Source organism: Adiantum capillus-veneris, chromosome 29 (genome assembly GCF_014529385.1).
Source record: "Adiantum capillus-veneris isolate H3 chromosome 29, ASM1452938v2, whole genome shotgun sequence".
In the NCBI taxonomy this organism is placed as follows: Eukaryota; Viridiplantae; Streptophyta; class Polypodiopsida; order Polypodiales; family Pteridaceae; genus Adiantum; species Adiantum capillus-veneris.
In genome coordinates, this window is record NC_140959.1 from 121,008,297 (window position 1) to 121,080,385 (window position 72,089).

Consider the following 72,089-nt stretch of genomic DNA (forward strand, 5'->3'; position numbering starts at 1 on the left):
ATCAAAGTTTCCATAGAAAAAAATTCATCAAGTAATCAACAAAATGTCCATAGTCTAATCACAACAAAACTATTTTGCAACAATTCATCACCCATAAAGAGTGTTCAACAAGTTCAAACTCTAAGCTAACTAGAACCAATTCAACAGTCAGATGCAAATGCTATCAACCATAAATATTCAAGAGTCAAATTTAATTTGGTCATTATCATAGCCAGACATAAACGTTGCAAGATCCCAAAGCACCTCAACAACTTATTGCCATCTCTTTGAGAGATCCTCACCTGAGGTTTTAAGGCCTGCAAATCTAAAGCCAAATAGCTCATTGGATCCAAAAAACCACCTTAAACTATTGTACCAAAGCTTATTGACATTGTAAATGACACCATAAAGCTTATAATGATTAGCAACATTAGCTACACCATAAAGATTGCTAAGATCCTAAGAAATTCCAAAACTGTTATGTTTCAAAAACCTATCAATAACAATATGTAAACCATGAGCCAAAAAGCCAAAAAGTAGCAAGTTGATTGCCATAAAACAAGGTAGCAAAAAACCAACAATTTGAAAAACCAAGGCAAGGAAATTATCACAACTTTATAGTTGAACTTTTTGCAGGATTTTTGAATGCATGGATAACAGTGCTAAACTTGATGCTTAAGAGGATTGGCTTTAATGTTATAATAAGTTTCTTTTTTTGGATTGAACCATAAAGCCTCATGTGAGGATCTCATGGGAGTTGGCTATGACTAATTTTTTTTTAATTTTAGGCATCAAACTAACAAGATGGTGTCAAAATTCTCTTGGAAATCATAAACACAAGGTTTTAGAATATGTAAACACAAAAATAATGTGATAATGGGGATATATATGACTTTTTGATTATATGAAGTGAAGATTTTCTCATGGACTAACTCACCCCTCACTTTGCAATATTTTGGATATCAGCACTTTGGATCTCTAACACTCTCTCTTTTACTTTACATTTAATATTTAGATCTCTGCTTTTTTCTTGGTTTATTTGTAGTTCTTGACACTAATAACAAGGGGAAGGAGTCATTGACACATGTCTTCCCAAGTAAATACTTATACTGGCGTGCTTGAATTAAAATGTAGAGAAAGAGAGAGAGAGAGAGAGAGAGAGAGAGAGAGAGAGAGAGAGAGAGAGATTATTTTAGCTTGAATGTCCTTTGGTCGCTTCTACGTGAAGTACCTCTTCACTTTAAGTGAATTCACCCTTCACACTAGAAGGAAATGGGGTACCTTTTTTGCACTTTGCTTTAATGGCATCGAATTTCCTTGGTAAAGTTCTTTGAAGTCCTTTGTGCGTTTTCTTTCCCTGTAAAAAATTGTCTTTAGCAAGAGATGGCACCACCTCTTTGCTTGTAGGTATACTTCCCTAGGAGGGCTTTGGGGAATTTTTGTGTACTCACGCAAAATGGCCCTAAAAGTCTTGGGTCTTGGAGGCCTAGAAGATTTGTTGCCCGCACAGGAAAGGGGCCCTGTGGACCCGTATTTCCCAAAAAAGGCCTATTTAAGACTTGCACTTGTCTGACATCTCCTTCAAAAGGTTTTGAGCATGTGCGACCACTCGCATGGACCCAAAGTTCTATAAACTCCACCTTGATGCCTTTTCTTAGCTCCACCCACAGTCTCCCATTCCCACAATATGGGAGCATTGAACCCAAATTCTCTAGGGCCACAATGCCTTGAATAGGATCATCTAAACCAAGTCACCCTTGTGGGATTCTTGTGTGAGAGCTCCCAAAAATAGTGTTTTATGCTGGCTTTGTAGGGTCCACACACACACACGCGCAATTTCTTACTAAAGTAATTATGGCTGTGCGCTCCTTGCCGCACTGTCGAAGCAAGGGACTTGCCAATACACTGTGTGCGAGCCACAAATGGCTCCAAGCACACAACAAGCCTAAACTAGCAAGCTCAAGAAAGCAAAGGGTGTGTCACTTACCGCTCTACGCTCGCCTTCGTGGTGGATTCCTCGCCGCGATGAAGAAGAAGCTGCAGTCGTGCCGCGCTCAACCGCCTCGCCGCCGTTGTGCCTTCGTAATGCTCGATCACACACACACTCTCACACTCTCTCTCTCTCTCTCTCTCTCTCTCTCTCTCTCTCTCTCTCTCTCTCTCTCTCTCTCTCTCTCTCTCTCTCTCTCTCTCTCTCACACACACACACACACACACACGCACAGACACAAGGAGATGGTGAAGGAGAAGGTGGAGATGGAGCAAGAGCACTCTTCTATTGCACAAATGAGAGAATGAGTAAAAATTAGGTTTAGTTGGCTTTTATATTAGCTCACCCCATTCACACTTGGGCGCCCATGCTTAGCCAACTAATCCCTTGAATGTCCCAGTTAGAGTGCGCCTCTCATCGGCGATCACTCCTACCCTTTTCCTATTGGTCCGACAAGCCCGGTACCTCACTCTAAATAATACAACGTTTATAGATCATAGGGTGTCCGTGTGCCGTGAGGGTTAACATGCCCCCCTTCCTGATGTAGATTCCGTCCTCGGAAGCTATTGAGTTGAAGCTGGTTCGTCGAGGTGGAAGAGCATTTGAGATGAATGTCCTTAGCCTTCTTTAGTCACTGCAAAATCAAACAACATTGGCACAGTAATGGCATTCTCTTAAAAAGCATATGCAGTTTTAGGTAGAAAAATTGATTGGTCAAAGAATTTCAAACAATTTGTTAGCAATGAACATTAAATTGCAATGTAATCAAATGCATAAACAGATGTAAAGGTAGAAAATTAAACAAGTCTGGGGTCGCTAATTTGATGGTCGAAAGGCATTAGAGATCGAATATTAATACCATGGGTAAGCTTCTTAATTTTTTGTGGTCAATTAAGTTGTTTAATCGCGAGAGCCAAGTATTCATGTTCGAGGGCTGACTAGAGGCTATATCTAGAAAACCTTGTAGTTAAGCTACCATAAAAGGAATTTCTCATGAAATCATCGCCTGACTGATTACTTTTTCTTTGACCCCCCAAAGTCTTTTCACAGTGATTCAATTTGATGTGTGTGCTTATTTTGTATGCCTTGGGTTTTTTGCTTTTCAAGGAAAAGCGCCCACACTGGGAACCTCTAGGGCTCTAGTACCATAGGCGATACATGTGAGTGAAGTACCAATTCAAGCTGAGATTTATCTTCCAGCTTAAAATTTTACATTGTGGCACTTTGATTTTTTGTTTGTTCATTTTCAGCATTTAAATTTTGTAACTTTGGGGGGTCATATAACACTGTTACCCTCCCCAGGCTCATCACATTAGTAAACTCCCTTTATAATACTTAAGCTAAAGGTCAATAGGGTTAAGCCCACTAGAAAGCCCTAGTACATTTCATACAATGCTGCCTAAATCGGATTAAGAACCTAAGTAACCATTGCTTATTAGGAAGGCATTCCCCATGGTATTAAGAGAAGATCTCTAACACCTAACTTGGTCAAACTAGCTTAGTCGGACTGCTTGATTTTTACACCTAAACAAGTGATTATGACAAAACATTACATTGAATTAAATGTTTGATACTAAGCCAATGCGCTGAATATTATGCTACCAATCACAATCAAAGCAGACAAACATGGATGCAAAAAAAATAAGGGCAATGCTAATGGACAAGAAACACCTGTTTGTGTCGATGGTCGCGCTTGATTTGAAGTGTGAACGAGAGAAAGGTTCCATGAAGGTCCAAATCCTATCAATAGCAACACGCTCCTGTACACACTAGGAAACAAAAGGAATACCTCCAGGAGGCACATTAGTAAGAAAAGAGATCTTTGCTAATCACTCAACTCTAAAACAGAAACACTCCTATCGTACTAATCTTACCTACCCTCCATCACTCGAGTGATGAGGATCAAAGGTGTTTTATGGCATAGGTTTCTGTTTCACTGTACCAGATGTGAATGTGTAGGTCTGAGTCAATGTTTTGACTTTTAATGTGCATACTCGTTTGCTAATTGCTCTTGCTCTTTATTTTTTTGTTTTTTGTGAGTATAAAGCTTTATATGTACATTCCCTAAGATTGGTGATTGAGAGGTCAGGGAAAAAGGTTGAGAGGGAAACAAATGAATGATGACAGTCAGCAAACACTCCCCCCTTCCTTGGGTAGATCATACCGTTTGAAATGAGCTTGTCACCCTTTGAAACCAATTGTTCCAGTTGGTAATAGGTGAGGATTTTTGCCAGTAGTTTTCTATTACCCTAGGTGCCTCGTCAAGTTGCAAGGGTGGTAAGGTACTCTCCCAGGATCGAACTTGAAGTGGTTCATCAGGTGATTCTTGAACACTGGGAGGTGTGGATTCTTGGGTAGCTTCATGGAGGTCCACTACTATAGATGGAGGCTGTGTAGAAGCTTTTACCTCTATGGATGTATTACATGAGGAGCTAGAATCTTCATGGGACTCCCCCCTTCCTGAGCTAGGTGGAACAAATCGTTCTTTCTTTGGTACCCAAACTAGCTCATGAGCGGGTGTGTAGCTTTCTGTGATTTTTTTCTTTTCACGATCGTTGATTCGTTTTGGAGCTACGGGATTGGGCTCACTTGGGTCAGGTGATAGGTAAGAGCACAATCTACGTTTTGGCACCCAGATTTGATCATTTTCTTGATAGTAGCCTTGGGCTTCCAATAGTCGTTTAGGGATCCATCGCAACATTTTCTTACTTTTCTTGGAGCGAGTGGTACGTTTCTTACAAGGCTTCTGTTTTTTAGCACTAGCTATGGTCACTAAAGAAGCTTTAGGGACCCACTTGTATGTTTTCTTCGTTACATTAGGATGAGTCTTGTCGGAAGCGATATGCATTGCTTGTAGCATATTTAAGGGTACAGGCATTTCATCCCCCTCAGGTGTTACCCAGGTCGTCCCCCTATTTCCCCAAGTGTCTATGGTTGATGCTAGGTGGACCCAATCCACATTGTCTGATTCCGTCATACCCGGTAACACATCCATGTAAGGAGAATCTTGGCCAATGTCTGTATCCTTCTTACAAGTGTAACAATATTGTAGTGGGGCCGAGTGAACTGTGGTGTCAGAGCGATGATCAATAATGGTTTTACTCCCTAAGGGGTGTACCTTACCAGTCACCAAATCCACTCTAAGGACAGAGTCTTGGAATTGCAAATAGACATGATTTTTAGACCAATCGTGAACCATTTGTGCTTCCCTCATGAATGGTCGTCCTAAAATCATTTCATATGACATAAGGTGTTTAGAGAAATCCATTACAATGAACGTATGTCGCACCTTGTATCCTAGAACTTTGATCTTAAGATCCTTGAGCATCCCCATAGGTTTGGCTATGGTACCATTTGCCATCTTTACCACAATGTTAGTAACACTGAGGCGGGGTTTTCCCATGGATTCCCAACAATCTTTTGTAACGATGCTAACTCCCGCACCACCATCAAGAATTCCCTTTATAGTTAATCCCTTGGTAGTGATGGGTAGGGTCGCATTAGACTCGTCGCCTTCAAAATACTGCCCTAATTCGTTAATGGGTACCTCGATCACAGACTCGTGTCCATCTAAGTCAAGTGATTGCACATGATTTTCCTCATCAATCATAATCGAGTCAGGCCTATTTGGTTGCGCAAACTGCGGTAATCCCATTCGTAGCTCTCCGTTAAGGAATGCTCGAAGTGCAAGGAATAACTCAGGATCTCCATACAGCTTTGCTATGATCGTGGTTCGGACCTCAGAAGACATGAAGTCCATTGGTTTGGCAACATTCATTGGCGTTTTGCAGGGTGTAGGTCCTTGACTAGGAACTAGTGAGGATGGAATCTCATATTCCTTAATGGGATCAGGTATTCCTTCGTTAAACATCCTTTCCAACAAGAAAGGTGTATGCTCACTTTCTGATGTCCCGTCCTCACTCCCTTCTTGGATGATACTAGATATGGCTAACGGTCTATGGTTCATGTGGGGTGGATGAACTTGCGTGGGAAACACTGTGTCATGAATTTTGACATGCATGGGTTCTGGTTCTAGTTTCCTTTGAGTCTCCTCCACTAAACCTCTTAGATGTTTCACCTGCTTAATCTCGTCTACTGGGTTTGGGTACGTCCCAATCTTCTTTTTACGATTTTTCCCTTTTTGCCCCTGCGGTTTATCTTGGGGGTCTTGGATTGGATTTGGAAACACTTGTGGTGTTTTCAGAGGCTCTTTATGGTTTTCTCTTATTCGGTTTTCATTTGGTTCCATGTTACGGTTTTCTTTGTCGGTCTTTCCCTTTGTGGTATTGGTTCTAGTCTCCATTGTCTCGACTGAATCTGAATCATCCTCGAGGTCATTCATATACACGGGGTCATCTCCTGTTCCTATGTTTGTTTTGGAACTTGGCTTTGAATTTCCCGTATTCTGCGACCTCGTCCTTCGTGTCTTCTTTTTCTTTGCTTGGATAACTGACGCGGTATTTCTCTCTTCAAGGATATGGCCTGGCCCTTGAAGCATGGACCGTGTAATCGCATAAGCGGGTGCGACGGGTGGTGTTGGCGATGTCACACTAGCAATTTCAACCCAATTTAGGGGTGTGATTTTAGGCGCATTTGGGTTATAGGGGCATTGGGCAATCAAGTGATCTATGCCACAACGATTACATGTGAGTATTGGCATTGCAGACGTGCTCCCTTGATTCATTTGCATCTGTGCAGCATTCTTTTGCAGCCTAATAGGGCACTCCGCTGCCCGATGTGGTCCACCACACTCGTAGCATTGAAGAGGTGGCCTCCTAGCCTGGGTGTTGATATTTTGACCTCTGGATGCGAGAGCAGCAGCTTGATAAACCGGCTTGACTTGTCCCCAACAATCTTCCATGTAGTATATAGGACACTCTTCCAATGTATCAAGACCGTAGGCAATACTAGTGTCTATTTCCTCCTCACAGCCATCTGCATAAGCATTTGATGGTTCGCAACCCACTTGGTTCATAGGGACGACTCTTGGATGCGGGGGCTGCGGTCCTAGCATAGGAGGTGATAGCGGTGTAGCTTGTACAACATTTTGAGATCTAGGGACCATGTGTTGCGGTAGTTGCTCAAGAGGTGGAGAAGGCATCAATACAGGAGCTCGAGGTGCATCCGTCCAGGCTACAAGTGGTCTATTTGCCATCATACGTTTGATCATTAAACAATCCTTAGCTTGGTGACCATACCTACCACATGCGTTGCAAGTTCCATTAAATTTTACTCTAAACGTAGGGCACTCACTAGTGCTATGTGGACCTAAGCAAATGGAACACCATTGTTGCTCCCTTCTTGGATACATGTGACTATTTTGAGGGGGTCGATTATCCTTAAGAGACTCTTGGATTGCCTTGGTGAGGTCTGTCAAGAATGTCTCAAATACCTTTGGCTCATTGGCAATGGGCTTTGCAGTCATGGGTTCATACTCAATGGCTTGTGAGCTAGTGGATCTCGTGTCAGTAGACACCCTCATGCCTGCTATCATCAAGTTGTCCTCTAATTGGATTGCATTGGCAGTGACATCTTCCCAGGTTGTGATACCTCTAATCACTAGTCCATTATAGATTCCTTCATTCCTCAACCCTCGAATGAATCGATCAAGCAGTTGGTTATTGTTGAAGCGCTCATTTACAGGGCAACGAGAGTTTAAGTGCTTTAGACGACTAATGAAGTCCCTTACTGACTCTCCTTCCTTACGTTCGGCCTTCTGTAGCTGAGATGCTACACCCCAAAGCACACCTTCTCGTATGTACTCCTTTAGAAACAACCTTCGAAGGGTAGGGTAGATTGTTTTCTCGTCCACCCTTAGGGTTCTATACCAATCTCCAGCCTTCCCACTTAATGTCGAGCTTAAGGCATTGCACTTATGTAGTTCGTTGCGTTCCCCTAAGGAATCACATACTTGTTCAAACACTTCAATGTGTTTTCTAGCATCTTCGTCCCCATTGAATTTTTGCGTGAGTTTGGCAATTTGTACTGCCTTACTTCTAGGCTCTCTATCAGATGCATGACGCATATTTTCCGCGATAGATCGACCTATGGTTTGAGCAAACGCTGCCAAGTCACCTATGTGAGGAGGCAGGGCCGGTGGAGGTACTCTTGGAATCATATGTGGGAGAGGAACGGGTACCGGTCTTGGCATATGTGTGGATGATGCAGGATATGGAACATAACCGGGCATAGGTCCACTCGGATAAGAGCTAGGGAGCGGCACTCGAGGAGCATGAACAAGTGGTACAATTGGAGGTGTGGGGGCCATGTGTGCATAAGGGGCTACAGGCACATATGGTCGAGGCCCCATATTAGGTACTACGACACTAGGTAGTGGCACTGCGCTAACCGTAGATGTCATCGGTACATTCTCTGTCAGGCTTATCCCTGGAGTGAGCACTGGGTTTTCCTTAATAGAGGGTTGAGCCAAGTTAGGGAAGCTAAAGTTGTCGCTCGGAGGCTCAGATTGCATAGAGACCCCAGGTGAAATGACGTAAGATGGGTCCATGGGGCTCATTAGAGGAGTCTCCATTTGTGATAGAGTAGGCTGTTGAGGCTTGCTCGTATCCAAAAATCTCATGGGGCCAGTTGAGAGTATATTTACCCCTCGGTTTTGCCTTTCTGATTGAATAACGCCATGGATAACATTACAGATCATTTTTTGTTGATCTTCGATGCTCGTGGCACTAGAGGTGGATTGTACAATCTCTATCCATCCTACATGGTAGGCGTGGCCAGAGCGTAGATCCGTCAACACCTCAGTGTGGAGGTCGTATGTCCAATGGTCATTAATGAACAATCCTTCTAGAGTCGACATGTTAACGGTTTCTTGTGAGGTAGAAGCAATGTTGCTCCCCGTGGTTTTACTTGTCACCAACGGTACTCTAGAGGGAACTTCTGAAGGAGGCAGCTCAACAGGGCCTTCTTGGTAAGAAGTTGGTAGGATATCCACATGGACACTCTTTGGGGGTGTGGGGTCCACGTGCGATGTGAAAGGAGAGTCCACTTCCCCACCCCCTTCGTGTGCTTCATTTGCATCACGTTCCGAGCGAGTAGCTCTACCTAATGTTTCCATGAAACGGCTAAACATACTAGTACTAGGCTGTGGAGCTTCGGGAGGTGCATGGCCTTCTCTCTCAGTGTTTTGGGTAGGGTATGCTTCCATGATTTCTGAGTCAGAGGAGGAATCACTAGCGGCTATTTTAGGGTCTTGGGTGGTGCTACCTTGTGTCCCCGATGAGGGTCTAGAGCCTATCGTGGATGGGTAATGGGTGTCCGAATGAACAGAGGCACCCTCAATATGCTCGTGTTCTAGCACCCTCCCAGAGCGTAGGTTCATATGACTTGATCCCCTAGAAGTGTCAGTGAGTGCCCGTGAAGGCTGCTCACCTAGTATTTTTGGGTGTTTTGCAACCCAAGTCTTTCCTTAATTTGACTTTTTGGTCCTTTTTTTCTAACCCGGCTATAGAATAGAGCGTATGATAGCTCAAAACGAGCGTCTCGGTCAGAGGGTCGTGCCGTGCTTTACAGCCCTCCGTTTGGTCACTCTATGCCCTCGGAATCCCTAAAACTGTCAATTTCCAGTAGGGAACTAGGCCCAAACTAGAAAGTCTAAGGGTGCAAGTGGGAAGAGAAAGGAGGAGAGTGGAGGACTTGTCCCACATGCTCTCATTCCCTCTTGAGGGAGTAGGGTATATATATAAGAGTGAGTCTAGTATATATCATAAGATTGAGGACTGAGGCCTGGACCTGAGCTTGGGCTTGGGGAAATGATCTTGATGTATCTTTTATACAAACCAACCCGTCCGTTTTAAAACTCACGGTTGTTATTTTCGAAAAATTTAACCGCCCGCTCACTCGCGTTTTTATTTTCCGTTTTTTTTTTAAAAAAAAATATTATTTTTAAAAAAAATAATTTTTTTTCCAAAAAAAAAGTTTTTTTTTTCTTTTATGCAGAAAATACAGAAATTGAAAACGCAGAAATTGAAAATGCAGAAAATTGAAAAAATGCAGAAAATTGCAGAAATTGGAACTTGACAGAAAATTAAACGCAGAAAATGCAGAAATTGAAACTTGACAGAACCAGAAAATGCAGAAAATGCAAAAACGCAAGAAATGCTAACTGTGCAGTGCAAACCAGAAAACGTAGAAAACGCAAAAAACAGAAATCTCCACACAACTACACACACTCATTCCCTGCCTTTCCTATGATAGAGATTACACCACAAGAAAGCGTAAAGTGCTAACCGAGCTTAGTGTAGGGCATATCCCCGGCAGCGGCGCCAAAAATGTGCGCTCCTTGCCGCACTGTCGAAGCAAGGGACTTGCCAACACACCGTGTGCGAGCCACAAATGGCTCCAAGCACACAACAAGCCTAAACTAGCAAGCTCAAGAAAGCAAAGGGTGTGTCACTCACCGCTCTACGCTCGCCTTCGTGGTGGATTCCTCGCCGCGATGAAGAAGAAGCTGTAGTCGTGCCGCGCTCAACCGCCTCGCCGCCGTCGTGCCTTCGTAATGCTCGATCGCACACACACTCTCACTCTCTCTCTCTCTCTCTCTCTCTCTCTCTCTCACACACACACACACACACACGCACACACACAAGGAGATGGTGAAGGAGAAGGTGGAGATGGAGCAAGAGCACTCTTCTATTGCACAAATGAGAGAATGAGTAAAAATTAGGTTTAGTTGGCTTTTATATTAGCTCACCCCATTCACACTTGGGCGCCCATGCTTAGCCAACTAATCCCTTGAATGTCCCAGTTAGAGTGCGCCTCTCATCGACGATCACTCCTACCCTTTTCCTATTGGTCCGACAAGCCCGGTACCTGACTCTAAATAATACAACGTTTATAGATCATAGGGTGTCCGTGTGCCGTGAGGGTTAACAATGGCCTAATGAGCTTGAGGGTGCATTGGAGAGCTCTTCCACAGGGATTTTTGGAGAGGCTTATGGTTTGGAGCACAATGTAAACCTTGAGCAAGCTTAGGAGAAATGGGCTTGATTCTTCTCCTCCTTTAACGGGCTTCTATCTTCTCAATGCAAGGGTGAAGATCAAGGGAGTGAATAATTCTAATGATGCAAATGCACAAACTTATAAAGTACTAATTAACAAAACATAATGCTAATAAGGCTTTTAATTTGCCAATGAGTAGTCCTAATGAATTTTATAGTCTGAACCAAGATTTTTTGACACCCTACCTATTATTGGTCTGGCAAGAAGCTCTGGCTATAGAATCTCTTTCCTCTTCCATTAATGTTGGTGTTGTTAAACTCATACATAAGAAGGGCTCAAGGGATGACTTATCTAATTGGAGACCTATCATTTGTTTGACTTCTGTCTACAAGATCTTCTCCCTTTCCTTAGCTAGAAGGCTCAGCCCTCTCATGGACCAATTCATTTTGAAAGAACAGAAGGGGTTTATAAAGGGGAGCTTCATTCTTGATGCAATGATTGCACTCTGGGAAGGAATGGAGTATGCAGAGGAAATTGAATAGGATTGAATTTTTTCCAAAATTGATTCTAATAAGGCCTATGAAAAAATTGAATGGGAATTTATTCTATAAAGTTTATATGACATGGGTCTTGGCAGATTCTTCATCAGATTTGTGCATATCTCTTTGGGAATGCAACAACCAGAATTTTTGTAAATATCACTCTTATTGAAGCTATCATTTACATAAATCCATTAGGCAGAGTTGTCCCTTATCTCTTTACTGTATGCTATCTCTTCTGATGCCCTTAGGCTGGCTGCTTAAATATGCAATGTAGCAAGGAAAACTTAAAGCTATAAACATCCCTGATACAATGGAGCAGTTTTGTTTACAATAGTTTGTTGATGACACTAATGCAACAGTAAGGAATGACTTGCAGTCTGTTGAGAACTTTTGGGCTTGCCTTAAATTATTGTATGGCCAGTGGTTATGTTATTAAACACTCTAATATAGGTTAAAAATTTTCTAAAGGACCCTGCCAAGTGGTTATTGCTCAGGCTGGTTGCAAAGAGATTGAAGAAGGACATATCTTCAGGTTGCTAGAAATTCCAATGGGTTTTAATGTATCGTTCAACCACATATGGTATTGGAAAGATTTAGAAAGGAGCTCTTTCTGTGGCAGAATATTAACCCAACTTATCTGCTAGAGTTTTTGTTTTGAATCACAATCATCTCAACAAGGTTTTCTCCTTGGCAAGAAGATTTCTCTAGGATGGATCAAAGGAAGTGAAGAAAATTCCAAAAGCGTCTTGGCAGATCTGCTGCAATCGCAAAGAACAAGGAGGTTTGGGTATTCTCAAACTACAATACCTTGCTACAAGTTAGCAGCAAATGGGTTATGAGGGCATCCTCCTCCTTTGACTTCTGGCCCGTGTTGATAAAAAGAAGGACCAACCAATTCCATTTGAAGGGCTACAGAGCTTGGTCAAGGCTCTCACTCCAAGAGGTTTTAATAAGTGATAACTTCACCCCTAGAGGGTCTGATCTTGTATGCAGGTTTTGGAATGCTTGGAACCTTCACTCAAAAGTCCGACTGGCCCCTCCAAAATCTTGGAACTTCTCATTTCATTTATGGATTCAAGACTCCATTTAGTTGGATGGTTTGGCCTCTTAGATGGTTGGGAGCTGTCTAGAAGAGCTCACAAATGTTTTATAGTAGGCATCTCACAAATGTTTTATAGTAGGCATCAAGTGTTGGAAGGATATTTATAAAGAAGGTGATTCTCTTATTGAAGATGACCTCATCCAAAAGTTCAATAACTCTCAAGGTTGTGCAATTTTGGTAGATGGGAGGGATCAAATCTTTAAGTGTTGGCTTCAAAATTGTGCAAAAGGCCACCATACTTCCCTCTCACAACTCTGTCATCATAATTATCTCTTTAAGCCCTTCTAATAACATAATGGATCCAAGCTTGGTTAGAAAGCTCAACCTCAAATGGGGCATTTCTTAGAAAGTGAAGCAATGGGAGTACATATTCAAATGCATTTGGGCCTACCCTCTTGCCATTAAGCATAACTGCCTTATGTGGTTTATCCTCCATCACGAGGTGTGGACAGGTTCAAAGGCTAAGAAGTTAGGAATCACATATGGAATTTGCCCCAAGTGTAAAAGTCATGAAGAATCTCTTCTACACATTATTGTTCGCTGTAAATTTAATCTCCGATTTAAAGCTGCACTTCAAAAGGCATGTTGTGTAAAGGAATCGTTGTTCAACTGGAGATCTCTCTTACTGGGGGAATATATTTATGGATGTACCTATGTGGACTTGTCTGAGGGGTACCCTACTATGGCAGATTTGGCTTGAGAGACATAGAGCTCTCTATAATCATGCTCAGTCTCCATCCATAGTACCCTTGACAATCAGTTTTATTGAAAATAAGAAGGAGGTTTATGGTATGGTCTTTGATGCATCAAACATTGAGGTTAAAGAGCTGCAAAAAGTCTAAAGGTGGCAACGATAAATACAAGTCATTTCTTCCCTTTATGAGCCTTCAAGGATATATCTGATTCTTAGAATATTAAAATTATAAGACTCAATTATAAATGAGTCATTGTTCGTCCATAGAGGCAATATAAATGTCTATAAGAAAATATCCATATCCCAAACATAAAAGCATTAGTTGTTGCTTGGTTGCTACCTTGGTAACGATGTACGTCATTGTTAAAAAATGAGCATTCTATGTGATAAAATCTCCATGAGGAAATCGTCAGTAGGTGAGAATGAGATGAGTGTACCTGCTATTAGGTTTATACGCTTTATCATATGCTTGTGTATAACACATTTTGTCTATTGGATGCCTAGGTGGTAGGAATCATGTGGTAGCATGTGGAAAAGACACCTGAAGGGTGTAGGTACCCATGAGGGGCATTTATAGAGGGTGTGGATTCACCTAGACTTAGTAAAAGGGTTCATAAAATGGCTCAAAAGAACACACACGACTTCTCAAGTGGATTTGGGCTGATTTGGAGCTTCTTATGATGTCATGTATGATGCCATACAAAATGCCTACTCTAGCTCTATATAATAAGCCGTTTTGTACTCACTTTTATTCGATATAATTATCAATTTTGTGTCTACACTCTACTTCACTCTTTATTGTGTGATGAATTAATAATTATAATGTTATGCCATGAATGGTTCTCTATTTTATCCTTCTTAACCTCTACAAATGGTATCAGATCCATAAAGGGTGATTAACATCTCTACTTGATTCTCCCCATTGCATGCCTTATGCTTAATTATTGTTCAAGTGGCTAGCATGAGCATGTTCTTGAGTTTTGAGAGTCTTGACCCTGGGCTTCCATGAGCTCTTCCTTTCTAAGTGGTCTTTCAAATTATTGAGCTCAAGGGATGACTGATCTATTAGAGAATTTGATTCAAGAAAAGAAATCTGCTTGCTATCATCATCCTTCTGTCATATCTAATTCCCTTAGGTTTCCTTTTGAAAAGAGTTAAAGCCTTTTGAGTGTATTTTATGGCTACATCCGAAGTAGTAAATGCATTGTTATGCGGACTAAAAGCACTTTCAAAAATTGCCTTAACCTTACCTTGACTAATGCAAGTTTAATAAGAATTGTCTAAATGAGGCTAGCTACCTTTGAAGGAATGTTCGCTTTTATGGAGCTCAAATAACAGAGAGCTTTGTGATTAGACAACAAAATAGAAGAATCAATTTTACAACTCACATCCAATGTGCTTGCAGAAGATCAACTGTCATATACATCCTGTCAAGTCTCGCTACTCTGTAACAGTTGCCCTGATGGTTGTTTGCTGAGGTGAAACTAATGCTTTTTAGAGGTGTCAAGTAGGTGTGTATGTCTGTCAACTCTTCCCAACTCAGCTTTTCACTCCCTTTAATGACTTGTCCCAAGGCTTTATGTCTGTCATTCAAAGAAGTAAAGTTCCTTTCAATTAGTATAGGATTGAGAGAATTAAGTTTTTTCTAGATAGAAGTCCTCTCAGAGATAGAGTTTAAAGCATATAGATTGACAACTATGTAATTGAAAGGTTACTTTAGAGTAACAACAATCTATTGCCCCTTTTGCCCAATGTTTACTTCAGTGATGAGTTCCTCATGTTTGAGATTAGATCCAATAACAACTCCTCCTTTACCTGCATAGTGGTAAGAAGAAAACCACTTATGGTTCCTACTAATTTTTTGAAGGTTAGAATCTAGAGAGAAACCTTTAACCTTCAGCTCGTGCAAACAAAAGAGGTCAACTTGAAGGTGCAAGTCAAGCATCCATTTCTTAATGCACACAGATATGACAAGGTCTGTTAACCCTTTGCATTTCAAAGAAAAACCAATTGTAGGTTGATCTCATTTTTTAGATGCCTTGGAAGGCTTAACAAAAGAGACCAATGCTCTGTTAGGCTCATCACTTCTCTCTTTCTTCCTTTTGGGTGTACCTCCTAGTAAGGATAGAGTTTCTTCTTCTGCTTGGGTCATAAGAATATCCATTGGATTTAAAGGATAATGGGAGAATTTATTTAGCTCTACATCATCATGCTCTTGGAGTTCCTTGCAGAAGTTGACTTCTTCAAGTACACTGTTTGGCTGACCCCCATCTCTCTTTGTGGTTGTTTAGAGGTCTTGTATTATTGAGATGCTAGGTTCACTGCCTAAAGAATCATAGTCTGAGGACATGCCCTTGGCCTTGTTCATTGGGCTTCCAGAAGGGGTCATAGAATCAGCATGGAGGGGTGCTTTGGCAGGGTCCTGCTATGGAACACTATTCCCTTTCTGAACATCAATGGGAAGTTGAGAAGATGAAGCATTATCTTCAAGTTCTTCTTCCCCATCAATAATGAAGGATCAAATACCTCATCTAGCATAGCCCCAAATATTTGTTGGAGTTATTCCTTGAAGTGTTTTTGTTCTTATAACTACCCCTCCTGTTCACTTGCTGGAAGCCTCGATTAGCGTCTTTTATTTCCTTTGCCTTTTCTGCCTCCTTTTGGACTTTTTTGGAAAGCTTTGGACATTCCTTAATCAAATGGCCCTGCTTGAGGCTATGGAAACAGGCATTTGGTAAGTTTTTGTATATGACTTTTTGCACATGTAGAACTTGTCCCACTTGGTCTTTGAGCTGAATGTGATCTCTGAGAGGGGCATCAATATCAACCTATATTAGTAGTTGAAGATCCCACTTGGGGTTAATGCCATTAGAGGGTTTCTGCCTTAAGAATTTCCAACTGTGCTCCTATCTGTTTAAGCCAAGGGTAAAACTCAATTGGATAATCTAGAAAATCAACCCACACAGGTACCTTGGAAGGTTTCTTGCCTTTAGGATCAAAACCCCTATGCCATTTAAATAAAGACATCGGAGTATTTCTAAGGAGCCATTGCCCTCTACCAGTTACTTGTAAGGCAGTGTCAGAGTCATAAAAAAACAATAGAGCCATTTGTAGAAGGGTTGCTCAAGAGTGAGTCCATATTTCAAGTCTTGCTATGCTTTTGAGTACCTTTGGCACTTCAAAAAGTTTCCAGGGGAACCCTTGGTCTCTTTGTTTATTAACAATAAGAGAGACAAGGGTCACCCTTTCCTAACTACACAAGGGTTATACCACTACACTTAGCAACACAATTGTGTGAAAAAGTGGTAAGCACACTATAACAAATTGTTATTAAAAGGCACGTGGTTAAAAAATTTGGGGTTGCTTGCCAATTCGAAAAAGAAGGGCTTGATTACCATTTTGGCGACCCCATCGCCCTCGTTTAGAGTAAATGGATCATGAAGTCTAGTTTACACGCCCCTCGTGCATCGCCTATAAGGGCTACCCCCCCGGAACAAAACACACAAAAAAAATAAAGAAAGAAAAAAGACGGGAAAATTACCAAAATACCCCTCAAATTTCAAAAAGTTCCATTGTTACCCCAATAATTTGTCATAAATTCCCAAAATGCCCTTCAAATTTTCCAAAATTCCCAAAATACCTTTGGTTATCAGATCTAAAGATTAAAAAAATTGTAGCTTTTCATAAGAAGACTAATTTCCTATCAATACAAGATGCTAAAACTAGAATTTGAGTTGGTTATGTAGGCTTTGGAGATGAATTGCTTCATTATTTTTAAACAAAATTGTCTTTTTTTGCCAGATAATTTGTGACAAATTACATACTAAGCACACAAAAATTTATCTCAATTGTCAAAAAGGAATAAAAATTAGAAAATCTTAAACAATCCAACCAAAATAGATACAAGGGTATTTTGGGAACTTTTGAGAATTGAAGGGTATTTTGGAATTTCCACGGGTGTTTTGGTATTTTTCCCAAAAAGAAACCTACCTTTCAATAGGTTTTACTACAAAAGAGCGCACTACATAAAGGCCCACTTAAGCAAAAACGCGTTTGTCAAATTGCCGCCACGGTAATTGACGAATTGCAGTGAAAGGAGGAGTACACGCAGCAAGTTACAAGCAGAAGTGTGGGATCCATCAACGCAAGGTATGCTTTGTTTCTGCTGGTTAAGCTGCATTCTGCTTGAATGTGCATGCTTCAAGGCCTGGATCCCCCGTATATCCATTTCGCTTTCTTTTTCTCCTGCGTTCTGAGCTATGCGTGGACGATGCATGACGATGGCCTTCATCAGGCATTTGCACAAATCTTACAACGGAGGAGGCACAATTCGTTGATAGCTGGGTTAGATCATGGAGCTGCATTAGGTTGGTCATAGAAGATAGCTGTTTAGTGTGTATGCTCATGTATGTCTGTTTGCTCTATGAGTTTGGCATTACCCACCTGTGTCGGCCTTATGGCATGCGTTCCTTACGCTCCGTGATGATTCTACATTAGTAATTCTTGACAAGTGATCCGCCCTTGATGCCTTTTTCTTATGCTTTGTGGTGCTTCTACATTAGTAATTCTCAGTGACAATTGATCTGCCCTTGATGCAGCTTTTTCGTGCTCTTTCTAAATAGTAGCATGGAGCTGAGGTCATTGCTATAGGGTATTTTCTCGTGGAAAGGGTATTCTCATTACAAAGGAAAATAGGAGACTTGCAATGGCAGAGTTCTCTCAGCAGGAAGACCTGGATGGCATTAGGTTTACTTGGAACAGGTGGCCTACTTCCAAGTTGGAAGCAGGCAAGTGTGTGGTGCCATTGGCTACCGTTTATACACCTTTGCGGCACTTTCAAGAGAAGCAGCCTCTTCCCTATCCACCGTTGCGTTGCAGGTACAAATCTCTTTTTTCTCAAAATGCTTTGTGATATCTATCTGGTGTGTTTTCTGGTGATGATGTTCTTCTCATAATCTATGGATGCAGGACGTGTTCTGCCCTTCTGTGTTCATTTGCTCAAGTAGATTTTATGAACAAGCTCTGGGTCTGTCCCTTTTGCTTCCAACGGAACCATTTCCCCCAGCATTATCATCATATAGCTCCAGACCACTTACCTCCAGAGCTTTTCCCACAGTTTTCTACGGTGGAATATGCTCCTCCTGTGGAGAAGTCATTACCTCCTGTGTTTCTTTTTGTAGTCGATACCTGCTTGATTGAAGAAGAGCTTGGGTATGTGAAGACAGCCTTGAAACAGGCAATTGAGCTACTTCCTGAGCATGCTTTAGTGGGCTTGATCACATTTGGGACACAAATACAAGTGCATGAGCTAGGGTGTACAGAGATGCCCAAGTCTTACATTTTTAGAGGATCCAAGGATATAAAAAAGGAGGCTATTCTTGATCAGCTAGGGCTCTCTCCATCTCAGCGGAGTTTCCAGGCAAAGGGACAGCAACCCAATGGTGTGCATGAGGGGACATTTGTCAGTGGAGTGACCCGCTTCCTGCTTCCTCAAGATGAGTGCGAGTACCACCTGGGCTCGGTCAGACTTTTAACTTTTGTTGTTTTCTAGGTCATTCATCACTTTGTGTGAAACTATAAGCCATGTGATTCAATGACTTATTGGTCGTAATTTGTGAACTAGAATAGCTGTTGGAGGATCTGCAAAGGGATGCATGGCCTGTCCAGTCAGCACAAAGACCTATGAGGTGTACTGGGGTGGCTCTTACTGTTGCTTCTGGCTTGTTGGGGGCATGTGTGCCTGGGACAGGGGCTCGCATCATGGCATTTCTTGGGGGTCCGTGCACTGATGGTCCTGGTGCAGTAAGTGTTTTCATCTTGACTGTAACTCTTTATACTTTACACTGCCACACAGATTTTTCACCGACAGCAATGTGGAAGCTTTCTATTTTGTTAAAGAGACTCATGCATAGTTCTTGCCTCATATTGATCGCAGATACAACCACAACATAAAAGAAAAAAATTATACATACATTCCTTCTTGAATCTCATTTATTATCATGCTCTATGATTTTATTTAAAATGAGCAGGTAGGGTCACTTTCATATTTAAAATTGACTGAGTAGGGGAAAACACTGGGGTGCTCTCATTTTGACTTCCAATATATGAAAGAAAAAGAGAGCTGGCTATGATTTTAGTTTGTTATGTTAGCCAAGGTGGCAATTTCTATGCAATTTTTATATTTTGTTTCTGTCTTTCAGATAATCTCAAAGGAACTATCAGATCCTATAAGGTCTCATAAGGATTTGGACAAGGATGCAGCTCCATTTTATCACAAAGCAGTTAAATTTTATGAGGCATTGGCAAAGCAGCTGGTCGAGCATGGCCATGTTCTGGACCTTTTTGCGTGTGCCCTGGATCAGGTGACTGTGGTTATTCTTACACAGGGCATGTATGAACTGGAAGAATGAAATGAAACTATCATGTACTCTATACTCTATTGACACTAAGTTTTGTGTAACTTGCTTTGTTCTTGTTGAATGTAACATTGCAGCTTTTACCCTCACTGACCATGACCATGTTTGAAATATGCCAATTTTTAGCTCTTTTAAACTCTTTACATTTGTCTTCTGGTGTTTGGGTTCCGGCGAAAACACTTTAAAAGAACTAATTTCTGGATGGCATGAAAAAGACTAGTGGTGAATTATTTTGCAGGTTGGAGTTGCTGAGATGAAGGTGGCAGTTGAAAGAACTGGTGGTTTAGTTGTATTGGCGGAGAGTTTTGGCCATCCTGTTTTCAAGGAATCGCTCAAGCGAGTATTTGAAACCGGAGACAATGTTCTTGGTCTCTCCTTCAAGTACGCTTATATATAACCTGCTTAGAATCTGGTGGTCAGCATTCTCTATATTTATTAAGAAGACCTCTGTATCTATGCAGTGGAACGTTCGAAGTACTGTGCTCCAAAGATGTGAAGATTCAGGGAATTTTAGGTCCTTGTGCATCTCTGGAAAAGGTTTTGCTGTTGTTTGTGTTTACTTGAGGATTACTCCCCTGAACTTCTCAGTTACTTTTGTCTTCTTCTGCAGAAAGGGACTGCATGTTCGGAGACAGTGATTGGCCAAGGAAGCACCACGGCTTGGAAGATGTGTGGGCTAGATAGGAGCACATCTATCACAATCTTCTTTGACATTGTGCCTTCTGAGCAGCCGTCCAATGGTGCTACCAGGAGCCAGTTTTATCTGCAGTTTCTGACTCAGTAAGTTCATAATATCTAAGGACTCTATATATGATCAGGACGGGATATGCTGTGTATTGCACCCACACACACACACACGAACACTTTTTTTTTTGTTGTAAATCATGATTTAATTTACAAGTGGGAAACCTCAAAACGAGGAAAACCCACAGCAAAGAAGTACAATAAGCGGAGTGTTGTGATGCTCCGAAAGCTAGAAGCAATCAAAGAAAATCCTGTAAGCTTCAAGAGAGATATCTCCCACATCATAAGCATAATGCAGGGCTTGTCCGAGTGAAAACCTGAAGTAAGGGAAAGGGTCAATTTGTAATGCCTGAAACATCCGAGAGTTGCGTTGGTGCCATATGGTCCACATGACCCAAAATCTGACCCAACTGAAGAAGATCTCAAATTGAGACTGTGGCGGTTGAAGAACTCCAAAAATCTAAAACCATCTATGAAAGATTCCAGATGGGAAACTAGGGCGTAGAGCAGAGGACACTTGCCTGATGAAGGATGAAGGTCTGGGAGCAATGGCAATCCCAAAGCAAATGCGTAACAGACTCGTCAGCCCCAAGACACCGGACACAACGAGCGGAAGCAATGTGTCGTGCATGCAACAAAGTACGAGCCGATAGAGCACCCACCATGCATCTCCACAAGAAAATGCGTTCCTTGAGTGGTAAGTGATTCTTCTAAATGCGAGTGTTTTTTGCCACTACAATTGAGATCTGGAGAGTGGTCACAATTGATTTCCATGAGCAACAATCCATGCATTAGATTGCAGCAAGGCATAAAGAGACCCAACGGATATGCAGTCCATCCTAATATGGCCAAGATGCCAATCAGAAAGCTGAGAGTCCCCAAGCAGTGGAGGCATTGGAGAAACGTCTGTAAGTAGCTATTGAATTTGTTGCCACAAATGTCGATAATGAGCCCCCAACTCATGACAAAGAGCAGCAACCGGAAAAGAAACCTGTCCCACATTATCCACTACTTGATCAATCTGGAAAATCCCATTTTGCGAAAGAAAGTAAGCTTATCGAGGAGAGCGTTGAACCAAAGTAAGAGAGAATGCGTTGCTCCAATGGATGCTCTTCAACCGAAGTGAGTTTCTTGGCGGAGATTGACGACTATACCAGGATAAGTGCAAGGTAACAATCTTCCAATCCGCAACAAGAGATGAAGTGAAGGGACATCCCGAAATATGGCCATCCAACTGCCCCAACTGCCCAAAAATGACATCCCAATATGAAGGATGCCAATGACCAAAAGATTGCGTGACAATGCCATCACATGAAACCATGAGCGTCCATGGCTGTTGCTGGTCTACCAGCGTAGGCAGAAGCATAGCTTTTCGAGCCAAAACATGCCGACGTAGATCTAGAATATTAATCCCTCCCAGCCGCTTAGGTGTGCATAACTTATCCATTGATAGAAACCGCAATCCTTTCTTGTGGGAGGAAGTACGTCAGAAATGTTCCAACATACATGACATAAGAGACCCAAGGCGCCGTTGGGGCCAGCATAAAAGTGGCAAATAGAACTGCACATAGGTCATCATTATGCTTTAGGCAATTCTGAGTCGCACATCCAATGGCCAGGTCGACAATTTCCGAGCACCTGTTCAAGTTTCTGCGTTGCGGGCACATTCCAACCGATTGGATATCTGTCACGTGACACATCCAACCCTATGTGTTCGTGGACATGCTAGAGCACGACAAGGGTTCAGTCAGTCCAGTCAATCTAGATTTAGAAGTGATCTGGCTCTTTTGTGAGTCTGTTCGCAGACCGTGCATGCCCAGTCACTTAGTGTAGATGCATATCCTCTGGTTGCACACAACATGATCATAAGCATTTCCATCATAATCCTTCAGGGGAATTTTTCAGTGCATTTAGCCTATTTTTCCTATTTTTGACATTTTTCACTTATTATTTTTAAGCGACTTTTGTTGGAAAGTAGGTAGGGCAAATTGAGTAAGTTTGTATATAAGCAAACCTAGACTAGCACTAATTGGCAGAAGAGGCAACAGGAGTTAAGCTCAGCACGCAACTTCTCAAGCAAGACCTTGGCGGTTCTCCCCTCCAAGCAAGACTCAGCATTAGCGTTTTCCTCATCGCTAGCCCTTTTCCCCTTGGCATTTTTCATCAGACACAAGACCGCATTTCACCCTTGCCCTAGCGTTTTGCATCAACAAACCATCGCTAGCAGAAGCTTCAGCAACCTAGCGTTTTTGCTACAGTGGCGTTTTTGACAGATTTCAGCATAGCGTTTTCAACAATGAAGCACCTGCATATTCAGCCCTAAGGAGTAGCAGATTCAGCCCGGAAAGACCATCAGTTTCATCCCTTAAGAACCTCAGTTTTCAGCCCTAAGACTTGCAGATTCTCAGCGACAAAGATCATCAGAAAACAGCCCCAAAATCAACGTTTTTGAACTTGTCGCAGATTTCAGCCCATAGCGTTTTTGGACAGCAGATAAAAGATTGCAGATTTCAGCCCTAGTGTCGGTCTCGTCGTCCCCGGCGTCATCGCCGACATAGCCTAGACTTGCATCAGTCACATGCATTCAGTTTGTACCAGTTTGTGCAATCATAAGTAGACCACTCTCGCCGACGAGAGTGGGGCCTTCGGAGGAGGGTTTTACAATGTCTCTGGTGTCGTATTCTCCTCTCTCTCTATCTCTCAGTCTCATACACTTGCACGCACAGTGTCCATTCACTTTGTTTGTGATCATAGCATTCTCTCGTTAAGAACGGAAGGCTCTCCCTTCCATAAGAACAAAAGGAACCTTGATCATAGTTCGGAGCACTTATCTTGAGCAAAGCGCAAACTTTCATTCCGCTGCACCTATCATTGGTATTAGAGCTTTGGCAGTGTTCTGTATCACTCAAGGAAAGAACCACAAGAATCACAAGAATTTTTTTTGCTTGTTACGGTCGCACATACTCAAGTTCGCTTTGGTGTGTCGATTCCTAATCATGTTTTTGAAGAGTGACAGGAATCCCAGGAAAGAAGGCTTGTCCAGCCTCCCCTTGTGCCTCTTTTCACTCATTGAGAGCGGACCGTGCACTTAGCGGCCGGCCACTCGACGTGAGGTGGGAAAAAGCAACCTTGGTGTGAGCGCAAGGTCGCCAAGGGGTGCGCCCATGGAAAGGAGTAGAACTCGGGTGAAGAGAAGATCATTCTCAAACACAGATTGCAGGCGAAAGAAAACCTCAAGACCCTCAAGAACCTCAAGAACCCAAGATCCTCAAGAACCCAAGTTCCTCGTGAACTTAAGAACCAAAGATCATAGTGCATGGTCATCACCCGAAGCGGAATGGATACTTTGCATACAGGTGGTGAGTATGAGAGAGGCGACGAAGAGTTCTCCCCACCATGAGATTTTTTCGACCCTCCCCCTTCTCCATCTACGCCACAAGTTGTACCAACTTCCATGGAGACGATGGTCAAGTGAATGTTGGATACGATGGCCCAACAACAAGAAGCCAATCGCTAAGCGACTTGCTTGCGATGGCACAACAAGAAGCGAATCGAATTGCGTTGGCACAACAAGAAGCAAATCGCATTGCTTTAGAACGCGAGCGCGATGAACGAAAAGAAAGAAAAGCACAAAGAAAGGAGGAACGGGAAGCTCAAAAAGCGGCCTTGGAGGCCGAGCGTGAAGCTCAAAGAGTGGCCTTGGCGGTCGAGCGTGAGGCTCAAAGAGAACTACGCACTCAAGAATTGGTTCGACAAGTACTTGCCTCGAAGTCCGAACTAGCCAAAGATCGTGGGAGTTCCTCAAGTGACGCAAGCCACGATGCGGATTCCAACAATCCAATCACAGAGAAGTTGACTTTCAGTAAGTATGATGTTAAGATGGATGCTACGGTTATTCATTCTTGGTTGCATCAATTTAATGCTTATTTTGCGACAACTAACTAAGAAGACAAGAAATAGCAAAGTTTTGACGGCAGCCATGTACCTTGCCGGTGATGCCATCAATTGGTACCACGTATGGCAAGAGGCACAGTTAGCTGTGCACCTAGAGGAAGTCGGCGAATTCACGTCCCTTTCCTTCAATTGGGCTGATTTCCAAGACAAGCTCAAGGCGCGGTTTATGCCACCTCAGTACCTCGTACGATTGAAGGACGATTGGTGCGCTCTCAAGCAAAATGGTATGCCGGTTATGTCTTTTTCTAATCGTGTTTTGCAGCTAGGTACCCAATTACGCAAGTCAGATGATGAACGCAAAGAGGCATTCCTTTTTGGGTTAGACAACCATATCAAGTTTGATGTAGAAGTCTTCGACCCAATCGATCTCAACAAGGCGGTAGCGATTGCTCTCGCACAGGAGATGAAGCACAACAAGGGAAAGCCTAAGGAGAACAAGGCTTCCACAAGTACCTCGCAGACTTCTCAGAACCCTTAGAACGGTAAGACTGGTAAGAACGGTAACTCTTCTAACCACTCTTCCAACAGTCTCTTAGAAAAGAATTCTTCCAATGAACCTAAGGGTAAGGCTAACACAATTGCTAAACCTAAGCTTACTCCAAATGAAAAGGTAGCACAAGGAATTGTAGGAGGATACATCACGTCGGAAGAGCAAAGCACTCATTCTAAGGAAGGCCGTTGTTTTCATTGTCACATTAAGGTCACATATAAAGAACATGTCCTAAGCTTGAATCGAATGAATCTAAAGAATCCACAGAACCCACTTCCTCTGTCAATGCAATTACTGATAACACGAGTGTGCCCCAAGTTTCTCTTGACCCTCCCATTGATGATTCTCTCCTTAAATGTTATGGTCAGGTGTCGGGGCAGCGTTTTGTCATATTGTTTGACCCAGGTAGTATGCATGATGTGATCAGTCCCTCTCTTGTTGAGAGAGCCCGCCTAGAAGTTAGTCAGAAATCTCCTCTCGAGGTCTCTGGCTTTGTTCCCGGTATGGACTCTCTCATCACTCAGTGTCTTGGTGTGTTGTTTACAATTCAACAAGCTGCCTCCAGTAGAAGATTTTTTGTCTCTCCTCTCTCAGGATGTGATATGATTTTGGGCATTCGATGGTTTCGTGATCTTAACCCTCTTATTGATTGGGAGGCTAACACTTTCACTCTCTATGCCAAAAGTGATTCTCCCATTGTCATTCGTGGAGAGGACATTGTTCATTCTCCCTCTCTCATTTGCTAATATGCAGATCAAGATTGAAAGGATTCAGGAGAAGGAGACTCTCTTAGTCTCTTCTTCTCCAAAGCATGACACACAAGATTTGCATGATTATGAGAAGCATGATGATGATTTGATTGATAATGATGAGCATGATGATTTGGATGACAATGACAAGCATGATGATTTGCATGATCAAGATGTGATTTCTCACAAGCATGATGATTTGCATGATCAAGATGTGATTTCTCACAAGCATGATGAGTTGCATGAAGATAATGTGATTGTTCACAAGGATGAGGAGTTAGTTGATGCTTTTTCTAGCGAAGCTAACCTCGTTGCAGAATCGATCAATCACGAAGGATCGATCTTGGCTCTCGAGCCGAGGTCCAAGGTATCCCTTCAGGAAGAACCGATCTTGGCTCTCGAGCCTAGGTCCAAAGAACCCTTACAGAAAGTATTATGTGTTCGCATGATTGGTACACACGCATTGTTCGAGTGTTTCATTCGTGATCGTTTCCTGTATTTTAGTCAGCGTCTTTATGTGATCCCTTTTTCTAGGCATGACATATTGTACGTTGAGCACGTTTCACTCATGAATGAGCACGGATGTATGCGGATTTTTCATGAAAAGCTGAAAAGTATGCATTCAAGGAAGTCACATTTCATGTCTCTTCCTTGTATGACACAGTCGTAGCAAGAGCACATGAAAGTATGAGCACCAAGCATGGGCATTTCCGTTGTGAATTGCCACAGTTGATCGCTTTAGATCAGAAGAGAAAGATTCGATCTCATTGTTTGCGTGTGTGTGGTGAATGGTTTGGCACTCCGTCTTTATGTTCATCTACATTGCATGCACAGTCTTTTAGGAAGACAATTTTTTCCACTCACTTTACATGGAATAGGTATGTTCATGGTTTTGTGTTGGAAATGGTTTCATGAATTTTCAGCCACGGAGATTCTTAAAGAAGGAAGAAGCACGACTCTAGACGAAGTTGAAGCATCGCAGGAGCCACAGAAGACTTTGTGTCGCTTTTGGCACGGCCCAAAGAAGCAAGCGTTGCAGACCTTTATGAAGTTCAAGTATCGCACGACCCACACATCCGGGTGGGCCGACGAAGAGTCCCTTCCAGGATTCCGGATGCTATTGGCGATCTCCCTCGACGTCGTACAGTTCGGTACCAGTACCTCACTTTGAAAAGGAGGGGATGTCACGTGACACATCCAACCCTATGTGTCCGTGGACAAGCTAGAGCACGGCAAGGGTTCAGTCAGTCCAGTCAGTCTAGATTTAGAAGTGATCTGGCACTTTTGTGAGTCTGTTCGCAGACCGTGCATGCCCAATCACTTAGTGTAGATGCATATCCTCTGGCTGCACACAGCATGATCATAAGCATTTCCATCAGAATTCATCAGATTCCTTCAGGGGAATTTTCCAATGCATTTAGCCTATTTTCCCTATTTTTGACATTTGTCACTTATTATTTTTAAGTGACTTTTGTTGGAAAGTAGGTAGGGCAAATTGAGTAAGTTTGTATATAAGCAAACCTAGACTAGCACTAATTGGCAGAAGAGGCAACAGGAGCCAAGCTCAACAGGCAACTTCTCAAGCAAGACCCTGGCGGTTCTCCCCTGCAAGCAAGACTCAGCATTAGCGTTTTCCTCATCGCCAGCCCTTTTCCTCTTGGCGTTTTTTATCAGACACAAGACTGCATTTCCCTCTTGCCCTAGCGTTTTGCATCAGCAAACCATCGCCATTAGAAGCTTCAGCAACCTAGCGTTTTTGCTATAGTGGCGTTTTTGACAGATTTTAACATTGCGTTTTCAGCAATGAAGCACCTGCATATTCAGCCCTAAGGAGTAGTAGATTCAGCCCGGAAAGACCATCAGTTTCAGCCCTTAAGAACCTCAGTTTTCTGCCCTAAGACTTGCAGATTTTCAACGACAAAGATCATCAGAAAACAGCCCCAAAATCAGCGTTTTTGAACTTGCGGCAGATTTCAGCCCATAGCGTTTTTGGACAGCAGATAAAAGATTGCAGATTTCAGCCCATAGCGTTTTTGGACAGCAGATAAAAGATTGCAGATTTCAGCCCTAGTGTCGGTCTCGTCGTCCCCATCGTCATCGCCGACATAGCCTAGACTTGCATCAGTCACATGCATTCAGTTTGTACCAGTTTGTGCAATCATAAGTAGACCACTCTCGCCGACGAGAGTGGGGCCTTCGGAGGAGGGTTTAACAGCATCTCTGGTGTCGTATTCTCTTCTCTCTCTATCTCTCAGTCTCATACACTTGCACGCACAGTGTCCATTCACTTTGTTTGTGATCATAGCATTAACTCATTAAGAACGGAAGGCTCTCCCTTCCATAAGAACAAAAGGAAACTTGAGCACAGTTCGGAGCACTCATCTTGAGCAAAGCGCAAACATTCATTCCGTTGCACCTATCAATATCCCAGATGGCGTACTATGGTATGAGGGGGAACAATCTCCCCTGGCCATAAAAGCCTATGCCAATCGAATTCCTTCAGAGGCATCAACTTGGATCTACGAAAATTAACATGCAGTCCACCTGCCAGTCCAAATAAATGCAGAGCATGCATAATCTGTTGTACATCCTCCTTAACGTTTTTGGGCATGAAAAGAGTCATTAGCATATGCCTGGCTGATAAATTGCTTTTTCTAGAAGGTAGAGCAAGACCATGCAGATGACATGAGGAAGTGAGAGCCTCAAGATATGACAACAAGGGGTGCAAAGCAATTGCATAAAGCAAAGCACTAAGAGGACACCCTTGTCTAACCGAACATCCTAGATTCCAAGCATCTGTGATAGAACCACTCAACAAACCTGCAGAAGTGCTCTGAGCGTACAAGAGAAAGACCACGTGCAAAATTTCCCAGCCTTCGCATTGTTTTTGCGATATTATCCCATAAAACAGTATCAAAAGCCTTCTCAATGTCAACTTGCATAACCAACACATCTTGCTGAGTGTATTTTGCATATTCCATGCCTATGATGACTTTCACCAAATTATCAGTGATGTGCTGGCGAGGTATGAAACCATACTGGGACTGATGAAGTCCTTCATGTAGATAATCCGTAATACGGTTGACTATCATTTTGGCCATCAACTTGTAGACTACCGGCATAAGGGTGATAGGCTGCCAATGCGGAAATTGATACAAAAGACATGCTTTAGCAATAGCTTGAGCAGCCACTCCTTCCAAGAAAGGGACACATCTTGCTTCTCCCAAGCCATATTCATCATTACCAATAAAGGTTCCCTAAGGTATTCCCAAAAGGAGAGGAAGAACTCAACAGTGAGCCTGTTCCAACCAGGAGATTTCCATCTTCCTAAATCTCGCAGACTTGCATGCAACTCTGCCTCAGTGAACGCAACCTTCAAATCTTGTGCTTGCTGTACAGAGATAATTGGAGCCACATGCGACAAAAAAGATTGCGTGCCTGTCTAGCTTCTTGGGTAAGAGGGCTGGTGCTTCAAAGATCTTTCCATAGTGCGCAACGAAAGCCTTTGCCAATTGCTGGGAGGAAGATGTCCATTTGCTAGAGGAAACCTTAACTCTTCTGATGTCCTAAGATCGACGAGAATGATGCAAGTGTTTGAAAACTTGCTTGGAAGCACATCCTTTATCAACAAAAGCATGCTGCCTTGCTCGCGTATGCCATTTAGCCAATTTCCGCTCATCATTATGCCATATAGTAGTACGGGCTGAAATCAATGCATTAAGTTCAATTTCCAAAAGCATGGAGGAATTAGCCATATGCATTAATTTTTGATTGGTGTTTCTTGCCTGCTCCCGCAGTTGAGACATATAATGCTTGCCATAATTACTAACAACACTCTGGATCTCAATAACAAGGCCGAACCACGCAACATCCATATCTGTGTACACATGGGAAGTCAAAGGTGGGATTATGTCCACAACCATTGCACGAAACACGTCATGCTTCAGATATGCATTACTGTCATGTAAAAGTAGTTTCTTGGGCAGAGAAGCAACATTCGTATACGGGCCAAAGTGTAAAGCCAAACATATAGGAGCATGATCCGAAAGGCATAAGTGTAGTTGACTCTCATATCACACACAAAAGTGTCACATTGCTGTCTGTTAAAAAGATAGCAGCGATCAAGGCGAGATCGATAAGAGGATCGAACATTATGGTGAAAGGTAAAGCTTGGATGCCCATCATTCAAAGTGGCCATAGATCCAATGCATTTCAGGAACGCATCATAAGATCCCATGCCTGACATTCCATACGCAACATGTGTGACTGGCCAGTAATATTGTCTGTGGCAATTGGCGCATTATTAAAATCTCCACAAAGAAATGCATCAGAATGCCAACTGTACATGGAGATATCTTTCCATAATCTTGCACGATCATTAGAAGTTGTAAAAGCATAAACCCCTCCTAGTGGTTGTAATTGTCACAAGACGAGCACCACGTGCCAATAGAAAAGAACAGACTGAACAGACTTTTAGCACGTCAATAACAACTGAATTGAGAGAGAGAGAGAGAGACGACATGGAGTGGCGGAATTCCACCCCAGAGAGTATTGGCCCCAAACCTTGGCGCCCCTTTCGGTATTTCTTTATATTGCGTCAACACAGTACAAGGCGGTACTCCAGACTCTGCACCTTCTCCACGAAGCACGCCCGAGAATGAGCCCATCGTCTCATATTTAAAGGCCCTAGGCCCCAAAAGTAGTTTCACATGAAAAGCCTTCAAACTCAAAAGCAATGCCTAAAAGCTACTAGCGTAATTTATGAAAATTTGTACAGCTTGCCATGTCAGCATGTCAGCGGAAATCTGTATGGCCTGCCACGTCAGCATTGTCATCGTAATTTTCGGAGCGTCTGTACTGCTGCCACGTCATCAGTTGCGCGTGTGTGTGGGTGGGTTCTGCTTTATTTTAATTCCTTTATGTCGTTGGGGTCCCAACGGCGAACGGGATCCCCATAAGTTGGTAGGACTTCTTCTTCTGTTACTTGTTCTTCTTAGGGTTTAGGCCCCTCGGCCAGGATCTGCAAGTTGGCTCCATTCTTCAGGGCTTTGACACGTCAATAGTTTGTGACATCCCTCCTTCTTGAAAGAAAGTAATCGTCCGCAATTACAACATATTTGCAAAACAACTCAAGTTAGCTCAAAAATTTTCCAAGGGACGATCTGTTTGCTCTTTTTTTTTGTTAAGGAGTTGGCTTCTCCTTTCAGCTCTTTTGATCAAGGAGTTGGCTTCTCCTTTTCTCCAGATCGGAACTCTTGATATTCCGGCGTAGTAAAATTAGCTATCACACCCAGACCACACTAATCTTCTCCGGGTGTCTTGATGCACTAAAACCTCCTGCATAACCTAAAAAGGTCCGGGCCGGGAGATATAGAGGCCTTTTACAACCAAACGCACTCGAGACCGCAGCCTGCGTCGTTTGGAGGTTCAAACAATACCAAAACAACATTTGTCACTACTCCACCCGGGAGTAAAATCACCGATCATTGAAAGCAGTATTAAAACAAGAGTCAAACATTTCAAATCGGCACAAAGATAAGTTCAAAACACATACCATCCATTTCAAACAAATTTTCAAACAATACTTTCTAGCTATGAAGAAAAACAAGTAGAGAGTTCATTCGAGGTTTTGTTCGGACAACCGAACTTTGAGGACGACTGGCTTGTCCTTCTGCATCACGGTGATGATTCGGTTCTGAACCTAGAGAGTCGCATCATTCTTGTCGTGCCTAGGCATGCCCAAGAGAACGTCGCAATTGCCCAACTTCATGATGTGGAAATCATCTTTTTCATGATAATCTTGGATAGTCACTGGAAGAGCACCAATGAGCGGTACCACTTTTTGAGTTTGCCCCGTGGCTAGCTCAGCTTCAATTTCTCCCTCTGCATCATAATCAAAGTGCATTTGCTTTAAGAATTCAGGATGGATGAAGTTCTTTGTAGCTCTGGGGTCAAAGAAAATAAGGGCTTTGAAGCCATTGACTTTGCCATATGCTCGACACAATTCATTTGTACTCTCAAGGCGTATGCCATAAATATCAGGAACTAGTCCAATAGCGGGTCTAGCTCTCTTAGCAGGAGGTGGCCCTAGGGTTCTGTCGACCGTTGGTGCAGGCGTCGGCTCTGCTGGTCTATCAATGCGATGGGGACAACTAGAATGGCTATGCCCTGTTTGAAAGCATCCAAAGCATCGGACTTCTTGTAGTAAGGTGTCTCTTATAAGTGCGTGGACATGCACGGATTGTGCACAGGCTCACAAAGGTGCCATAACACTTCCTAGGCTAACCTGAACCCTATGCCTGAGATGGCTTGTCCACATGCACATAGGGTTAGAAGTGCACGTGATGTCCCCTCCTTTTTAAAGTGAGGTTCTGGTACCGAGCTGCATTACTTGCTTGTAGTCTGCCAACAACTCTGGCTAATCTCTGATAAACTCTTCATCGACCCACATTGCCTCGCGGGTTCCTCGCTCCTTAAACTTCAAAAAGTATTGTCGCAATTGCTTCTTTGAGCCATGTCGAAATCGATGCAACAAGACTTGCTCCGGTTCCCTGACTTCGGCTTCATCGATGATCTCCGGTGGTTCTTCTTCGGAAATTTCCTTCGGAGGTGTACCCTTATCTTGAAAGGGTCCTACGGTAATACGAAACGACATCTTTCTGACAAATGGTGCACTGTGTGACATAACGAAACACATCTTTTCGCATTTTAGGCCAATGAAAGAATCTTTCTATTTTGTCCAAAGTGGTGTTCATTCCCCTGTGCCCACCCGTGAGAGAGTCATGAGCATCGTGCAATATGGCTGTCCTTGGAGAGGGCAACACACACAGACGGTGACAAAAATACACAAACCTTCACGAATGAGATAGTTGGTGGGCCCTTGGGAAGCAAGAGCCTGTAACCATTGCTTATCAAACTCGGAATCTGCATATTGATTCTTCATGCTGTCAAAAGAGACACCCTGAATAGAAACTGTGGATCTTGACTGAAGAGCCAGGATTTGTCCTTTGCGACTTAACGCATCTGCAACAGGGTTAGCTTTACCAGGCACGCACAAAATCAAACCACCAAATTGCTCAAAAAATTGTGACCATCGTGCTTGGCGATCACTCCAATGTGCACTAGGCATAGACTGGAGCCACTTGAGGGTTTGATGATTTGTGCGGACTGTGAACTCTCTACCATACAGAAAATGCTTCCAATGCTTGAGAGAGTGAATAACATATATAAGTTCTTTGTCATAAATTGATTAATTCTTTTCGGCACTATTTAACTTCCGACTGAGAAATGCAACTGTACGGCCATGTTGCTGAAGCACAACACCTATGGTGACATTGCTCACATCGATCCATACGTTAAAGGGGTCGTCCCCAAGAGGCAAGGATGAGACACGACGCTTCTGTCATCTCAACCTTGAGAGCCGAAAAAGCCTCAACGGTTGCCTCGGGCAAAACAACGTGCCATTGACGAGTTTTCACCCCTTTCAAAACATCTGTCATGGGTGCAGCAATGCGTGCAAAATTTTCTATGTGCAAACTATATGCTTGACATAAACCAAGAAAAGAACGCACATCATATGTAGTTTTGGGCAAATCCCAATTACGAACGTGTTCTACTTTTGCGGGATCAAGCTTGACACCTTTTGCAGAAATGATATAACCCAGATAAGTAACTTCAGTGAGAAAAAACTCAGACTTCTTAGCTAGAATGTATAGCTGACACTCATCCAAACGGGCTAAAACCTTTTCTACATCCTTTTCATATTGTTCCTACGGTGCAGAGAAAATGAGAATATCATCAAGAAAGATAAACACACATACGCCAATCATATCGCCAAAACGGCCTACCATGAGACCGTTGAATGTACCCGCGGCACTTGTCAATCCAAAAGGCATAACCACATACTCCCATTGCCCTCGCTCTGTGCGAAAGGCGGTCTTGTAGATATCGCCTTTGAATACCCTTACCTGATGGTATCCACTTTTGAGATCAACCTCACTAAAAACTTTCCCCATTGAGTCTATCGAGGATATCCTCAATGCAAGGCATCGAAAACTTGTTCTTGACGGTCATCTTGTTCAAAGCCCTGTAATCGACACACAAACGAGACGAACCATCTTTCTTGCGGACAAATAAAATAGGAGCAGCAAAAGGACTTACACTAGGGCATATGAATCCTCTGGCCACCAACGCCGTGAGTTGCCGCTCTAACTCTTCTTCTTGAGTCTTGTTCAAACGGTAGGGAGCCTTACTGACTGGGTGTGCCTCCTCGGAGAGGTCTATATTATAGATTGCACAAATCTGGTACAATGGTCTAGATGCAATGGGCTTGCCGACGATGTCGACGACCATGACGACGGGCTGAAAACTGAAAACGCTAGGATTAAATCTGGAAACTCTGATCTGCTGCTAAATACTGACACTGTGTCTGCGAGGATGGCGATGGTGACGACTCGACGACGATGTGCTGAAAACGCAGATGCTGAAATCTGCAAACAGCGGGCTGAAACTGAAAACGCTGGCTGATCCGACGGTACGGTGAGGATCTACTGCAGGTAGGTGCGATCTGCGAAGCTAAGGGGTCAATCTGCAATGGCTAAGGGCTGAATACTGAAAACGCTAACCTGTGTGGTTGGATCGGAGGGTTGATGACTGAAAAAGCTAGGCAGTTTGCAGGATGCAAAAACGCTAGGCCTGATCTGCAATCTGCAATCGCCAAGTGTGTTGGGATGTGAAAACGCTAGCTGATCTGGGATGTTTAAAAAATGCTAGCTGTCTTGATGGCTGAGATGTTCTTTGCCGGTCTTGCCGAGAAGATGCACTGCAAGTTGTCTGCGCTTCTTCTGCCTTCTACTGAGCCCCCCCCCCCCCCCTCTTTGCTTATCTAGTTGGATAAATCTGGGTCGAGCAATCTTCCCAACATCCCCACGACCTTGTAAAAATGACATCATAAATAAATAAATAAATAAAAATGCCTGCAACTGACTGTCCTCAAACTGCCAAGGGATTTGGGTGTACTGCTTGGACAATGGACATGCTGTTGTGCAATCAGAGGATATGCAACTACTCTTTAGTGCCGGGACATGCACGGCCTGTGCACATGTTCACAAAGGTGTCAAAACACTTCCTAGGCTATCCTGAACCCTAGATCTGAGATGGCTTGTCCACATGCACATAGGCTTAGATGTGCACGCGAGAGAGAGAGAGAGAGAGAGAGAGAGAGAGAGAGAGAGAGAGAGAGAGAGAGAGAGAGAGAGAGAGAGAGAGAGAGAGAGAGAGAAAGAATTCTTTATTAACGTCTACTAGAGGCCGAACTCGACCTATGAGACAAATCGATGTACAACTGTCAATGCCCTCAAGTGTATGAGACTGAGAGGTAGAGAGAGAAGAGAGATACGACACCAGAGACGTAAAACCTTCCTCCGAAGGCCCCACTCTCGTCGGCGAGAGAGGTCTACTTATGATTGCACAATCTGGTACAAATGGAATGCATGAGACTGATGCAAGTCTAGGCTATGTCGACGATGCCGAAGTCGACCTAAGGGCTGAATCTGCAATCTTGTATCTGCTGTCCAAAAACGCTATGGGCTGAGATCTGCAAATCTTCTATCTGCTGAATTTTGACTCTGTCGATGACGACGGTACGACGATGATGCGCTGAAAACGCAGATGCTGAAATCTGCGTTTTCCGGGCTGAAACTGTAAACCATGCCGAAACTTACCATGTGGCGAGGAATTGCTGCGGGAAGGTGAGATCTGCGAGGTTCGGGACTTGATCTGCGGTGTCTAAGGGCTGAAAACTGAAAACGCTGATGGTTCCTGAGGTTCCGTCCCGGAGAATCTGCAAAACGCTAGGGTGTGATACAGATGCAAAAACGATAGGGCTGAAAATTTGCAAATCTGTCGCTGGTTGTTCTGCAAAAGCAAAACGCTAGGCTGATCTGCTGTGTCTTGACGACGCCGGGGCTGATCTGCTGTGCACAAATCGCCAAGGCTGATCTGATGCAAAAATGCTAGGTCTTCTGTGGAGAAAATGCTAGAGTAGTCGCAGGGGTTGGTCTTGCTGAGAAGTTACCTGTTGAGCAAGGTGCTCTTGTTGCCTCTTCTGCCAATTAGTGCTAATCTAGGTTTGCTTATATACAAACTTACTCAATTTGCCCTACCTACTTTCCAACAAAAGTCACTTAAAAGTAACACGTGAAAAATGTCAAAAATAGGTAAAATAGGCTAAATGCACTGGAAAATTCCCCTGAAGGTTTCTGATGGGAATGCTTATGATCATGCTGTGTGCAACCAAAGGCTATGCATCTACACTAAGTGATTGGACATGCACGGTCTACGAATAGACTCACAAAAGTGCCAGATCACTTCTAATCTAGACTGATTGAATTGACGGAACCCTTGTTGTGCTGTAGCTTGTCCACGGACACATAGGGTTGGATGTGTCACGTGACATCCCCTCCTTTTCAAAGTGAGGTACTGGTACCGAACTGTATGGTGTCGAGGGAGATCGCCAATAGCATCCGGAATCCTGGAAGGGACTCTTCGCCGGCCCACTCTGATGTGTGGGTCGTGCGGTACTTGAACTTCATAAAGGTCTGCAACGCTTGCTTCTTTGGGCCGCGCCGAAAGCGACAAAGTCTTCTGAGGCTTCTTCGATGCTTTAACTTCGTCGAGTGTCATGCTTCTTTCTTCTTCAAGAATCTCCATGGCTGAAAATTCCTGAAACCACTTCTAGCACAAAAACATGAACATACCTATTCCATGTAAAGTGACTGGAAAAAATCTTGTCTTCCTCAAAGACTGGGCATGCAATGTAGACGAACAAAGAGACGAAGTGCCAAACCGTTCACCACACACACGCAAACAATGAGATCGAATCTTTCTCTTCTGATCTAAAGCAATCAACTGTGGCAATTTACAACGGAAATGCCCATGCTTGGTGCTGATACTTTCATGTGCTCTTTCTACAATTGTGTCGTGCCAAGGAAGAGACATAGAATGTGACTTCCTTGAATGCATACTTTTCAGCTTTGCATGAACAATCCGCATACATTCGTGCTCATTCATGAGCGAAACGTGCTCAACGTACAATATGTCATGCCTAGTAAAAGGGATCACATAAAGATGTTGACTAAAATACAGGAAACGATTACGAATGAAACACTCGAACAATGCGTGCGTATCAATCATGCGAACACATAATACTTCCTGTGAGGGTTCTTTGGACCTAGGCTCTAGAGCCAAGATCGATCCTTCGTGATTGATCGAATCTGCAACGAGGTTAGCTTCGCTAGAAAAAGCATCCACTAACACATCCTCCTTGTGAACAATCACATCATCTTCATGCAACTCATCATGCTTGTGAGAAATCACATCTTGATCATGCTAATCATCATGCTTGTGAGAAATCACATCTTGATCGTGCAAATCATCATGCTCATCATTATCATCCAAATCATCATGCTTCTCAGAATCATGCAAATCCTGTGTGTCATGCTTTGGAGAAGAAGAGACTAAGAGAGTCTCCTTTTCCCGAATCTCTTGCATCTGTGCCTGAGCTTGAGAAAAGAGTCGCAACATCTCTTGCATTCTTGCTTTGGTCTCGCGATCAAATATTGCTTGACTTTCTTTTTCCTCCAAGTCGTACTTACGCTCTATGGCTGCCATTTCTTCTTCATAGGCCTTTCTTTCTGCTTCTCTTTCTTGGTCCAACTTCTCCGTAGGAGTTAGCGCAATCCTTGTTGTAGATGGGGAAGGGTCAGAAAAACCTCCTGGTGGGGAAAATTCTTCTTCGCCTCTCTCATGCTCATCACCTCCAAGCGAAGTATCCATTCCGCTTCGAGTGATGACCATCCACTGAAGTCGTGGGTTCTTGTGGTCTTGGGTTCTTAAGTTCACGAGGAACTAGGGTTCTTGGGGGTCTTGGTTCTTAAGTCCATGAGGAACTTGCGTTCTTGGGTTCTTGAGGTTGTTGCGGTTCTTGAGGTTTTCTTTCGCTTGCAAACCGTGTTCGAGAAGCACCTTCTCTTCACCCGAGTTCTACTCTTTTCCGCGGCCACACCCCTTAGCGGCCTTGTGCTCACACCAAGGTTGCTTTTTCCCACCTCACGTCGATTGGCCGGCCGCTAAGTGCACGGTCTGCTCTCAATGAGTGAAAAGAGGCACAAGGGGAGGCTGGACAAGCCCTTCTTTCTTGGGATTCCTGTCACTCTTTAAAGACACGATTAGGAATCGACACGTCCAAGTGAACTTGGGTTCGTGCGGCCGCAACAAGCAAATAAATCCTTGTGATTCTTGTGGTTCTTTCCTTGAGTGATACAGAACACTGCCAAAGCTCTGATACCAATGTAAGGTGCAGCGGAATGAATGTTGCGCTTTGCTCAAGATGAGTGCTTCGAACTATGCTCAAGGTTCCTTTTGTTCTTATGGAAGGTAGAGCCTTCCGTTCTTAATGAGAGAATGCTATGACCACAAACAAAGTGAATGGACACTGTGCGTGCAAGTGTATGAGACTGAGAGGTAGAGAGATTAGAGAGATACGACACCAGAGACGTTGTAAAACCCTCCTCCGAACGTCCCACTCTCGTCGGCGAGAGTGGTCTACTTATGATTGCACAATCTGGTACAAATGGAATGCATGATACTGATGCAAGTCTAGGCTATGTCGACGATCACGAAGTCGACCTAAGGGCTGAATCTGCAATCTTGTATCTGCTGTCGAAAAACGCCATGGGCTGAAATCTGCAAATCTTCTATCTGCTGAATTCTGACTCTATGTCGATGATGACGTCGATGACGATCGTACGACGACGACGCGCTGAAAACGCAGATGCTGAAATCTGCGTTTTCCGGGCTGAAATTGTAAACCTTGCGAAAACTGACCGTGTGGCGAGGAACTGCTGCGGGAAGGTGAGATCTGCGAGGTTCGAGACTTGATCTGCGGTGTCTAAGGGCTGAAAACTGAAAACGCTGATGGTTCTTGAGGTTCCGTTGCGAGTAATCTGCAAAACGCTAGGATGTGATGCAGATGCAAAAACGCAAAATCTGCACATCTGTCGCCGGTTGTTCTGCAAAAGCAAAACGCTAGGCTGATCTGCTGTGTCTTGACGACACCGGGGCTGATCTGCTGTGCACAAATCACCAAGGCTGATCTGATGCAAAAACGCTAGGTCTTCTGTGGAGAAAACGCCAGAGTGGTCGCAAGGGTTGGTCTTGTTGAGAAGTTGCTTGTTGAGCAAGGTGCTCCTGTTGCCTCTTCTGCCAATTAGTGCTAGTCTAGGTTTGCTTATGTACAAACTTACTCAATTTGCCCTACCTACTTTCCAACAAAAGTCACTTAAAAGTAACACGTGAAAAATGTCAAAATAGGTAAAATAGGCTAAATGCACTGGAAAATTCCCCTGAAGGTTTCTGATGGGAATGCTTATGATCATGCTGTGTGCAACCAAAGGCTATGCATCTACACTAAGTGACTGGACATGCACGGTCTACGAATAGACTCACAAAAGTGCGAGATCACTTATAATCTAGACTGATTGAACTGACGGAACCGTTGTCATGCTGTAGCTTGTCCATGGACACATAGGGTTGGATGTGTCACGTGACATCCCCTCCTTTTCAAAGTGAGGTACTGGCACCGAACTGTCTGGCGTCGAGGGAGATCGCCAATAGCATCCGGAATCCTGGAAGGGACTCTTCGCCGGCCCACTCTGATGTGTGGGTTGTGCGGTACTTGAACTTCATAAAGGTCTGCAACGCTTGCTTCTTTGGGCCGCGCCGAAAGCGACACAAAGTCTTCTGAGGCTTCTTCGATGCTTTAACTTCGTCGAGTGTCATGCTTCTTTCTTCTTCAAGAATCTCCATGGCTGAAAATTCTTGAAACCACTTCCAACACAAAAACATGAACATACCTATTCTATGTAAAGTGACTGGAAAAAATCTTGTCTTCCTCAAAGACTGGGCATGCAATGTAGACGAACAAAGAGACGAAGTGCCAAACCGTTCACCACACACACGCAAACAATGAGATCGAATCTTTCTCTTATGATCTAAAGCAATCAACTGTGGCAATTCACAACGGAAATGCCCATGCTTGGTGCTCATACTTTCATGTGCTCTTTCTACAATTGTGTCGTGCCAAGGAAGAGACATAGAATGTGACTTCTTTGAATGCATACTTTTCAGCTTTTCATGAACAATCCGCATACATTCGTGCTCATTCATGAGCGAAACGTGCTCAACGTACAATATGTCATGCCTAGTAAAAGGGATCACATAAAGATGTTGACTAAAATACAGGAAACGATTACGAATGAAACACTCGAACAATGTGTGCGTATCAATCATGCGAACACATAATACTTCGTGTGAGGGTTCTTTGGACCTAGGCTCTAGAGCCAAGATCGATCCTTCGTGATTGATCGAATCTGCAACGAGGTTAGCTTCGTTAGAAAAAGCATCCACTAACACATCCTCCTTGTGAACAATCACATCATCTTCATGCAACTCATCATGCTTGTGAGAAATCACATCTTGATCATGCAAATCATCATGCTTGTGAGAAATCACATCTTGATCATGCAAATCATCATGCTCATCATTATCATCCAAATCATCATGCTTCTCAGAATCATGCAAATCCTGTGTGTCATGCTTTGGAGAAGAAGAGACTGAGAGAGTCTCCTTTTCCCGAATCTCTTGCATCTGTGCCTGAGCTTGAGAAAAGAGTCGCAACATCTCTTGCATTCTTGCTTTGGTCTCGCGATCAAATCTTGCTTGACTTTCTTTTTCTTCCAAGTCGTACTTACGCTCTATGGCTGCCATTTCTTCTTCATAGGCCTTTCTTTCTGCTTCTCTTTCTTGGTCCAACTCCTCCATAGGAGTTAGCGCAATCCTTGTTGTAAATGGGGAAGGGTCAGAAAAACCTCCTGGTGGAGAAAATTCTTCTTCGTGTCTCTCATGCTCATCACCTCCAAGGGAAGTATCCATTCCGCTTCGAGTGATGACCATCCACTGAAGTCGTGGGTTCTTGTGGTCTTGGGTTCTTAAGTTCACGAGGAACTTGGGTTCTTGGGGGTCTTGGTTCATAAGTCCACGAGGAACTTGGGTCCTTGGGTTCTTGAGGTTCTTGCGGTTCTTGAGGTTTTCTTTCGCTTGCAAACCGTGTTCGAGAAGGATCTTCTCTTCACCCGAGTTCTACTCTTTTCCGCGGGCGCACCCCTTAGCGGCCTTGGACCAAGGTTGCTTTTTCCCACCTCACGTCGATTGGCCGGCCTTAGCGCAAGTGCACGGTCCGCTCTCAGTGAGTGAAAAGAGGCACAAGGGGAGGCTGGACAAGCCCTTCTTTCTACGGATTCCTGTCACTCTTCAAAAACACGATTAGGAATCGACACGTCCAAGTGAACTTGGGTTCGTGCGGCCGCAACAAGCAAAAAAATCCTTGTGATTCTTGTGGTTCTTTCCTTGAGTGATACAGAACACTGCCAAAGCTCTGATACCAATGTAAGGTGCAGCGGAATGAATGTTGCGCTTTGCTCAAGATGAGTGCTCCGAACTATGCCCAAGGTTCCTTTTGTTCTTATTGAAGGTAGAGCCTTCCGTTCTTAATGAGAGAATGCTATGACCACAAACAAAGTGAATGGACACTGTGCGTGCAAGTGTATGAGACTGAGAGGTAGAGAGATTAGAGAGATACGACACCAGAGACGTTGTAAAACCCTCCTCCGAAGGCCCCACTCTCGTCGGCGAGAGTGGTCTACTTATGATTGCACAATCTGGTACAAATGGAATGCATGAGACTGATGCAAGTCTAGGCTATGTCGACGATCACGAAGTCGACCTAAGGGCTCAATCTACAATCTTGTATCTGTTGTCCAAAAACACTATGGGCTGAAATCTGCAAATCTTCTATCTGCTGAATTCTGACTCTATGTCGATGATGATGTCGATGACGACGGTACGATGACGACGCGCTGAAAACGCAGATGCTGAAATCTGCGTTTTCCGGGCTGAAACTGTAAACCTTGCGGAAACTGACCGTGTGGCGAGGAACTGCTGCGGGAAGGTGAGATCTGCTGTGTCTAAGGGCTGAAAACTGAAAACGCTGAATGTTCTTCAGGTTCCATTGCGGAGAATCTGCAAAACGCTAGGGTGTGATGCAGATGCAAAAACGCTAGGGCTGAAAATCTCCAAATCTATCGCCGGTTGTTCTGCAAAAGCAAAACGCTAGGCTGATCTGCTGTGTCTTGACGACACTGGGGCTGATCTGCTGTGCACAAATCACCAAGGCTGATCTGATGCAAAAACGCTAGGTCTTCTGTGGAGAAAACGCTAGAGTAGTCGCAGGGGTTGGTCTTGCTGAGAAGTTGCCTGTTGAGCAAGGTGCTCGTGTTGCCTCTTCTGCCAATTAGTGCTAGTCTAGGTTTGCTTATATACAAACTTACTCAATTTGCCCTACCTACTTTCCAACAAAAGTCACTTAAAAGTAATAAGTGAAAAATGTCAAAAATAGGTAAAATAGGCTAAATGCACTAGAAAATTCCCCTGAAGGATTCTGATGGGAAATGATCATGCTGTGTGCAACCAGAGGATATGCATCTACACTAAGTGATTGGACATGCACGGTCTACAAATAGACTCACAAAAGTGCGAGATCACTTCTAATCTAGACTGACTGAACTGACGGAACCCTTGTCGTGCTGTAGCTTGTCCACGGACACATAGGGTTGGATGTGTCACGTGACATCATAGGCCACGAACAAATTCTAATACTTGCAATCAACATCTTCACCTTGCCAATGCATGTCTTCAATGATGCGATCTGTCATGTCGAAGAATTTATGACTGTAAATATCCATGCTAGGATTTCTTTATGTCAAGGTGGTCGAGTGTGCACACCAAGTTAACTAATCCAAAGATTAGCGGATTAGTGCAAAATCTTCAAACATCTGATACCAATGTCAGGTGTAGCGGAATTGAAATAGGTGAAGATTTAGGTTTTACACTTCCACAATCCTTGACTTCTTTCCTTGCGTTAGTGATTCCTTTAAGCTTAGATGATGGTTCCTTTTACTTTCCCCTGAAGAGAGGGGTTGAGAGAATGCAATAGAGATGTGTAGAGGGAGAGAGAAAGACACCCGATGGGGTCCCAACCAACCCTCTCAAGGCCCCCCCACACCGTTGCCGATGTGGTATTTGCTTTTGATTGCGTAAATGGAATGTACACACAATGCAATACCTCAATGCGGACTCTTCTGACTCGAATGATGACAATCGTCGCGGTAACTCCTCAGGAAGAGGCACCTTTGGGGCTGATTTGATTTACCTTGGATCCTTCTCGATGTGGGATTGCGGATGGCCACCAAGGGGCTGATTTACACTCCCGATGTGAGAGGGATGAAGGGCTGAAAACACAGATCTTGACGATGCCGATGATGGACAGCAATGGAGCACTCGATGACGGCGAGGGAATGGCAGAGGTGTGGGTGAGTTTAAAGAGGATGTGGCTTTTAGAGAACGATCAGCCTCTCTCCACATTCCTCGGATGACAATCAAAAGTTCTCCTCCATTGAGATCAGAAGGTTGCAAGTTAGTTGGTCGTTTATAGTGAGTTAAGAGTAATTTTGGGCCTCGGCATTATTTGTTGTGCGTAAATGAAAAGTATCTTCAATATTTGTGCAGGTACCAGCATCCAGATGGTAAGACGCGGATCCGTGCAACTACTATAACCAGAGAATGGGTGGATGCTGCAGAAAATCTGGAGGTTTATTTTGAAACAGAAAAGACTCTTATTAAGGCTTTGTATGTCCTGTAATGCTTATTTTGTTGCTCAAACAGGGCTTGATTGAAGGTTTTGATCAAGAGACAGCTGCTGTAGTTTTGGCTCGATTGACATCGCATAAAATGGAGACTGAGGTGACGGCTTTATCAGGCTTCATCTATACTAGCAAATAGGATGATTATTTCAAAACAGTCCAGTGTTGAATAACTGTTTGGCTTTTAACAGGAAGAGTTTGATCCGACAAGGTGGCTGGATCGGTCGTTAATCCGTTTATCTTCCAGATTTGGTAATTATCAGAAAGATGATCCTTCTTCATTCCGATTCAATGCAAAGTTTGCCATCTTTCCTCAATTCATGTTCAACCTTAGACGGTCACAGTTTGTGCAGGTGATAAGAGGTTTTAAAGTTTTGCGCCTATCTCTGTCATGTTTTTGGCAAATTTCTCATTTTTTAAAGTGTATCCCGAAGTGCAGGTATTCAACAACAGTCCAGATGAGACAGCCTATTTTCGAATGTTATTGAATCGAGAGAATGTCACTAACTCGGTGGTCATGATGCAACCATCCTTGATTACATACTCTATGTCTGGTCCACCAGAGCCAGCTCTGCTTGATGTTGCTGCCATAGCAGCTGACCGCATTCTCCTGCTAGATGCATATTTCAGTGTTGTGGTATTTCATGGCACAAATGTTGCACAATGGCGGAGTGCGGGCTACCAAAATCAGCCAGAATATCAGGTATGAACCGGTCATTCAATCTTTCAAAGTCTCCTTATTAGAAGCATCCTAACACTAAAAGGTTCTTTGCTTTCTTAGAGTTTTGCTCAGTTGCTGCAAGCCCCTTTAGACGATGCTCAAGCAATCACCACAGAGCGATTTCCTGTTCCAAGGCTGGTCATCTGTGATCAACATGGCTCTCAGGTGAGTGGCTTTGAAAGGGCTTTTGCATCATTCATAGTTTTGGCTTGTTTGTAACACTTGCAATTAAATGCGTGCGCAGGCCCGCTTTCTTCTTGTGAAGTTGAACCCATCAGCTACTTACAATTCAACCCAGGGTCCCCCTCCTGGTGGAGATATTATCTTTACAGACGACGTAAGCCTGCAAGTTTTTGTTGAACATCTACAAAAGCTGGCAGTTCAGTCATAAAAATGATTGCATTCTTGAAGGTCTACTACACATCTACTACACATCTAATTGAGGAGGAATTTTTTTGTTGATTTTTTCACGGTCAACAAGTCAAGGCCGTTGACCGAAATTGAGCTGTGATGTGAAAGGTTCATCACAAAATTTTTGCCCAAGTTTGTATCAACTTATATCCCTTCAGAGTCTTTGCTCTCTGTTGGAAAATTAATTTATTCTTGCCACTTAAAGAGACCATGATATGCTGTTGCTTCACTTGTAACAAGAGTAACCATCTCTCTCTCTCTCTCTCTCAGAAGTGCTCTCTTCAAAGTCTCTGCTTTAGACTGGCAATTTATTCATTCTTGCCGCTAAAAGAGATCGTGATGTGCTGAGGCATTCATTGCTTCACTTGTGACAGGGGTGGCCCTCTCTCTCTCTCTCTCTCTCTCTCTCTCACACACACACACACACACACACACACACACACACACACACACACACACACACACTCTTTCACTATATTGGGCTTGACCTAATTACCTATCTAGACCGGACTTTCTATATTGATGGGATGGAGGGCTTGTTTCTCTTTTGTATACCATGAAAGGATGGATCCCATATATTTTGTTAACTGATAGTTCTAATTGTGGATGACCCTCCCCTATGGGTGTGAATGGTCTTTTTGTATTCTATGGATACTCTTTGGTTAATACTCGGGTGCTTGATAAACTTGTGATCTGAGTGGGACTTGTCCGCTAATCCATTTCTCCACCCCTTAGGGGTGACCCTCCCCTTAAGATGTTTGTGGGTTGTTTGGATGGTTGTGCTATGCCTATTGGGGTTGATCGTTACATTGTTTGGTGGATTTTTTGGACCTCCTATCGTATACCACAATTTGGCAATGGGCTTGATCCTTGGGTTGGAAACTTGCCTTGTTTAATAGTAGAACTTATCAGCTAGTTTAGAGTGTAGATATGTCAAAAATAAAAAACAAAGAGGCTACTTTCTCAGGGTAGATTGTGCATTTGAGTTGAGTAAAAGAGGAGACAGAGTGTATATAGAGAGAAAGAGATACCTTCCTCTCAACTTCAACATTGAAGGCCTAAAGGCACACACCTCTTCTCAACATCGGCATAGTAAGTGTGTGTGAGAGAGAGAGCACATCGGCTCTTCTTCGGCATCGACACCTATCGACATTGACGACTTGTTTTCCAGCATGCAACATTGACTTCTTTCTTGACATCTCAACGTGCATGGGTGAGGTGCCTCTTTCATAGAGGAGTGACGTCCGACATTGGCATCGACATCAACATCGACATGGGCTACATACTTTCACACGCTCTCTGGCATTGTAGAGAACGAGATAGAAAGACAGTTTGTCGACAGAGGGTGACATGTTACAAATTACCATTAACAACAATTTTATTTGATTCTGAGAGTAGATTTGGATCAACATATGCGTTCTTGGCATTGATGTATGTTCTTTGTGGTACTGCTCATACATAGCCATTTACGACTTTTCAAAGATAGCTTTCAGATACAAATTTTTACATGGGACAATCACAAGTTCTTTGGACACATTAGATACGCAATCATCTTTGGAAATGACAACCCTTACAGTTCCAGTGAGAGTTTTGAATACATATGATTTATGCACGACTAGCACTTGAGAGTGCTTGTGCTCTGTTCAGAGCGTTTTACTCTTCATAGGGAGTTGGTTTTGTGCTTTTACTTGCATACTCATTGGCGTTTGTTTGAGCGTATGTCCTGAGATATTGCAGTGATGGTTTCACATTTCGAATGTATGTTGTGTTGAGGATATCACCATTCTACGTCATTGTGGAGCCGATTTTGGCTTATTTGGTGGTCCCGACCATTTCTAAGATTCGGTCCAGGAGAGCTCTTTCTGAGCGTGGCTATTTGTGTCTGCATAACCTTTTGTGAGGGTTGTTTTGTGAGGTTTTTTGAAGCTTAGCACTGGGGGACGGGTGCTTTCCAAGTTTGCAGTCTTTTGACGATTTCTTTGAGTAGTTTATGTGATTTGATGTCGTGTCAACACGCTTTGTTGGTTTATGCATTGCTTTTGGCATACAAAATGATTTCTGTTGGACCGTTACGAAAGTCTCACTTGACCAAATGAGTGTCAGCTTTCTCATACCAAGAAGGAGGAGACTCCTTCAATCCATACAAAGATTTCTTACATTTGCACACTTTATCCTCTTGTCCTTTCTTGACAAAACCGTGAGACTGCATTACATAAACTTCCTCAAATATGTCATCATTCAAGAAAGCAATAAAAATATCTAATTCGTGTACATTCCAACCAAAATGAGTTGCCAATGCACAGTAGTCATACACAAGTGGGAGAAAAAGTCTCTTCATAATCTATGCCTTTTTGTTGTGCATAACCCTTTGCAGCAACAAGTATGTGCATAACCCATCCGGCTTGCATTTCAACTTGTAAACCCACTTCGTGCCAATGGCCTTTTTTCCAGGAGGCAAATCACATAAAGTCCATGTGTCATTTTCTATAAGTGCATCATATTAAGAGATGCCTCCTACTACGGAGATTTATTATATGTTCATGCTAGAGGTTGATATGTGTTGGAATTAGGGTTGCAGAGAAACACACATAGCTTGGAGAAGACAAAGGAAGCTCAAGGCACACAATAGAGAGTGTGTTACTTAGTGTGCAATGGAAAGATAGATAGCCCTAGAGTGATGGGCGTATATACAATGCTTGGGGGAAAAAACCTCCTAAAGAGGGAAAAAATGCCCCGGCGGTCCTAGTGTGTTCACAGACATCACTACCACATGTATATGGTAACAAATCCCCCCTGGAGTGATGCGGTGAACGAGAGCTGGCACATGAGTAAAGGGAAGTGCCATGCCCTGAGGATATGATCAATCCACAAAGGGGAGTAAGCCCAAAGCTTTGCGGAAAGCTTCAAGCTTCTCATGAGACAATGCCTTTGTGAAAAGATCTGCAAGGTTGTCCTGTGTTGGCACATAAGCCAAGCTGATCTCTCCTACTGAGAGCCTCTCCCTGACATAGTGGTAATGCACCTCAATGTGCTTTGTGCGAGCATGAAAAACTGGGTTCCTCGCAACTGCCAATGCGCTCTGACTGTCATTGTGGATAGTGTTGGCAGCGTCCTGTCCAGCACCCAAATCAGCCATACACACTCAACCGTAGCTGTGAAGACTGCCCTGCACTCAGTCTCACAACTCTAAGTGACCATAGTAGGTTGCTTCTTTCTCAACCCATGATATACATGAACTACCAAGCATGAAAAAAAAACCACTTGTGGACACTCGCGTGTCAAAATAACCAGCCCAATCTGAGTCCGAAAAAGCATGTAAGTCTGGCTGCAATGATCCCCCCTTGGGATACAACAAGCCAAGATGTAAAGTGCCACTAAGGTAGCGGAAAATCCTCTTGACATCGTGCCAATTCTTAGACCTTGGGCTATGCATAATTCTGCTGACCTATGAGACTGCAAACTGAATATCCGGCCTCGTGTTGCATATATAAATGAGGCAGCCAACATCAATTTGATAAAGAGTGACATCAGCAAGATCGCCAACATCATGTAGACTCAACTTTAAACCTGTTTCCATGGGAGTGGCAATAGGTTTGCAATCCTCAAGTACAAACTTACATAGCAATGTCTCTATGTAACTTTTCTGACACAAGGCAATACCACCATAACACTGCTTAAACTGTATACCCAAGTAATGATGCAACAGCCCCAAATCTTTCATCTTGAAAATAGCATTCAAATCAGCCTTCAATTCAGCAATATGTCTCTCATTTGGTCCAGTGATCAACAAATCATCTACATGAAGAACCACAATGAGAAGCACATCACCCTCACGCTTTATATACAATATGCTTTCTATTGGACTGTTACGAAAGCCTTGTTTGACCAAATGAGTGTCAGCTTTCTCACACCAAGCACGAGGAGATAGCTTCAACCCATACAAAGCCTTGTTACATTTGCACACTTTGTCCTCTCGTCCTTTCTTGACAAAACTGCGAGGCTGCGTTACATAAACTTCCTCAAATATGTCACCATTCAAGAAAGCAGTAACAATGTCTGATTGATGTACATCCCAACCAAAATGAGCTGCCAATGCAGATAGAAAATGCACAGTAGTCATACGACATCTGGGAGAAAAAGTCTCTTCATAATCTATTCCTTTTTGCTGTGCATAACCCTTTGCAACAAGTTGAGCCTTATGGCGATCGATCTCACCATCCGGCTTGCATTTCAACTTGTAAACCCACTTCGTACCAATGTCCTTTTTGCCAGGAGGCAAATCACATAAAGTGCATCATATTTTGATTGCATGGCAGCCACCCAATTTTTTGAATTCTGTGATTCATCAAAAGACAGAGGATCCTCAACATCATGTAAGCTAGATATAGCCAAAGCATAACAATCTGATGCATAAGATGCATGGCGAGAGCCTGAACGAGTAGGACTAGACAAAGGTGCATCCAATTTACTGTCACGCAAAGTGTGCACTAGCCATTTTGGCATACCTCTAGCCTGCTCATTTTCAACCCTTTCCTCATCAAGTACATCATGTACATCTGCATCAGTAATAGGCTGATCTATAACATTTTCAGAAACCCCCATAGGCTGTACATTTGCCTCATTGGAACTTACATTCGTATTTCCACCACTGAAAAGAGGCAACAAAGTGTCATAAATGTCATGTGAGCTTACATTACTGTTTCTAGTACATGACAACAAGGGCTGAACAGAATCTTCCACAAACACTACATCCTGTGAACCAGAATTCGTTTTGTTTGCGGATGATACAACATGTAACCTTTGCTTTCAACACTATAACCAACAAAAATACATTTGACAGCCTTATCATCCAATGTTATGCGCTGTGTTTGTGGCACCAAAGCATATGCCAAACAGCCAAAAACACGCATGTGCTCAATAGAAGGCTTTCTATCATGCCATGCTTCATCTGGAGTAACAGACTGCAAAGCTTTTGCAGGACACCTGTTTAGTACATAAGTGGCACACATGATGGTCTCAAGCCAAAAAGAATGCGGCAAAGCTTGACTTTTGACCTTCCATCGTGCCATTTCCGTAAGTGACCTGTTTTTCCTCTCAGCAACACCATTTTGCTGAGGTGTATAAGGCACTAGACAAGGTGTTTTATCCCACGACTAGCCAAAAATGCATTGAATTCATGAGACATATACTCCCCCCCTCGATCGGAACGGAGGGTGCCCATAGTACATTTCGAGACATTTTCAGCCATAGCCAGAAATTGTTTGAAGCATATAAAAACTTCGGACTTCACTTTAAGCAGAAATAGCCATGCATGCTTGGAGTAATCATCAATGAAATTCATGAAGTAAAGGTAATTGCCCAAGGACAGAGTTTGCATGGGCCCACAAACATCACTATGCACAAGCTGCAACCTGCATGTGGCCCGAACTGAACCATCCTTTGGAAACTTAGAACACTGATCTTACCCAAAACACAGCCTTCACAAACATGTTTGACAGGTGCTTCAAGAGGCGGCAAAGAAGCAACCACGTCAGATTTCTGCAAATGCAACAAACTGGCAGAATTCAGATGACCAAAACGTGCATGCCAAAGTTTTGCATCTGAAATAGCCCTTGAATCTGCAACAACATTTGCAAAATTTTGTCCACACTTGTCATACAAAGTGAGCTTATACAGCTCATGGCGCAAAAGGCCAGATGCAACAATTTCATCACCAAAACTGAGATCATGAACTGTACATATGTCATCCACAAATTTGACTACAAGTCCAAGTCTAGCAAGTGCAGATACAGACAAAAGATTCTTCTTGATCCCAGGTACATAAAGTACATCAACAAGTGTGAAAGAACTACCATTAGCAGCAGTAAGCACAATCTTTCCAACTCCCTGAACCGGATAAGAGGCATTGTTGGCACAAGTGACTGAATTTCCATGAGGGACAGGCTCGAGAGAGGTGAACAATTCACGGTGTAAGGTAATGTGCTATGTAGCACCACTATCAAAATACCACACATGTGAATCTGCAGCAAAACTGATAAGCATGCATCATGGACAACAAGATTGTTATAGCACTCTACGCTAAAAGACCATTCTGGATCAACATCAGTATTACAGTTTCCTTTTACAGAAGAATCAACAATGGCTGCATTTGTAGTGGAACCAGCATTTGCAGTGGAACCACGCTCTTTCTTCTTAGCCTCTTTTGCCTTCAACTTAGGACACTGCTTGATGAAGTGATCATTAGCTTTACAATAATGGCAACGCATCTTCTTTTTGCCCTTATCACCAGAATTGCCAGACAAAGTGCTACCAATAGAAGCATTGGGAACAAAAGTTTTGCCACTCGCAACAGAACCATAAGAAGTGGCTGCATTCCTGTTACCACCCTTTCTTTGAGAAGCAATAGAATGTTCAATTGCATGCTGTCTAGTCCTATTTTTTCTGGAAAGTGACTCTTGCAACAGCAATGTGCATAATGCATCAAACTTGACAACTTCTGGATTTCCTTGGGTCATAAGTCTCCAAGTACTAGCAAAAGTCTGGTAAGAATCTGGTAAGGCATCAAGAACAGTCTGCACAAGGGAACTGTCTGAAATGACTTCACTGGCAAAAATAAGTTTCTCATTGATATCCTTGACACTAGCAAGGAAAGTGTCCATATCATCTTCCTCATGCATAATCTTCGACTCCAAATCTTTATGCAGCAAAGCAATTTTAGCCTCATTGCGACTTGCATAAAGACCGGTCAAAATATCCTAAGCCTGTTTTGTAGATTTTGCTGAACGGATGTGAGGAACAATGGTGCGCTTCATAGAAAACACAATCTATGCATGAGCCTGCGCATCCTTTACATCCCAACGAGATTGTTCTACCGTAGGCAAAACAACTCTAATAGCAGCAATCCTTGCAGCAAGACCTGCAACATCCTCAACATCGCCTGCATCGCCAGAACCAGGACGTACATCAATGCCCTGCACAATATTCTAGATGCCCTTTGACACAAGAACGTGTTGCATCATGTAAGCCCACATAGGGTAACTGTCCCCATCCAATCTGTCCTTAGCAGCAAACATCTTGAAGACATCTGTGTTGTTGTCAACCATGGTAAATGCTGCACTTGATGTGAAAACTGCCCGAAAATAGGAGAAACGGAGCGGAAACAACACGTGCTATATAGCACAAGCCGTAGAAGACTGTAAGGCACTTGTTATGCAGAAATTGACACTGACAGAAATTTTGCACAAAATGACGAAATTGCATGTGCAGACCTGCCTGTAGTGGAAACGGAGGCCGAAATGAGCCCGAACAGAAATTTGAGCAGACTAAGCCCTACGAGCACTCTCGAAATATTTGTCGACCTGCAAACGCTCGCCAAATCTCACTGTAATTGGAGAAAGTGAGCAGGCGTGTGCTGGAGCAGCTGGCGACTAAGCCCGGGAGGATGCAACGTGCTATGATACCAATTGTTGGAATTAGTGTAGCAGAGAAACACACACAGCTTGGAGAAGACGAAGGAAGCTCAAGGCACACAATAGAGAGTGTGTTACTTAGTGTGCAATGGAAAGATAGATAGCCCTAGAGTGATGGACGTATATACAATGCTCGGGGGGAAAAACCTCCTAAAGAGGGGAAAAATGCCCCGGAGGTCCTAGTGTGTTCACACACATCACTACCACATGTATATGGTAACAATATGGTTATATAACAACATGTGGATCCAATCCTTATGGATGAGGGGGAGCTGGTCCTCCAAGAGTTAGATTCAACACATACATACATGACTAGTCCTTACGGTGATGATGCATTTGATACGGATAGTGTTAGGTGGCTAGGATAGACAGGGTTGCACATATTATATCGATCTTCAAGAGTCTCATGTACAACCATTTAGTGTCGAGACCCAAGATGGCAGCTATAGTGGAAGCGTTTGTAGTTGGGGTTGCAATCAAGCGATGAGACTGACACTAGCATGATGTATCATGGAGTTGTAAAGATCATTACATGATACATACAGGATATGCATGTGTTTATAGTGGAGATACGTGCTTTTGTGCATCACTAGAGTATATATAACATCATGCATGTACTTTGAGAGAGCCAATGGGTGTATGATGGGACAATCTCTCACTGATCATTGTATATTCTGATAGGTCCTATATTAGATCCACTTATAGACACACTCGCCTTCTTTAGGTAGGAGGTTGTTAGGGTAAAGGCAGTGTGCCTTACCTTGGGCTAGACACTTTATCCGATCGCTCACTCTTTCTCCTTATTCATTGTAGATATACAAGGAATAAGGATAACTTCCACCCCTTCTTCTAAGAGGTTTCTCCACTCACTCCTCATGTTGTCACTCCTCTTCCCCTTTTTGCTCCGCACACGCACCCATCGTGCACTCACAAAGGGTTCACTTTGTACATAATTTTAGTGTATATGAAGGCTCTACCATCAACATTGAAATTGTGTGAGGAGGACATTGTATTGAAGCTAATATAAAAGTATGTTAACCCTCACGGCACACAGACACCCTATGATCTATAAACGTTGTATTATTTAGAGTCAGGTACCGGGCTTGTCGGACCAATAGGAAAAGGGTAAGAGTGATCGTCGATGAGAGGCGCACTTTAACTGGGACATTCAAGGGATTAGTTGGCTAAGCATGGGCGCCCAAGTGTGAATGGGGTGAGCTCCTATAAAATCCAACTAAACCTAATTTTTACTCATTCTCTCATTTGTGCAATTGAAGAGTGCTCTTGCTCCATCTTCATCTTCTTCTTCTTCACCTCCTTGTGTGTGTGTGTGTGTGAGAGAGAGAGAGAGAGAGAGGGAGAGTGTGTGTGCGATCGAGCATTACGAAGGCACGACGGCGGCGAAGCGGTTGAGCGCGGCACGACTGCAGCTTCTTCTTCATCACGGCGAGGAATCCACCACGAAGGCGAGCGTAGAGCGGTGAGTGACACACCCTTTGTTTTCTTGAGCTTGCTAGTTTAGGCTTGTTGTGTGCTTGGAGCCGTTTGTGGCTCGCACACGGTGTATTGGCAAGTCCCTTGCTTCGACAGTGCGGCAAGGAGCGCACATTTTTGGCGCCGCTGCCGGGGATATGCCCTACACTAAGCTCGGTTAGCACTTTACGCTTCCTTGTGGTGCAATTTCTATCATAGGAAAGGCAGGGAAGGAGTGTGTGGAGATTTCTGTTTTTTGCGTTTTCTGCATTTGCTGTCAAGTTTCAATTTCTGCTATTGTCTGCGTTTTTCAATTTCTACAATTTCTGCATTTTCAAGTTCGGCGTTTTCAATTTCTGCAATTTCTGCACTTCTTGCGTTTTTTTTTCAATTTCTGCGTTTTCTGAAATTTCTGCATATCTGCGTTTTCTGCAATTTCTGCATATCTTCGTTTTCAATTTCTGTATTTTCTGCACCCAAAAAAAAAAGAAAAAAAAATTAATTAAAAAAAAGAAAAAAATCGGAAATCAAAAACGCGAGCGAGCGGGCGGCTAAATTTTTCGAAAATAAAAAACGTGACTCTTAAAACGGACGGGTTGGTTTGCATAAAAGATAGATCGGGATCGGTTTCCCAAGCCCAAGCCCAAGCCCAGGCCCAGGCCTCAATCCTCAGACTTATGATATATACTAGACTCACTCTTATATATATACCCTACTCCCTCAAGAGAGAATGAGAGCATGTGGGACAAGTCCTCCACTCTCCTCCTTTCTCTTCCCACTTGCACCCTTAGACTTTCTAGTTTGGGCCTAGTTCCCTACTGGAAATTGACAGTTTTAGGGATTCCGAGGGCATAGAGTGACCAAACGGAGGGCTGTAAAGCACGGCACGACCCTCTGACCGATACGCTCGTTTCGAGCTATCACACGGTCCATTCCACGACAGGCTCTAAAAAATCTAGCAAAAAAACAAACAAAAAACACGCTAAAAACTAGTCACAAGGCCTCCTAGAGCAGCTTTTTGACACCTTAGGGTATCAAAAGCACATGCACTTACACTCTGGGCGGGTGCTAGAACACGAGCATATTGAGGGTGCCTCTGTTCATACGGACACCCATTACCCATCCACGATAAGCTCTAGACCCTCAGCGGGGACACAAGGTAGCACCACCCAAGACCCTAAAATAGCCGCTAGTGATTCCTCCTCCGACTCAGAAATCATGGAAGCATACCCTACCCAAAACACTGAGAGAGAAGGCCATGCACCTCCCGAAGCTCCACAGCCTAGTACTAGTATGTTTAGCCGTTTCATGGAAACATTAGGTAGAGCTACTCGCTCGGAACCTGATGCAAATGAAGCACACGAAGGGGGTGGGGAAGTGGACTCTCCTTTCACATCGCACGTGGACCCCACACCCCCAAAGAGTGTCCATGTGGATATCCTACCAACTTCTTACCAAGAAGGCCCTGTTGAGCTGCCTCCTTCAGAAGTTCCCTCTAGAGTACCGTTGGTGACAAGTAAAACCACGGGGAGCAACATTGCTTCTACCTCACAAGAAACCGTTAACACGTCGACTCTAGAAGGATTGTTCATTAATGATCATTGGACATACGACCTCCACACTGAGGTGTTGACGGATCTACACTCTGGCCACGCCTACCATGTAGGATGGATAGAGATTGTACAATCCACCTCTAGTGCCACGAGCATCGAAGATCAACAGAAAATGATCTGTAATGTTATCCATGGCATTATTCAATTAGAAAGGCAAAACCGAGGGGTAAATATACTCTCAACTGGCCCCATGAGATTTCTGGATACGAGCAAGGCTCAACAGCCTACTCTATCACAAATGGAGACTCCTCTAATGAGCCCCATGGACCCATCTTACGTCATTTCACCTGGGGTCTCTATGCAATCTGAGCCTCCGAGAGAAAACTTTAGCTTCCCTAACTTGGCTCAACCCTCAATCAAGGAAAACACAGTGCTCACTCCAGGGATAAGCCTAACAGAGAATGTACCGATGACATCTACGGTTAGCGCAGTGCCACTACCTAGTGTTGTAGTACCTAATATGGGGCCTCGACCGTATGTGCCTCTAGCCCCTTATGCACACATGGCCCCCATACCTCCAATTGTACCACTTGCTTATGCTCCTCGAGTGCCGCTCCCTAGCCCTTATCCGAGTGGACCTATGCCCGGTTAGGTTCCATATCCTGCATCATCCACACATATGCCAAGACCGGCACCCGTCCCTCTCCCACATATGATTCCAAGAGTACCTCCATCGGCCTTGCCTCCTCACATAGGTGACTTGGCAGCGTTTGCTCAAACCATAGGTCGATCTATCGCGGAAAATATGTGTCATGCATCGGATAGAGAGCCTAGAAGTAAGGAAGTACAAATTGCCAAACTCACGCAAAAATTCAATGGGGACGAAGATGCTAGGAAACACATAGAAGTGTTTGAACAAGTATGTGATTCCTTAGGGGAACGCAACGAACTACATAAGTGCAATGCCTTAAGCTTGACATTAAGTGGGAAGGCTGGAGATTGGTATAGGACCCTAAGGGTGGACGAGAAAACAATCTACCCTACCCTTCGAAGGTTGTTTCTAAAGGAGTACATACGAGAAGGTGTGCTTTGGGGTGTAGCATCTCAGCTACAGAAGGCCGAACGTAAGGAAGGAGAGTCAGTAAGGGACTTCATTAGTCGTCTAAAGCACTTAAACTCTCGCTGCCCTGTAAATGAGCGCTTCAACAATAACCAACTGCTTGATCGATTCATTCGAGGGTTGAGGAATGAAGGAATCTATAATGGACTAGTGATTAGAGGTATCACAACCTGGGAAGATGTCACTGCCAATGCAATCCAAATAGAGGACAACTTGATGATAGCAGGCATGAGGGTGTCTACTGACACGAGATCCACTAGCTCACAAGCCATTGAGTATGAACCCATGACTGCAAAGCCCATTGCCAATGAGCCAAAGGTATTTGAGACATTCTTGACAGACCTCACCAAGGCAATCCAAGAGTCTCTTAAGGATAATCGACCCCCTCAAAATAGTCACATGTATCCAAGAAGGGAGCAACAAGGGTGTTCCATTTGCTTAGGTCCACATAGCACTAGTGAGTGCCCTACGTTTAGAGTAAAATTTAATGGAATTTGCAACGCATGTGGTAGGTATGGTCACCAAGCTAAGGATTGTTTAATGATCAAACGCATTATGGCAAATAGACCACCTGTAGCCTGGACGGATGCGCCTCGAGCTCCTGTATTGATGCCTACTCCACCTGTTGAGCAACTACCGCAACACATGGTCCCTAGATCTCAAAATGTTGTACAAGCTACACCGTTACCACCTCCTGTGCTAGGACCGCAGCCCCCGCATCCAAGAGTCGCCCCTATGAACCAAGTGGATTGCGAGCCATCAAATGCTTATCCAGATGGCTGTGAGGAGGAAATAGACACTAGTATTGCCTACGGACTTGATACATTGGAAGAATGTCCTATATACTACATGGAAGATTGTTGGGGACAAGTCAAGCCGGTTTATCAAGCTTCTGCTCTCGCATCCAGAAGTCAAAATATCAACACCCAGGCTAGGAGGCCACCTCTTCAATGCTACGAGTGTGGTGGACCACATCGAGCAGCGGAGTGCCCTATTAGGCTGCAAAAGAATGCTGCACAGATGCAAATGAATCAAGGGAGCACGTCTGCAATGCCAATACTCACATGTAATCGTTGTGGCATAGATCACTTGATTGTCCAATGCCCCTATAACCCAAATGCGCCTAAAATCACACCCCTAAATTTGGTCAAAATTGCTAGTGTGACATCGCCAATACCACCCATCGCACCCGCTTATGCGATTACACGGTCCATGCTTCAAGGGCCAGGCCATATCCTCGAAGAGAGAGATACCATTTCAGTTATCCAAGCAAAGAAAAAGAAGACACGAAGGAAGAAGTCGCAGAATACGGAAAATTCAAAGCCAAGTTCCAAAACAAACATAGGAACAGGAGATGACCCCGTGTATATGAATGACCTCGAGGATGATTCAGATTCAGTCGAGACAATGGAGACTAGAACCAATACCACAAAGAGAAAGACCGACAAAGAAAACCGTAACATGGAACCGAATGAAAACCGAATAAGAGAAAATCATAAAGAGCCTCTGAAAACACCACAAGTGTTTCCAAATCCAATCCAAGACCCCCAAGATAAACCGCAGGGGCAAAAAGGGAAGAATCGTAAAAAGAAGATTGGGACGTATCCAAACCCAGTAGACGAGATTAAGCAGGTGAAACATCTAAGAGGTTTAGTGGAGGAGACTCAAAGGAAACTAGAACCAGAACCCATGCAGGTCAAAATTCATGACACAGTGTTTCCCACGCAAGTTCATCCACCCCACATGAACCATAGACCGTTAGCCGTATCTAGTATCATCCAAGAAGGGAGTGAGGACAGGACATCAGAATGTGAGCATACACCCTTCTTGTTGGAAAGGATGTTTAACGAAGGAATACCTGATCCCATTGAGGAATATGAGATTCCATCCTCACCAGTTCCTAGTCAAGGACCTACACCCTGCAAAACGCCAATGAATGTTGCCAAACTAGTGGACTTCATGTCTTCTGAGGTCCGAACCACGATCATAGCAAAGCTGTATGGAGATCCTGAGTTATTCCTTGCACTTCGAGCATTCCTTAACGGAGAGCTACGAACGGGATTACCGCAGTTTGCGCAACCAAATAGGCCTGACTCGATTATGATTGATGAGGAAAATCATGTGCAATCACTTGACTTAGATGGACACGAGTCTGTGATCGAGGTACCCATTAACGAATTAGGGCAGTATTTTGAAGGCGACGAGTCTAATGCGACCCTACCCATCACTACCAAGGGATTAACTATAAAGGGAATTCTTGATGGTGGTGCGGGAGTTAGCATCGTTACAAAAGATTGTTGGGAATCCATGGGAAAACCCCGCCTCAGTGTTACTAACATTGTGGTAAAGATGGCAAATGGTACCATAGCCAAACCTATGGGGATGCTCAAGGATCTTAAGATCAAAGTTCTAGGATACAAGGTGCGACATACGTTCATTGTAATGGATTTCTCTAAACACCTTATGTCATATGAAATGATTTTAGGACGACCATTCATGAGGGAAGCACAAATGGTTCACGATTGGTCTAAAAATCATGTCTATTTGCAATTCCAAGACTCTGTCCTTAGAGTGGATTTGGTGACTGGTAAGGTACACCCCTTAGGGAGTAAAACCATTATTGATCATCGCTCTGACACCACAGTTCACTCGGCCCCACTACAATATTGTTACACTTGTAAGAAGGATACAGACATTGGCCAAGATTCTCCTTACATGGATGTGTTACCGGGTATGACGGAATCAGACAATGTGGATTGGGTCCACCTAGCATCAACCATAGACACTTGGGGAAATAGGGGGACGACCTGGGTAACACCTGAGGGGGATGAAATGCCTGTACCCTTAAATATGCTACAAGCAATGCATATCGCTTCCGACAAGACTCATCCTAATGTAACGAAGAAAACATACAAGTGGGTCCCTAAAGCTTCTTTAGTGACCATAGCTAGTGCTAAAAAACAGAAGTCTTGTAAGAAACGTACCACTCGCTCCAATAAAAGTAAGAAAATGTTGCGATGGATCCCTAAACGACTGTTGGAAGCCCAAGGCTACTATCAAGGAAATGATCAAATCTGGGTGCCAAAACGTAAAGTGTGCTCTTACCTAACACCTGACCCAAGTGAGCCCAATCCCGTAGCTCCAAAACGAATCAATGATCGTGGAAAGAAAAAAATCACAGAATGCTACACACCCGCTCCCGAGCTAGTTTGGGTACCAAAGAAAGAACGATTTGTTCCACCTAGCTCAGGAAGGGGGGAGTCCCATGAAGCTTCTAGCTCATCATGTAATACATCCATAGAGGTAAAAGCTTCTACACAGCCTCCATCTATAGTAGTGGACCTCCATGAAGCTACCAAAGAATCCACACCTCCCAGTGTTCAAGAATCACCTAATGAACCACTTCAAGTTCGATCCTGGGAGAGTACCTTACCACCCTTGCAGCTTGACGAGGCACCTAGGGTAATAGAAAACTAATGGCAAAAATCCTCACCTATTACCAACTGGAACAATTGGTTTCAAAGGGTGACAAGCTCATTTCAAATGGTATGATCTACCCAAGGAAGGGGGGAGTGTTTGCTGACAGTCATCATTCATTTGTTTCCCTCTCAACCTTTTTCCCTGACCTCTCAATTCCAATCTTAGGGAATGTACATATAAAGCTTTATACTCACAAAAAAAAAAAAAAGAGCAAGAGCAATTAGCAAACGAGTATGCACATTAAAGTCAAAACATTGACTCAGACCTACACATGTCACATTTGGTACAATGAAACAGAAACCTATGCCATAAAACACCTTTGATCCTCATCACTTGAGTGATGGAGGGTAAGGTAAGATTAGTACGATAGGAGTGTTTCTGTTTTAGAGTTGAGTGATTAGCAAAGTTCTCTTTTCCCACTGATGTGCCTCCTGGAGGTATTCCTTTTGTTTCCTAGTGTGTACAGGAGCGTGTTGCTATTGATAGGATTTGGACCTTCATGGAACCTTCAAATCAAGCGCGACCATCAACACAAACAGGTGTTTCTTGTCCATTAGCATTGCCCTTATCTTTTTGCATCCATGTTTGTCTGCTTTGATTGTGATTGGTAGCATAATATTCAACGCATTTGCTTAGTACCAAACATTTAATTCAATGTAATGTTTTGTCATAATCACTTGTTTAGGTGTAAAAATCAAGTAGTCCGACTAAGCTAGTTTGACCAAGCTAGATATTAGAAATCTTCTCTTAATACCATGGGGAATGCCTTCCTAATAAGCAATGGTTACTTAGGTTCTTAATCCGATTTAGGCAGCATTGTATGAAATGTACTAGGGCTTTCTAGTGGGCTTAACCCTATCGACCTTTAGCTTAAGTATTATAAAGGGAGTTTACTAATGTGATGAACCTGGGGAGGGTAACAGTGTTATATGACCCCCCGAAGTTACAAAATTTAAATGTTGAAAATGAACAAGCAAAAATCAAAGTGCCACAATGTAAAATTTTAAGCTGGAAGAGAAATCTCAGCTTGATTTGGTACTTCACTCACATGTATTGCCTATGGTACTAGAGCCCTAGAGGTTCCCAGTGTGGGCGCTTTTCCTTGAAAAGCAAAAAACCCAAGGCATACAAAATAAGCACACACATCAAAATTGAATCTCTGTGAAAAGACTTTGGGGGGTCAAAGAAAAAGTAATCAGTCAGGCGATGATTTCATGAGAAATTCCTTTTATGGTAGCTTAACTACAAGGTTTTCTAGATATAGCATCTAGTCAGCCCTCGAACATGAATACTTGGCTCTCGCGATTAAACAACTTAATTGACCACAAAAAATTAAGAAGCTTACCCATGGTATTAATATTCGATCTCTAGTGCCTTTCGACCGTCAAATTAGCGACCCCAGACTTGTTTAATTTTCTACCTTTACATCTGTTTATGCATTTGATTACATTGCAATTTAATGTTCATTGCTAACAAATTGTTTGAAATTCTTTGACCAATCAATGTGTCTACCTAAAACTGCATATGCTTTTTAAGAGAATGCAATTACTGTGCCAATGTTGTTTGATTTTGCAGTGACTGAAGAAGGCTAAGGACATTCATCTCAAATGCTCTTCCACCTCGACGACCCAGCTTCAACTTAATAGCTTCCGAGGACGGAATCTACATCAGGAAGGGGGGCATGTTAACCCTCACGGCACACGGACACCCTATGATCTATAAACGTTGTATTATTTAGAGTCAGGTACCGGGCTTGTCGGACCAATAGAAAAAGGGTAAGAGTGATCGTCGATGAGAGGCGCACTTTAACTAGGACATTCAAGGGATTAGTTGGCTAAGCATGGGCGCCCAAGTGTGAATGGGGTGAGCTCCTATAAAATCCAACTAAACCTAATTTTTACTCATTCTCTCATTTGTGCAATTGAAGAGTGCTCTTGCTCCATCTCCATCTTCTTCTTCTTCACCTCCTTGTGTGTGTGTGTGTGAGAGAGAGAGAGAGAGGGAGAGTGTGTGTGCGATCGAGCATTACGAAGGCACGACGGTGGCGAAGCGGTTGAGCGCGGCACGACTGCAGCTTCTTCTTCATCGCGGCGAGGAATCCACCACGAAGGTGAGCGTAGAGCGGTGAGTGACACACCCTTTGTTTTCTTGAGCTTGCTAGTTTAGGCTTGTTGTGTGCTTGGAGCCGTTTGTGGCTCGCACACGGTGTATTGGCAAGTCCCTTGCTTCGATAGTGCGGCAAGGAGCGCACAAAGTACTTTGTACCTTTATGTCCTCTTAGCATAATCTTTGTTAGATACTCTAGCTCAAAATTTGAGGAAAAGATATGGAGAATAAAAATAAAATGATTCTTAGAGTAGCTTTGGTGTTTATATAGCCTCTCAATCATGCTTATGGCTATTCTTTACCTCAAAATGCTTGCCAATTTTTATGTTTATGGATTTTATGTTATGCGTTTGTAGCACCTCTTGTTTACTGGGATGTTTAGGTGGCATTGAACCATGTGTTAGCATGTGGAAAAGACACCAAAAGAGTGTAGTTATCCTTGAGGGCCATTCTAGAGGGTGTGGACTCAAGTAGACTTAGTTAAAGGATCCCTAAAGTGGCCTAAAAGAGCACCCACGAGTTTGGGCTGATTTGAAGCTTCTATGATGCCATATGAGATGCATACACTATAGAGACAAAAATCAGCATCTGCCTAGCGGCATCAACACATTGTCTCAAAAGCAGCATTGATATCGACACAACATTTTTTACAACATCATCAGAGTAAGCATCCTTGACAATTATTGCTTGGATTCTTAGTGCTTTATTTTGCATAGATCTTGATGTATGCATATTGTGGTCTAGTTTTGTGATGCTTATCCATTGACAGTTGACAACTTACCAATTTCATCAGTTTGGCATACTTACAGATCTACACAACAACATATCACATATTTTCTTGGTAGGCATTCCTACCACAGATCTATTGTTCTCACATGTGATAGGTTCCAGATTACTACATGCATGGCATCTGTGGTTTGATTTGTCTAGCCTAGTTGGCTACAATTGACAAGTTTTTTTGGTGACAGATTTCATGTTCAGTGGGAAATTTTTGACCAATGAGTACTTCTCTTTGGGAATTTTATGCATATGGAAATCCACGACTAGCACCTTGTGTGTGCTTGTGCTCTATTAAGAGCAGTTCTTACTCCTCGCAAGAAGCTCACTTGAGTTTAGATTTTGTTTGCATCTTAGTGGCATCTTGTTTGAAGGCATGTCCTGGGGTCTTGCAGTGACAATTTTACATTTTTTGGATGTATGCTATGTTGTAGATATTTTGATTGTTGTGGAGGCAATTTTGGTTTGTTTTGGCAATCTCTGCTGTTTCTAAGAATTGGTCTCGAAGAGCCCTTTTTTAGAATGTGGCTAGTCATGTTTGCATAACCTTCTATGAGAGTCTTTGCCTGAGGTTTTCTGAAGCGGAGTATTGGGGGCCCGATTACCTAGTGTGAGGTGGATTAGGTTGCTAGAGATCCCCATTCATGGCCTCACCATAGAACATGTATAGATGGGAATAGGTGCTTTGATGCCATGTTGGCAATCTTTCGACAGCTCATTTTATGCCCTCTCAACACTCTCTTTATGTTTTATGCATTGTTTTATTGGATTTCCCTTTATATTTTGATCTCTATATAGAGGAGACATTGCCGGATTTTTCCTGTGAGTCCTCTAGTTTGCTTATAACACTCTTTTGCATTGACATTGCAGTGGTTTGGCTGAGTTTTTAGTAGAGATTTGATCTCTACACATAGAGAATCTGTCAAAGCTTTGTCAGAGAATGTTCCATAAGTTCTTAGCATTACTCTCTTGGAATTAGCTCTCATCAAAATGGCTTGATCTTCTTAGAAACAAGGTTACTACATTAAGAAGTTCGATGGCACAAATTTCACTATATGGAAGTAGAGAATCTTGATGTGCTAGTCAACAAAGGACTTGTAGCACTATTGAAAAAGCACGAAGAGGGTTTGTACACTGATGGTAAGTGGGAGGAGCGTGATGCTTGTGCCATGGCAACTATTAGTAGGTTTCATCTTGATGAGTCTAGATATTTTTCACGATTATGGACAAGACCAATGCTAAAGAATTGTGTGAGTCTTTGTGATTATCATGGGATGGTAAGAGTGTATTGAACAAAGTGTTTTTGACGATTAAGATTATGCATCTTAACATGAAAGAAGGTAGCTGAGTGTCAGTTCACACCTGAACAAGTTTAACAATGTGTTTACTCAGTTGACATCAAAGGGGCATAATTTTGACGATGAAATGAAAGCCATTTTCTTACAATGTTCTTTGCATGTATCATGCGATACATTTAACACAGTCATTAGTAACTCCATCCCTAAGGCAAAGCTTTTGTTTAGTGATGTTACTAGTGCTTTTCTCATGGAAGAGATTTGATGTCAGTCTCTTGATGCTAGTGGGCATGGTGATGTGTATATGGCAAGTGGAAGTAGATAGAGGAAGGGGAATATTTTTTGACGAGCATTTTTCGGTGAGCGCTTTTTTGGAAACCGACGATCAGCTTCCAAAAAGATTCTTTTCCTCTCTCCTCAACTTTATTCTCTCTCTCTCTCTCTCTCTCTCTCTCTCTCTCTCTCTCTCTCTCCCTCTCTCTCTCTCTCTCTCTCTCTCTCTCTCTCTCTCTCTCGCCTCCTCAACCTCCTCCCCCCCCCGCCTCCTCAACCTCCTCCCCCCCCCCCCCCCTCTCTCATAGATTTTTCCCATTGGCAAACACACTTCATTCAAACATCGTCCTCACCATCGCTTTTTCTCCTCTCTCTCTCTCTCTCTCTCTCTCTCTCTCTCTGAAGTGTTAATTAAGGTGGAAGTCCTCTGGCTTGGATTTATAGAGCGAGGCCATCCCATCATAATGCAGCTTTGGAAACCCTTTGAAGTGTTAATTAAGGCCTGCTTTTATAGCTAGGTCATACTGAAGCTAAATCTCATCATGGATACCCCAAAGGTCACCACGAGGGGTCGATCTAGTTTTGGGGTTATTGTAGCAGCACTGAGCAAGCACAACCGGATCGAAGAGATTCAAAGAGATGTCGATTAACTTATGGAAGAGAATCGTGACCTCAAAGCGCGTCTTAGCAAGCTCGAAGCTAGCCTTGACTCTATGCTCAACCTCGCTGCAGACAAAGTCAAAGAAGTTCAAGCCAAAGTCACCCAAGATCACGTTGTAGCCATTGGTAAAGTCCAGACATGTGTGACAACGGAGCTTCAAGAGCAAAAACTCCAAGAAGAGAACTCCCTCAAGGTTCAGATTGGTGGGCTCCCCTCACCATGGTGCACCACCGATGATACCCCTGAAGAAGCAATTATCAAGCTCAACAATATTCTGCAAACAATCAACATCTAGCTGGAAGCCATTTCTTGGATCAATGACACCCATAGGCAAGTTCCACCAGAGCATTGCCTTCTGACTTTCAAGGACAAAGAGGAGCGGGTGCGGCTATTGCGCCAAACCCACGTACTCAAGGGAACAAAGGTTTGGATTGCTGAAGAGTTGACCATGAATCAACTCAAGATGGAAAAACAGGAGCTCAAAAAGGTCCACAAAGCACAAAAACAAGGTAAATGTGCAGTATACCGAGGGGGTAAGGGGATCTCCCCTTACCCAATCCCACCTAGTTTTTGTTTCTTTTTTTTTCTTCTACCTCGTTGACGGACCCTCAGTCCTTAACTGATATGTATTTGATGCACCTACTTACAAGGTCACGTTGTAATGCTTTTGTCTTCGGTCCCATGGGTCATATTTGACCTCTGTGGGGATGATAATTTAATCTATCTATCTATCTCTCTTTGAATTTTTTTCCTTGGCGAATACACCTCGATCAAACATTGTCGTCACCATTTCTTTCACTCCTCTCTCTCTCTCTCTCTCTCTCTCTCTATGGCACACACAAGGAGAAGTATACACCTAATCAATTACATCAAGATTAATGCTAACAAAAAGAGAGACAAAATGATTTATAAACCAAGATAATCCAAAACATCTTTGCTAAAGGTCCAATACCTACCCAATCCATATCAACTTTGCCAGCTTCAATGCATGGCATAAAATGTGTCACAAAATTGTACAATCATGGGGCTTTACTCTTTGGATATGTGCGTTCATAATTAAGAACATTGTAGACATCTACTTTGCTTAACACGGGTTGATGTATGAACATGTTTTCATTTTGGCTAAATCCAAGCACTCTCAATTAAATGAAGTACAAGTGCTTGCAAGCCAAATAAGATTTTTTCTTGGCCTTTCTGTCGGTGAAATCAGGGCATGTGCAATAGGGCTCATCCTTGATGCGTACCTCATACACCCTCACATGCTCATCTACTACGTGATGCTCAACCTTGAAGACTTCATGTGATTTGTCTACAATGCATTTCTCTTCAATCACCTTAAGGCTTTAAACAAAGAGCCAGGTCAATTTTCTTAGCTACCTCCTCTAAAATGGAAGGTTGAAATTTGACTCTTATGCCATTTCTTAGTATTGTACCATCTACCTGCTTTTGTTGAAGCAAAAGAGGAACCACCTCCACCCCTAGGAGGAGTTCGCATTGTTGTTGCACTCTCTTGATCATTTCCAACTATCTCCACTTGAAATCCTCCTTCAAGCAATATCTCAACTTCTTCATCGATGAGATTTGTTCCTAGATCAACCATCCAAATTGTTGGAGGAGGAGCTAGCCTTTGTTCTATATTATGATCCACCACATAAAGATGAGTAACATGTCTGGGACAGAACCAAAACCATTGTCTAAGATGCCCATTTGGATGTTTTCTATATCCCTCACCCTTTACTACATGCCACTATATTTTGTCCACATATTTTTCCACCGCTGGGGATGCCACTACTACATGTTACACGACTGCCGAGAGGGGTTCTTTTGATTTCCCACATAACTTCATTTACCTTTTGTTCCAAAACACAAAACTTTGTCTTCTCTTTATAATTCTCACTCCCATCTACTACTATGCCTGAATCTTCCATGAAAATGGTCTTCCTTGGCCTTCCGTGTGCTGTGCGGTCACGTGTTTTTGCATTATACTCTGGTCCATGTGTTGATTCATCCTCAACATCAAACACACTTGATGGCCCTCGCTTTTTTCGAACGGTTTGTTTGTCTCCTTCAAGCGGGGTGCAAGATTTATACATGGATGTTCAAGATGTAGCCTCATTTACTATTCTTATCACTTTTGCAGGACTAGAGGAAACTCTTTCCTTGAGTTTCTCTAGTGAAGGACCCTTTCAATATGTTTACCTTGAGGGTAAGAATATGCCTTCGTGCTTTATAGTATTGCATTTTCCACATCTGAAGTACATGTATCATACAATGATAAATTTTTTTTTGAACCCTTAGCCTACAAGCTAGCTCCCAAAGTTGGTTCTTGGAGTGTTTTCCCCATCAACACTTCCCTCTACTACTGTCATGATGCCCCCCCAATGTGCAATACACACTTTGCACCAACTCAACCAAGAGTCCATTGCAGAGATGTTTTTATCCATTCAATTTCCATTGCGCCACCATTGTCAAAGGGGACGAGTCTCTTCTCTAGCTACCTCTCTAGAGGGGGCTAAACGCCACTTTTCACACATGGCTTTGTGAGTTTGTTGAGATGAAGAGACAATGTACCTTGTTGTGTGTCCCACCATGCTTTGTTTTGAATGAAAAATGCAAGATCGCTCTCAATGTTGTAGAATACTGTCTTTCCCACCATTTAACACGGTGCGAACTGCATTCCAATTGGCTTAAGCTTCGTCGGCCATGAATCCATGAAAATCCACTCTCTCGCATCCATGCCCCTCCATAACTTCATTTATGCAATACCAAAAAAGAATTTGTGCTTCCATGTCTTCCTCTTTCATCTCACAAGTTGCAATAGTGAGGAGGTCTTGCATACTACAACATAAGACATTCATATTAGTATATTGTTGGTTGTTTTTTAAGATACACCAATCTTGAGAAGAAACAAACCTTGGATCGTAAACGTGGCATGTCATGGTGGTCACCCAATCCGCCACTCGATGAGTGTGATTAAACCTCACCCAAGCATGCTGAAGATCTCCAGGTCCACTTTGTTGCATTTGATTAACCAAATCCAATCTAGATGCATGACCAACTGTAGACATCTTGAACACAAAGCACCTCTCTCGTTTTGCTCCTTGTCCGAGAAGCATGCTCCTGTGAAAAAAATCATATGTGCAATCCCTTCTTAGCCGCATCAAGGAGTTTGCACCGAAGCTCTCCTTTGTTGGCCCACTTCTTATTGATGCCATGTACCTTTGAAACCTGTATTATAGAGTTAAGCGACTTTGAAATAATATGCACAAACAAGAGAAACAAGTTATCATCCTCACCAATTGTCCTCCACTAAGGGACCCATTGCTTTAGAAACATTTATAAATTCTTGCTCACCAAGTACATGGCTAGAGCCCCCCTCTTGCATCAAAGTTTTTGTCGCAATTTTCTTGGCCACACACATTTGTACCGTTCGTGTGCCTACATGTCTATCTACACTGAGAACTCGTGCAACCATTTCTTTGGTTTTATCAATGAGCCCTTTTGATGTACCATCGCTCATGCCATGTTGGTGAATTATTTGATGTACCATCAATCTGCTCATAATTTCATCCCTTGGCATGACATAATATATGAAGCAATCACATGTAGGCAAACAAATGGGTGGTTCTCCGCAATCGTGGCAAAACTCGCCCATTTGTTTGCGTAGATGTGATTGCTCCGTATATTATGTCATGCCAAGGGATGCAAGCATGAGCAGATTGATGGTACATCAAGGAATTCACCAACATGACATGAGGGATGGTACATAGCTTTTTTTCTTTGGTGGCACTGTCAGCTCTTCACTCCCAACCATGACAATTGCATGTACAACAATAAACATTTGTGGAGTGACATGCTCTTGTAGATATTTAACCCCAAAAAATAATTTTCCCATTGGTAAAGGGAAAAGCTCTTTTGAAAGAAGGAAATACTATAGTGCACGACATGATAGTAGAGTTGAAAAAATAAGCACCAGATTGTTTAGAAGAGTTAAGGGTATTTTATATTAATCCTAGTAGCTATTAGTATTATTTAATAAAATGTTGATATCCAAATTAAATTATTTTTTTAAAAATTACATTCCCTCTCCTCTTCCAAACAGCCACCATCTACCCCCTTGTCTCTCTGCATCCCGATGTCCCCCACCCCGTTACCCTCTCTCTCTCTCTCTCTCTCTCTCTCTCTCTCTCTCTCTCTCTCTCTCTCTCTCTGTGTGTGTGTGTGTGTGTGTGTGTGTGTGTGTGTGTGTGTGTGTATGTGTATGTGTGTGGCTGAAAGCATGAAATGGTGGTCAATTTTAAGGGCTTTTCTAAGTGGTTTTCGAAGTAGTTCTCAAGTTTTATTTGTTCCCTTCAAATAATTTATCGGGGACATGGAAAATTGCAAGAAATCGAAAATGCCGCCACTTCAAGAATGCCATCATTTTTTGAACATCGTTTACGGGTAGAGGGTCACTGTGACTTCTGTTGCATGCCAATCTACATAGCAGGAAGCTACCCACGCACTACTGCATCTTCATGCACCGTGCGTGAACAGAGCGAAGAAGAACTGCGGATGCCTACCCTCTTTGTGCGACCTCAATCTTCACCGGGTACTGTAATCCCCCCCCCCCCCCCCCCCCCCCCCCCCCCCCCAAAAAAAAAAACTCTCTCTCTCTCTCTCTATTTTGTTGTAGTCGAGAAATGTGTTTGTTTGAGGACATTGTGAATCATGGATTGTGGTTTTTTGTTTGTACAGTGATATGAAGACTCCGCCGCAAAAGTGCACCATGGCAGCAACAACTAATGGTGGTTCAGCTAGCATGCTTTCATCCAGTAGCAAGCCTAGGAGCTCCACAACATTGGGCATAAAGTGTGAAACTATCGGCAACAAAAGCATTGGTACATATCAACTCTGTCTCTTCAATTGTAGAAATGTTCTTTTCAATGTTTGTTTATGTTTGTTTACTCTGTCAAATGTGGTTTGCAGCAAGATCTTCTTGGAGGATTCAATACCCCAAGAAAACATGATTCTGTTACACACGAGAGGAGTTGCATGAGGAGTATGGCTTAAGCTTGGAGGGCAAGCTCTACCAGCACCTTGGTGAGGTTGATGTCACAGATCAGGATTGGTTGTCGGTCTTCATGAAGAAAAGGGAGAAGGGCTCTAAAATCTTTCTGCATATGATGCGACCTGAGTTTGTAGATGAATGCAGGTTACTATTTCACAAAGTCTACCAAAGCATGCGAGCCAAAAAAGAGATCACGCACAAGTTGCAACTTTGTTTGTGTATGAGCGATGCCCAGCTGCTCGGCAAGATCTTGCAGGTGGAAAGGTTGCATGGGCTGCTTTTGGTGAATAGGTTTTGGACCATTACAAGAAGCTTCTAGGTGGCATTGACAAGAAAGTAAATATTTGGCTGGAGAATAATGAGGGGACATCACTTCAGCCCCTTCGTCTTGACAATGTCGGGGCAAGTCAAAAAAGTAGGCAAATTGCTCTCTTACATGGCAACACTTCTCTAGTTAGTGCCTCCTTCATAATCCAGCAAGTAAAAGCATAGGTAGAGCAGATTCTGCATGCAACAAGGGATGCAGTAAAGGTTTTGAACACAACATTGGATAATGTGAGAGTAGAGCTACAAGACAGGAACCAAAATATGTGGAAGATACAAGGGACATTTTCAGCCACAATAGTGCTTCAGGGGCAATTGCAGGAGCTCCAGATATTGCGGTCCAACATGAAGGGAGCTGTCGATACTGACCCTGATTTGGTGATTGAAGACAAGATGGCTGCTCTAACTAGTGCACTCACAGCTCTTGGGGCATATGCAAGCAGCTCAAACATAAGAGATGAGGTGGATCTCTAGGTATGTGTCGACCAAGTCAAGGCAGGATTTTTGTTTATGTGGTAATGCCCTAGGTACTTGACATGGTACTCTCTTCTATTTAGGTGGTTTTTTTTGCCATGCTAGTTATTTATGTTTATGTGGTAATGCCCTAGGTACTTGACATGGTACTCTCTTCTATTTAGGTGGTTGTTTTTGTCATGCCAGTTATTTTTGTCATGGTGCTAAGTGCCCAACCTACCTGACATGGTAGTTTTTTCTATTGTGGGGTTCTATCATGGTAATAGTGCCCAAGGTACTTGGCATGGTAGTTTCTTTTAACATGGATTTCTTTTTGTTACGGTGACATTGACCAAGTACTTTTCCATGGTGGTTTTTTTTTGTTATGAGTGTTTGTTTTTTCCATGGAAGTTTGTCTATTATTGTGGTACTTGTCATGGTAGTTTTTTCTACCATGACAGGTGTAGGGGTCATGGCTATTTTTCCAGCTATCATGTAATGGCCAAAATGCCTGTTATGGTACTTCTTTTGATCATGGTGGTGTTTTTTTCATGGCAGTATTTCCTAATATGGTACCTTTCTTTTGCTATGGTTGTAGGGCTCAAGGTACTTTTCTACTATCCATGGTATATGTCATTACCTTAAAGATTTTTTGGAAAGCCATCTTTGTTATGGTGGCAGTGCCCAAGGTACTTTTTCATGGTTTTTTTTGCTATGGTTGATTGTTTCTTTAAGGAATTTTGTTTGCTATGCTGGTTGTGCCCAAGGTGCTTGTAAAGGTAGTTTTTTCTACCAAGGTGGTTGTACAGTCATCGCTGATTAGTGTGTAGTGTCCAAGGAACCTGTCATTGTACTTTGTTTTTAGGTCATGGAGATTTTTTATCATGACAGTCTTTCCTGTTAAGGTAATAGCTTTTGCCTTGATGTTTTTAATGGAATGGCAGTTTTCTGTTATGGTGGTAGTGTCCAAGGTACTTTTCTACCTGCCATGGTATTTTTATTTGCCTTGGTGGTTTTTTGGAGTGTCCAAAGTACTTTTTTATGGTAGTTCTTTCTGTTAGAGGTACTTGTCATGGTACTTTGGGCTGTAGTGGTGCTTCTCATATCTAATCCCTGTGGGCCTTTTGTTCTTCATTTGTCATGCAGAAAGAAGTGACTAACTTGGAAGCATCAACAAGTACGTGTGTGCAACCGATCAACTTTTGTGAGAGCATGCTGGAGCAGGTGAAGGCTGGTGACACAATGTTACTGCTTCCGACAGTAGCTGGCCAACACTTGAGTCACTTGCTGTTAAGGCCGTTACGCCGCTAGCGGAAGCTAAATAGCGAGAACTCAACCAACAACAGAATTTGTCAGACGAGGATGGAGCTTGACCCGCAGGCGCATGGAAACAACTAGGTGGGTGTCAAATCACCTACTCGACCTTCTAATGACAATCACTACTAAGGAAATCAAATCTAAGTTCTAAAATACGCAAGTGACTGAAATC

At 43.1% G+C, this 72,089-nt stretch overlaps 1 protein-coding gene across 2 annotated transcripts; it reads left to right on the plus strand.

Annotated features, from left to right (window-relative positions):
• Positions 1-17,285: 17,285 nt before the first annotated feature.
• On the plus strand, positions 17,286-44,795 carry LOC147419858 (protein transport protein SEC23 E-like). Of its 2 annotated transcripts, none has more exons than XM_086505908.1 (14): positions 17,286-17,414; positions 17,864-18,143; positions 18,234-18,786; positions 18,894-19,067; positions 19,466-19,627; positions 19,920-20,062; positions 20,143-20,218; positions 20,292-20,461; positions 43,301-43,382; positions 43,457-43,534; positions 43,626-43,787; positions 43,874-44,137; positions 44,216-44,320; positions 44,400-44,795. In XM_086505908.1, the coding sequence occupies exons 2-14, from the start codon at positions 17,971-17,973 to the stop codon at positions 44,544-44,546; spliced, it is 2,289 nt and encodes a 762-aa protein (XP_086362034.1). In that variant the 5' UTR covers positions 17,286-17,414; positions 17,864-17,970; the 3' UTR covers positions 44,547-44,795. The 2 variants fall into 2 exon arrangements, with proteins under 2 accessions (XP_086362034.1, XP_086362033.1); XM_086505907.1 differs by lacking the exon at positions 17,286-17,414 and adding an exon at positions 17,431-17,632.
• Positions 44,796-72,089: the final 27,294 nt, after the last annotated feature.

Bases quoted from the DNA above. Each gene is read 5' to 3' on its own strand.
- LOC147419858 (XM_086505908.1), top strand. From the start codon at position 17,971: ATGGCAGAGTTCTCTCAGCAGGAAGACCTGGATGGCATTAGGTTTACT. The intron at 43,383-43,456 runs GTTTATTTTGAA...TTGCTCAAACAG, and splicing joins ATGCTGCAGAAAATCTGGAG to GGCTTGATTGAAGGTTTTGA. The intron at 44,321-44,399 runs GTGAGTGGCTTT...ATGCGTGCGCAG, and splicing joins GTGATCAACATGGCTCTCAG to GCCCGCTTTCTTCTTGTGAA.